The 72,089-nt window shown below is 38.2% G+C and overlaps 2 protein-coding genes across 3 annotated transcripts in view; one reads left to right on the forward strand and one right to left on the reverse strand.

Annotated features, from left to right (window-relative positions):
* The first annotated feature begins 18,493 nt into the window (after positions 1–18,493).
* Positions 18,494–51,041, forward strand: LOC139696864 (uncharacterized). The gene is made up of 7 exons (XM_071595744.1): positions 18,494–18,743; positions 23,031–23,720; positions 40,971–41,138; positions 42,455–43,002; positions 46,986–47,094; positions 47,632–48,188; positions 49,506–51,041. The coding sequence occupies exons 1-7, from the start codon at positions 18,494–18,496 to the stop codon at positions 49,662–49,664; spliced, it is 2,481 nt and encodes an 826-aa protein (XP_071451845.1). The 3' UTR covers positions 49,665–51,041.
* A 12,103-nt stretch (positions 51,042–63,144) lies between these two features.
* The window catches only part of LOC139696288 (serine-rich adhesin for platelets), a 233,605-nt gene continuing 224,660 nt past the window's right edge, over positions 63,145–72,089 (reverse strand). The window contains exons 6-11 of one of the 2 annotated variants that reach the window (XM_071594987.1): positions 69,923–72,089; positions 68,388–68,661; positions 66,656–67,710; positions 65,554–65,869; positions 63,867–64,631; positions 63,145–63,347 (exon numbers count right to left, since the gene is read on the reverse strand). The exon at positions 69,923–72,089 is cut by the window's right edge and continues 1,378 nt beyond it. In XM_071594987.1, coding sequence (XP_071451088.1) covers positions 64,045–64,631; positions 65,554–65,869; positions 66,656–67,710; positions 68,388–68,661; positions 69,923–72,089 — 4,399 coding nt within the window. In that variant the 3' untranslated portion in view covers positions 63,145–63,347; positions 63,867–64,044. Of the gene's footprint in view, positions 63,348–63,866; positions 64,662–65,553; positions 65,870–66,655; positions 67,711–68,387; positions 68,662–69,922 lie in introns of both variants that reach the window. The other variant, XM_071594986.1, reaches the window with a different exon arrangement.

Genomic DNA, 72,089 nt, shown 5'->3' on the forward strand with positions numbered 1-72,089 from the left:
ATAGCGGGGATTACTGGAGTGATCAGTATAGAATAATATACAGCGGCGGGGACGAGAGCCAACGAGGGGTTGCCATAATATTGAATAAAGAAGTAGGGAGTAGCGTAGTAAACATAGAACAAGCAACAGATAGAATATTACTGGAAGAGATAAAAGCAGAACCGACGAACTTGTCATTGTTCATGAATACATGCCACCGAGTAACCATAAGGAGGAGGTCGATAGGGTGTACGATCAGCTAGAGGACATAATCGCGTGTGTTCCTGCAGGGAAACATTTGATAGTGATGGGGGATTTGGATGCGATGATAGGCGAAGGAAGAGATGGTAAGGTGGGGGACTACGGTTTAGGCACGAGGAATGACGGTGGGGAGAAAGCAATTGAGTTCTGCAGGAGGCAGGGGTTAGTCATTACCAACTCTTGGTTTAGACACCACAAAAGGCGCAGGTATGCATTAAAAATGCCAGGTGACTCAGAAAGGTACCAGTAGTAGTAGTATTTAGGGGAGGCGACCGACAGCCGAGGTCATTTGCACCATAGGGGATGGACAGGAAAGGATGAAGGGTGGAGAGAAACCCAGCGTCGGTATTAGCCTTCTCTTTACGAAAGGCGCCAAGGGATTCGCAGCTTAGATACGGATAAAAATGGAAATAATAAAATAGACCGTAAGGAAAACCAGCCTTGAAGTCTGGTTGTACCTAGTATGGGGAAGAACGAAAGTTGTTGGGAGAAATTCAAAGGATGTAGCAAAAATGGATGCGTAGCATATTGAGTGGCAATGGAGTCTTGAAGATTGTTTTTAGGGCACAAGAATGCTGGGTAAACGAGGTAGAGAGACGAAAGGAGTAAGCATATTGGATAAGATGAAGGGAGGCAGAAAGTACGAGTCGGAAAGAGTATTTTCAATATTATAAATACACATGTATATTTTGTGTGGTGTTAGTGAGACAAAGAAATGTAGCAGTAAACAGATGCTCCACCTGAAAGCTACCTGGTATAAAATAATTAAAATGTTTACATTTATGTTACTTTATTATTCCATAAATATACAACCATACCAGTAGGTTACATTCTCAATTCATATCCCTGGAATCATACTTTGAATGTTGACTACTGATTAATCGACCAGGGGGTCGTTCCCGAGGTCGCCGTATGAAGTGGGAGTCCACCACGCATTGAATTCGCACGAATGTGTGGGCAGTTGAAGTTTGCTAGCAGCACAGCGCTGTCCTCGTGCTTTCGCAGACGAGGCAGCCACCGTCACCCTGGTTGATTCCTTGAGATGGCGACAGTTTGTTTGCGTGGTGACCTTTTGAATCGAGGGAAAGAAAAAAAGACTAACGACGAGGCGCCACATCCGCCGACGCACACCCGGAAGTCCTTGGGTGAGTGCCGGGGACGGCGGTGCTCCTCGCTGTCCACGAGATCGTACCCGCACGCAGCTTAGCTACGCATTAGAAGCCGGTTCTCCCAGAATGGTTTGGTGGGACTAGGAAACGAATCCAGCCACCGTAGGACAGTTTCCCCTATTTCCGGCTTGTGGGTGACTGTCGATATCTCTGGAAGAGTGAGAATGGGATGTGTTTGATTGTCCATGTTGATAGCTCCGTTCACCCCAGGTGCTCCCTAATTGCAGGTCGCGTCATTAATTGCCGTTTAATTTTTCTAGGTAGGGAATTAATTAAATTTGAAACTTGTTATGCAACTCTCCAGATGAGATAATCTCCAGATATAAAGAGATTTAAGATTAAGTTGAATTCATGTTCATAATTAGTGATCCATTTTCCGCTGTAAATAAGGATGGATGATAATATTAATGCAAAAATGGAAGAAAATGTATTTATGCTCTAGAAAATATGCTAGTTTTTTAGAAGGTAATATAAACACAAGAAAAGAGACTATATATATATATATATATATATGTGTGTGTGTGTGTATATATATATATATGTGTGTGTATATATATATATATATATATATATATATATATATATATATATATATATATATATATATATATATATATATATATATATATATCGTATTTGCCGGCCCCGGAGGCGGCCGGGTAACATTCTCGCCTGCGAGTCCAGAGGTCGCGAGTTCGACTCCCAGTTTGGGTAGGTTTTCCTCCACCTTGGGAATGGATATTTGTAATTTTGTAATGCCAAGAAGTTTGGTTTATCGCACAGAGCTCTGCACCAGGGACTCTTTAATTCCAAAATAACGATAAATAGCGTAGAACGTCTTTCGATGAGAAATCAGACGCTATGGAAATTGAAAAAAATACAAGACTAGGTTTCCCTCATACTACGAAACAGGTCAGACTGCACCATCACAATAACCCGCAAACTTCAGCAAGTGCGTATGGCGGAAGGTGTTAAGGCACCAACCATACAGGTACAGATACAACCTGTACATGTACATGCAGAAATATCAGTTCAAGTAGCATTTGAACATTCATTAGCTAATACGCAAAAGTACTTGGGCATATTCGTGTCAAAGCAATAATTGGTACACGGTGCAATAATGTGTGTTTGATGGAATGATTAAATTTTAGTCTTAAATATATTCGGGCTCTTGGGTTCGATTTTGTTATGCTTGTGTGTTGTGCGAGGGAAGAATGAATACTTGAATCTGTCCGTGATGGTGTCCATCTCATTTCTTTTATGCCGGTGGTCGAATAAAGTTATATAATTTGGTGACATAATAATTTCCTCGGGCTAGTGAATGAAAGGCAAAGTATATTCCATTTTTCTTCTGAAACCAAATATCCCAGTGCCTGATGCCGTATCACAGTCAACCGAGTCGTGCCAAACCAAATAAAATCCGTGGAAAAGTAATTTCTCTCTTTCATTTGATGGATAATAGTGTACGAATTTATCTTTTCACCGTTCGCTAAAATTACCTCTTGTTTTAAGTAGTAGTAATATTTAGGGGAGGCGACCGACAGCTGAGGTCATTTGCGCCATAGGGGATGGACAGAAAAGAATGAAGGGTGGAGAGAAATCCGGCGTCGGCATTAGCCTACTCTTTACGAAAGGCGCCTAGGGGTCCGCAGCTTAACGTCCCATCCGACGGACGGCGTACTCGCTCAAAGTGCCCCCCACAAAGCACCCCAAGTAGGGATCGAGATACCTCTGAAAAATATTCAACACTGCCTGGATTTGAACCCGGGTCCTCTGGGTGGGAAACCAGTACAAAAGCCACCGCACACTCTCGACCCCCCTCTTGTTTCAAATATCTTTTATTGTGTACTCTGGTTCAGTTTGGTCTCTTGCAATTCATACAAGTCCTTCCTTCCGCTCTCCCGTGACGTTCTCTCACCCTACTTCTCCATTCGTGTGATGATGGAGATTGTTGTATGGTCCCCGGGGTGTTTGACTGGGGGTGGGGAGGGAGCAGGAGGGGGAGTTTGTGGGAGAGTGAAAAGGAAGGGGGGGATGTGAGTGTACGCATGCCCTTCTGCTTGAGACCCCGTTGCTCCTTCGAGCGGTAAACAGGGTTTGCTCAACGAAGATTATCTCGCATGCCGATTCGCGCTTTTGGGCCCCCGAAGAATTCCCGTCTTGGTTCCGCCACGTTAGCTATGAATACATTCGAGAGCGCTTCGGGACGACGGGAAGAGGATGGGCGTCTCAGAACTCAAGACGGCATCCGAAATTGAATAGGAATGAGTGTTTGGGTAATTGGTCAATTTGTCGGCCCCTAGCGATTGCGTTTTCTTACCCGTTATATGACGGGTATTATGTGCGTGTGTGCATCTATTGATCCCAGAGGATCTGCTTATGTTAGCGATGGGAGGGCCAGGCGTTTGGGTCACCGGTAGAGGTGACTCCGCATTGCGGAGTGCGAATACAAATGTCGAAGAAATGAAATACGGAACGTCCTCGTTGTTCATCCGTCTTGAAAGTAATGTGACTCAGATACCCACTTATATCTTCTAAGGACGAAGTTCGCTTTTTTCCTTTATTGACCGCCTTCATCGTTCCGGTCTCTGAAAATGTGTTCGATAAAACCAGCCCCTCTTCTTTTTCGAGTTTCCATTGAATTTATTTCTTCTCCTGAATTTTTTTCGAATCTCTACCATAAGAGTTACCTGTAGTCAACCCGTCCGTTTCATCTTCGTCATTTTCCTGGTCATGACACCGAATTTCTAGCGTCTACGGTTGTGAAAAGAAAATGTTCGCCGTGAAAGATACGTGGCAGCCAGTAATCCCCTCGCCGTGGTAAGTACCGATTGTCTAGCGTTGTTTTTTTAAATTTAAGATCACCCCTGAACCTTGCTGGTTACTTTCTCGAGAATTCTTGATAATCGTGTTTAGATTTTGAAACGTCTAGGTGACCCATGTGACGGGTCCTCCATTTGTAAGAAAAGTACCATGAACCATACATTATTACACATCCAAATGGTGGCGGGAAAAACTGCGGATTGTGGCATCCTGGGGCGATAGAAGGGTTGCAAATGGTATGACACCCCCGCCTAAAGCTCCATAATTTTGCACGATGTTCCTAAACCATAGGCCAGTGCTCTTTTCTTAAGTTTCTTTCATACTTTAACCATTAGGGAGTAACGATGAATAAACTTAAATAATAATGTAACAAGTAGGAAAAATGGGTGGGAGTGATTTAATATTGAGGTTGTGGGCGTGTTTTTTTTTACAGTAGGCACGTTGTAACAATATTTAGGCGTGTTGTAACAGGCGTAAATATTTTTGCAACGTGCCTAAATATTATTTGGGAGATCAGAAGGAATTGGAGACTAAAAAAAATTATGTGTGACTCAATCTCTGTAAAATTTACGACCCCTTGTAGCAGCGGGATGCATTAGGTGATAATGTTCACTCAAAACTCAGCTTTTGTCTTTGAGTCGACTCAGTGCATCGAGATGGCGATTGGAAATAAAATACTGTTGCTCCTTCGAGTGAGTCCGTGTCTGGGATTATTTCGCCTAATCTTTGAGAGTGAGGTTGGGAGAAGCAGAGCATAACTTCTCAAGAGGGTTACAGTGTAACCTTCCCATTTGCATATATATTTCAACTATCCAAGATCTCTCTTTATGAATATCGGGACGCCAGACATTGGAGGAAAAGTATGATTTCGATTTGTTTTTCCAAACCTAACTTATTTGGCTATTTTGAACTAGTTGTGTCACATTTTCCTGCGAAAAAAATAAAAGCAGACTTGAGGGTGAACGGTTATAAAGAAGGCACAGTCAGCATTGCAGATTGGAGAATTTAATGGAAAATTGCGTCAAACAAAATCTGGAACTGCTGTCCCATGTCGATACACTTTATTCCTCTCCATGCGTCTATTCCATGTGCCACGACCAGCTACCGCTCCAGTTAATCCAAGATGATGTGATTTCTTCTGTTCGTCCATTCATATTGGCAACCAATGGAGTGGCTTACCTTTTAAAAACGTGTCAAGCAGAAATTAAGTCTACTTGAGCTTCAGATCCGGATTCATTTACCGTCGCGTTTTTAAAATTCTCGGGAGAAGTGTGTTTCCTGCACTTTTATATAAGTTTTAGGGAAATTTTACGTACTCAGCCGTATCCATTTTAAATATAGCATAGTGAGTCGTATCGCTTGTGGAAGTGTCCGTAATCTTCACGAATCACGCTATGCATCCACGGACAACGATTTAAAGGTATACAAAAGAAGAATTCGAGGAACATCTTCGTTTGATGTGGTTTGTACAATAAAAAGACCCTGAGGAGCGCTCAAGCACCGTGTAGCGCCGAAGGCTCGGATGGCGCCGCTAACTGAATCGGGAAATGTGGACGTCTTCTACAACCGCGGCCCTTCAAAAGCATGAATTTCCATGCAAATTAGATTAAAACTGGATTTTGGCCAAATTTTCCGATGATCTGGCCTACTTTGGGAAGTCCTGAATGGGACTTGGGGTCGCCAAATTTCTCGTTAAGGAAGTCGTTAAGAGTGATGTCATGGATATTTACGATGACATCATTCTTTTCCTCCAATGAATTAAAGGAGAGAGAGAAAGGTTGGAGCAAATTAATGACTCTTGGAAAAACGTCCTATGTGGCATCACTCTCAACTTACGATGAGAGCGAACAGAATTGGATGTTATTACCGATCAAATTGGTGTTTTGATGGAGACTGGGCCTAAGCACTGAAACACTTATCGGCCTCGCATTGCAATACGCTAAACACCGTGATAGTCTGCATTAAAATACACCATTATCCAGCTGCGATAATTTTCCGTTACCTCTCATATGTTCAATTCAAAATACGGACTCTTCATTCCACGAATTACTTCACCAACATTTTTTCTTCTATTTCGATCGTCAACATCCCATTACCTCTCGCCCACGTCCCTTACCTTCTTTGAGCTTTTCCTGAAAACCTCCTCTATTCCCCTCCAGCTCGATATTTTTGGGAACCTATTTGTATCCTCTATTTTATAGCTTTCCTCTCCTTTCATTAAATTTCCCCCCTCTTTACATATACGACTTAAGAGCCTCTAATTAACACTTGTGCACTTAATCGACATTGTTCTGGAAGTATGTAGCCTGTTCGTCAAAATGTTCACTAATATTTTCTTTACCGTATTAAATAATTTCCCGGTCACTACCTCGCTCCTAGATGTAAAAGCATATCAACCTGGCGCAATTCTTATCTTCAACTCCTACATACCTTGATATTCTAATTACCTTCATTTTCATGCAATCAATTCTCATCCCATGCCTATCACACTGTTTCTGTCATGTGCTCAGCAATGATTGCAAGGTAGGCAGGCTATCTAATCAAAGCTCGATCATCCGAAAATCTAACTTAATGTGACAATGGACCACCATCTCTTACTCTTCTGCTTAGAAACCGAATGGACTTAGTACTCGTGTGTAAGCGTCGCGTGGAAAATAAACATTTCTGCACATTCTCTCCACAGACAATGAGGTAAGGAGGTGTACCTGATTGGAGCTTCAAGTAAATTCTGAAAACCGCCCATCCATTTATCCATTATTTAAAAAATAGAAATATTCCCATCGTTAATTTTATGTGGAGAGTCAGAAATTAACACAGTGACATTAATTAACTGTTCAACATGCATGCAATTTCAACCTGAACAATTGTGGTTGAATTAAGACTTATAGCCTCATGTTTATTCAGCTATTGTCTTATTGATACGAGTTATTCATGTCTATCAAATCCATTAATTTTTTACCTAAAGGTGTACAGTACTGGTATCAATCAATTGCTTTTCTATTTATTTTAAACAAAAATCTGCAGCCTGATAGTAAGTCCATCAACACGGCGCAGAAATCGTTTTCCTTCATTGGGATCGTTGTGGTGTCGGCCTTCGGTTCTGTGATTATCGAACGATGACCGCTCATCCGGAAACGTATCGGCCAATTCATTTAAAGAGGGAAAATTCAGAGCACGCCCGAAACTTTTTATAACGATTCGGTAGCGTCGGGTGGTCGTCGTCCGCGATACCTGAAGACCCCGGCGCCGCCCGTGGCAAACTCAAATCGCCATGCAAAACTCGACAACTGGTCCGCATTTCGAAAAAAATAACACAAATCCTTTTGAGGGAAAAACTCTTCTCGCGGCGTCGGCTTCTGGGCTCTCGGAAAGGCGGCGACGTCCCTTGTCCTTTTCTGTAGAAAAAATAAATAAATAAAAAGATCGGCCACTCCCTTCATTCCTGAGTACCTCTCTCTCTCTCTCGCTCACTTCCCCGTTCCAAATCCTATGACTTTCCTTTGGAAAAGCAGAATGAGCGTGAGGAGGTGGGGTTTGGGAGATGGGAGGTGGAAATGGAGATAATCACATTCCCTGACACATTCTTATGCATACATCCCTTCGAATCCTCCCCCTCCCCTCCGGTCCCTCCACTCCATCCCCCCTCCCCACCACATCATCTGCCGTCATTCTGGAACCGACCTCTCGATAATCCCCTTGGCCAATAACGGTGCGTCGAACCATTCCCCTTTTACCTCCGTTTCCTCCTAGGCCTGCCTAACGCCAGGCCCAGGGAAGATCATTGTGAAATTGTGGCGTGCCGTTTTGCTTGGCTCGGAGGAAGTATCAGATGTTTGCCTTGGATAGTGACGTCGGAGAGTACTGAATAACGTTATCGCTAACGCCAGGCGCCAATCGAGTCTACATTTACATCATACGCTGCAAATGTGAGTGGTGGGAATTGTTAGGACACCCGTCTTTGCGCACATATATATGTGAATATCTTCGAAATAGAACGCTCTTCGGCGACGCAGAAATATAAAAAAGCATTGATATGGATTTCTAAAACACAGAAACTCAGAGAAAGGACACTCACATATGTAGTTTTGTCGCTTCGACGGCAAAGCCGATTCTGATGATGACGAGATCCCTTTTCATTATAAAATATAAAATATATATATATGTATATATTTATATTTGAATTTTCATTCAAATGAATGTATATATATATATATATATATATATATATATATATATATATATATATATATATATATATATATATATATATATATATATATATATATATATTGTCGCTCGACGGCACGTCCGCCATTTTCAGATGCCTAAATCTCCTTAGATTCTGAAGATGGCGGCCTTGCCATCCCATCTAAATGTCAGATATAATTGTCCTTTCTTTGTGCGTTGATGTGTGCATATTTTTATATAGAGAATAGAAATATATATATATATATATATATATATATATATATATATATTATATATATATACATACATATATTTATATATTTTTTTCATTTACACATAAATATGAAGGGTGCCAGTAAAGCCACGATAAATCCTTCGAAGGATGGTAGATTATTGAAATTTAAGCACATTTTCTCTCTTCTTAAGATGCCTAGAACTCCTTAGTTTAGGGGTTACGGCAGCGCAGCAGTTGAATGAAAAACAGTTGTTAGTTTCCAAAGAAATGCTTATTTGTCTCCACAATAATCAAGGTTTGAATATTTTTATCCCCTTGGAGTTAACACACATCTTCGTTAAAAGTCGCAATTTTCTGAGGATGGCTCAAATATTTCGAGATAGAACCTGAACTTTTGCGAAATATTTTCTGTCAAAAACTATGATACCTATGGCGTTCCTGTGTCATCAACATGTGAATGGAAGATAGACGTTTCTCTCTGCTGTAGAATACTACTCCTCATGCCTTGGACTAGCAAACTGGAGTAGGTGTTTTCACGCACTAAATATGTCTGTATTTATTGAATGTATACCCAACCACAGTTTTCAACAAGTTCGATTTGTTAGGTGTGGGTATGCACACTTAATACGAAGTCCTACGGCGTGAGAAATTCACACATCTGAATGTGGGGGCCAGTTCCTTTCCCGGCTAAGGTTTCCCTGGAAGACCTTGTACCCGAAAAATTACTCATTTTGGGTGAAGCAGAGGGTGCTCAGAGGCCTTCTCTGTTTATGGTATTAATATGAAGGTTTAAGTTTAGAGTGCTTATTTATATTTGCACATTCATTATGCACATACTCGTGCATGCCTATTTAAATAATGTCATGACGGGCGTGTCGGATAGTGGTTGTCAGTTTTGATATTTGAGCCAAGGAAGTAGGAGCGGTTACGTTTCGTTGGATATTTTAATCATAACAGATCATGAGAATGAAGAAGGAGTACTTGAATCTGTCAGTGCTAGTCTCTATCTCTATTGCACTACTTAAGCTTTCTATATGGTTCTATCTGCCAAGGTAATGTCGAAGTACAGTAATTTCAAAGTGTCAAAATCACTCTTCTTAATCGGAATGTGGTTCACAATAATTTGCCTTGGTGTGACTAGAAAAACTTGGTTGTTCTGTTCCTCTAGTATAGTCTTCATCAATCGAAGCTGCCAGCCACGAATTCACAATACACTCACCCTTAACTCTTAAGTAACAACCTTTTTTTTCTCGAATTTCTTCACTTCCTATGATGAATATCCATCAAGTCGCCCAAGAAATCTCTCACCTTACCTCCCCTTCCTCCTCTCCACGGTCAATTTGCCAGACGATCACGCTCGTAGCCCACACCAGCGCACACACCAACACGGACAGACAAACACCACCGCAACGATAGGTGTCCGGTGGAAATTGAGCGCCAAAGACCCTACTGGGGAGGAGCAACGTATCGGTGGGCAAAATCGAAATAAAACAAAGTCTCGTTAGCGTGAATGGGAAGGAACCATGAAATCTTTCGCTCGTGCTAAAAAAAATTTCACGTTAACAGCTCATTCCCATGAATATTTCATTACTCATTGCTGCTGGGGTGTATGATTTTGTTTCGCCCTGGGGAGATTTCGTGCCAACCGTGTTCCCACCATGGAGATTTTTCTTTATTATTCCAATCTAAGTCATCAACCCGAAGGTTGGTTTCGATCAGGGAGGGTTGTGATCCTTTCGTACCCGTTTCCTCTCAAGGCTTGCGGATTTCAGTATTCAGGATATGGGGGCCAGTTCTTTCCCTGCAGCATCGCGCAATTCCCACGACTTTCTCGCGTCGGGAAAGGGACCCCGACTACATTTTATGTGGAGGGATCTAGGTTTCATCTCTTGGGTTTAAACTCAGGACTATCTGAGAGAATGCTCCACCCAACGAAAGTTAGATGACCATAATAAATTCACAATACTTTTAAAAGTATGGAAATACTTTTCCAATTCCTCCTTGGCTGCCTTTCGGGCCAGGCAAATGAAGCATTTGCTCTATCTGAAGAATCAACATGCTTTCAGTATACAATTATAATTACCTATAAGTTACGTGTGAGAGAAATTACCCTAAATCCTCTCTTTCCCTAGGGCAGATATTATTGGATACTAGATGAATTAGTGTCCCACGAGACATCGCTAGGGCGTGTTACGAGGTTTTTTTTAGGCTACCGGCCTTTTATATATGAATACTTTATAAGTACTTTTATGAATAAATGTAAACATCCCATGTTCCCATATTTTTTTCTAGAAGTTAAGAAACCCTTTACGGTGCGTGTTTCTCAGATATATTTGAATTCCTACTCTGTTGCAAGATCTACGCAAATATAATTGTCATTGACAAAAGAATTGCTACTCAAATACTAAATATGAATGGCATTATGGTATCACAGAATGAAAAATAAATTTGTCACGACTAAATGATTGAGAATTCGTCACGAAGCACCAATCGATTGCGTAACACTCAGATGATTTTCATGAACTTGTCGAAGTCTGGATAAGGATACACCATTTGATTGCGTATGCAAATATTTGCTGATATTTTGCAGTGACCAAAAATAAAATGTAACGAAAACTTTTTAGACGATGCAGATCAAGAAAGCATTGAAGGGAGACGCTAAGCGGAATTGCAAATAGTAAAGCCCCTCCGTTCCAAAGAAACTGCTAAGGCGAATGATTTTTACACTCTGAAATTGTTGCATTGGAAAGCCCCGTGCAATCCATCGCGGAGGACGAACGTCTTAGGCTTCTTAGTGTTTTTCGAAGGCTTCGATTTACATGTTTTCTAATTTCAAGACTTGATTTTTGCTGCTAGTAGGTTTTTATTCTAATGGAATGCCTTCTTGGTTTGCTATGACCTTCTTGCCTCCTCCATCGTTGATAACCCTGCTTTCCGAATGGGCTCTTTCAGGAAAAACGTATTTTGACAACCTCCACGTTAATATTATGTTTTGACACCTACATTTCTTCCCCTGCGCCTGTGACTTGCAATTGCAAATTCAATTGCATTACTTCATGAACGCACCCTGTACTCAACGGTTTCATGTTTCACTTCTTAAAAGTTTTTGGTATCCATATTAAAAGATTTTGCACTTTCCCTCGGCCTTTATTTTAATATACAACGCGTTTCGCCGACTTTCGGCATCATGGGGTACGCATACTCCAATCTGATTTGCAAGAAATATAATTAAGTTTTGGAGTCATGCCAAGGTGGTGGTCGAAACTGCAGGATGCAACTCATTCTTTTCCAAAAATACAGGATATAGTTCATCCGAATGAAATTTGAATATCTCGGTACCAGTTCATCAGCTGAATTTCGATCGCATTTATTTGGAATAAATTACTTTCCAAACTAACTATAGCGTACATAAGGGAAGCCTTTCATTTGGATGTGGCGTAGGCAGTGATTATTTAAGGAAATGTCAACTGAATTTCAGGAAAGCTTCGTTGGAATCAGATATTTTCCACGTTGGTACTTGCCAAGAATATTAATTTACTCATTACTTTGAAGATATTTCTGGTCCGTCTAACTTAATCCCAACACAATGATCGCGACGTAATAATCGGTGGAGATGTCCCAAAAATTGACTGGAGCACATATTGTATTAAAACAGGGGATAAAGATATCTGCGAATGACTATTGAATTCTTTTACGTTGAAATCCTTACATCAACTTGTCACTTCATCAACTAGGGGTGGTAATGTTCTTGATTTTTTAGCAACGAACATACCCGAAAATGAAACTATCCCCTAGCATACAATTGTATTTAGAACATATACGTAAGTGTTCGAACTTTCGTCCCTACGCCGTTATATCTGTAAACGGAAAAGCCAAAACTATGCCGTAGAACACAGTATTCAATAGCTGTTTTAGTTATTAGTTATATTAATACCCTGCAAGCCACCGCTAGGGTGTGTTGCAGGGGGTGATTACACACCATATTAAACCACACGTTCTTCAGTACCATATCGATATTTCCGTCCATCAGACGACAAACCACCATCAACGTAAAAATTATGCACGTATTGGAATCCATTTTTTGTTATCAAACCTTATCATACTGAATGAATAAAACAATTTTGGTAACACTTAAAAGAATTTGCTGTTAATGAGATTTAAAGGCTTGCTTCTTTGGTTGCGTCTACATTTACTGAATTGACACTGCGGGAATTTTGACTTCAAGCCTGGAAAAAAACTTATTTTGACGATTCAAATATATTTTATACAAATGTGATACGTGGGTCGTTCAATAAGTCTATTAGGAAAAAATACAAAAACAAATTATTTTGGGTGCATTTAAAAAAGTTTTTCATCATAAGCTTCTTTTAGCTCGATGCACTTTTCCCAGCGTTTATCCAACTTTTAATGCCTACCAAAAAGTAGGGAGGTTCTCAAAATAGGCATCTGTGTTGGCGAAGACTTAGTCGTTCGTGATGGATGAAAATGATTCTGCGAGCATGCCAAAAAACCGTGGCCATCACCTTGTCGGCCGATTCCACCATCTTCGTCATATTCGGAGCCAGATAGGCTTTAGAAACCCACCGTCTCGACTGTTCCTTTATCTCTGGAGTGTAGAAGTGTATCCATGTTTCCTCTACAGTCATGTATCGCCGCAGGAAGTCGCCAGCATTGTGACGGTCAAGGGTCAACTCAGCCTCCGAATCAACCACACGATTTCATTTATTCTCCACTAAGAGCAAACGCGTTACCTAACTTTCCGAAAAATTTTTCACACCCAATTTTTCGTGCAAAATTGAAAGCACTGAACCTTGTCATATGCCTGTGACCTCAACTATTTCGCGAACTTCCATTCGTTGATCACCAAAAACCATATCGTGGATTTTGTCAATAATTCCGGAGGAAGTCACATCCACTGCTCGTCCCGAACGATGTTATTCATTTGTGGATGTACGGCCACGTTTAAACTCATTCACGCAGTTGTAAACGGTCGCAAACACGGGATCAGGTGTACCATGAACTTCGTTCAACTCGGTTTTGATCTCTTTTGGCGTTGAGCCTTTTAAGCTCAAGTGTTTAATACCCGCACGAGACTCATTTTGTATATTTTTCAAAATAAACGAAAGTTTTTTGCTTCAATGGACTATGAAAATGGAACCACCCCATTAATAAGTATAGGTGAAACTTAAACAGCAGTCTATTGAGAGATGAGGCAAACCTTTTCCGATACTGCAAGCGTCATCTCTTGTATTTTCGAAGGAATTATTGATCGACCCAAGTATCAAAATGTTGATTTCGATGTGTGGAAGGATTTTGATTCGTGGTTGAACCCCGAATAATGACGTACACAAATATCGACATTATCAGTAGATATGGAAGTAGTCGAGTGGCCATGGAATAGTCATAAATATCATTTGGTGTCGATGACAGCACATCGGAGTCTTCGTTGGCCGATACGACGCAAATCCTCTATGGTTGCATCGACAGATGCTGAATTAGTTTTCGATGTTTATGCTAGGGCCCTACTTTCAATTCGAGTCGAACTTCCACTTCCGTCATCATTTAGACGAATTGCCGGAGGAGTCGCGGTGCTAGGGGGGGGCTCCGGAATGACTGCTGGCGGCACTGCGTCCTCTTAAATTTTCTGGGACGTGATGCCCTCAATCTTGCCGCGGCCATCAGCCTCCCCGGCTCCGTATTCAGCATTCGCGAGGAAATTGGTTGTTTCGAGGCGGAGATGGGCACGCTACGCTGCCTTCCGGCAGAGCGGGCCGTAAATAACCGTGCTGTCAAACAACCAGCAATCAAAACAAAGATTCGAAAATGTTCCGGGAAATGGGCACCGTATGCTTCAAAAGGCTAGAAGGATGGGATGGATGTGTAAGGTGGGACATTAGGAATAGGTATGTTGGAAAAGTGTGCAGACACTATGATTATATATATATATATATATATATATATATGCTCCGAGGCTCGAAAGAATCTCCATGGACCGCCCTTCCCATCGTACATCGTACATCTGTATATTAACTTCTCTGATACCGAGTGGCAGGACATTGGAGTTGCAGCCGGTTTGAGGTTTTATTTTATTAAATTGTATAACATTTTATTCTTTTGATCAATTTGTCGGAGTCTCAGGAGAACTTTTATTATTATAATTAGTATGCGCAGAAAGTTTAAGTTCATATTTGGTTATGACACTGTTTTCGCCGTTACTAGGGGAAATTTCTCCATTATATATATATATATATATATATATATATATATATATATATATATATATATATATATATATATATATATATATATATATAAAATAAACACAGCAATTTCACATTTGATACTTATTTCCGACCATAGTTTCGCCACTGTGTGATGTTTCGACACTTAATGATGCCACAAAGAGGCGAAATCACGGTCGGAAATAATTATCAATTGTGGAATTGCTGTGTTTCTTTTGTCCCTACAATTTATATTTGTTTAAAAATTTTGGCTGGTATCAATGGTCATCAATCCTTTTATTGCCTAGTCCCTTCATTTATTTGTTACCATTTCTTTCCTTTTACGTTGAGCATCATTTTTTCTGTTTTAATGTTATCTTCTCAATCGACCTATCCTGTGTTTTTCCCGTTCACTTCTCCCGCAGCTGACTCCGGCCAGCCACCGTGTCTTCGATCGTTTTTGATAAGCTTATCCATTCCTCTTGAAATTCAAGTATAGTCGAATTACATGTTTATTAAAGAGTAGGTAATAGAAAACGTAATGTTTTTCTTCATTTAGGAGGCTGAATCAGTCATTTCGAAAGAAAAAAATGTATCTTCCTGTGAGTTTTAATTCATAATATGTATCTCGTAAATTATTTTTTTAAATTCGCTAATTGTACGTCACTCCTCTTAGTTCTAACAAGGACCATGTTAGGATATGAAAGGTTATGTAAATATGAGAGAAACTCTTGGTCCAACCTCATGTTTGATTCGGCTGATATAACATAACATTATGCGAAGATGCAATATCGCATTTGGGTCAGTTGGCGAGCATTCATGAAAAGAACTAAAGCCTAAATTTGACGTTGATGGCTTGATGCTTTTTTCTTAGCGCAGAATCTTCAAAGATGTCTGAATTCGCCATACCAATTCTGCGTTTTCTCAGCCGTACTTTTGAATTGACAAAAATACTGTATTGTTGAAAATTTTTAGGGGAAAGGCCGTCGCATGATGAAAGCCAGGAACATCACGGGAAAATATTGCCGTAAAAAGTAAATTTTGTTTTCGATTTTTATAGCTGGTTACATTTTTGGGGCAATGTTGTCGCCGTTTGATATCGTCTTCAAAATCGGTTTTCTCTTCATTAACTAATAATTACTAAAATTCGATGGAAAATTAAACACGCCCCATTAGTAATGTCGACATTAATTCAAATTTGAAGCCGATAAAATGATCACTAAGGTCGGTGGCACAGGGACATTATCGAGTTGAATTTAATGCGTGAACGGAGGTGGAAGGTGCTGAACAAGGGGTTATTATAATTATGAAGGAGAGGGAGAGGGTGATTCAATATACATGAATATATTAGCAGCACTGAATTAGAACTCGTAAAGAAATATTTACCCACATCCATTCATTCACGGGTTCAACTGAGACCTATGAAAGAAAAAGTACTCCTCTGTTGTGCGGGTCGTGCGCATTCATTTAATTTAAATGCCGATGCATGAGGTCAATTTACTTTTTCACATTGAGGTTTTGCAAATTGAAAATTTTTCTACATTCCATAGCTAGTGAATCGGGGTCGGGAGAAAGGTGGAGACGTGCAATTCACAGAAAATATCAGTACACTGCACAGATTCTGACATAGATAAATTCAATATCCCTCTCTGGTTGAAGAAAAAAGTGGCATGATAAAAACTCTGTGGCACCATCATGACTACCTCTTCTCTCTCTTTTCTCACTCTTAAAGTGTACATTATTAGTCCTTAAATATTTTAAATCTTTGAGTTCTCTCCACCTAGTAAATGGATATTCTAAAAGTCAAGTCAAGACCCAACGAACCATTGAAATTGGTGTCAAAAATATCTTCCATATGATTCTTTTTGGGACGAGCTGGAAAGTAAGAGGGGGGAAGAATTTTTTAAAACATTGAAAATATGGAATCAAAATAAAAGACGCGAATAGTATTGAGCGAAAGACTGGCGACCACGGTGAATCCTTTAAAATTGTCACGCAATATTTGGTGGACGCCTTGTTTGTTCCGCCATAATGCTTTGCGATGGAGAGGGGTGTAGGGACGTGTTTGGATATCCATGGTGCAGGTAACGGTAGGTACGACCACTCGAAATAAATTACTGGACCTCCCTCACTCTACTGACTGGCAATGACACATGAGGTCGTATTTCGCAACAAACAACGGTTGACTAGAAATTGCGGCAAGAGTTGTTTTATTCTCTAACTCAGCAAATAATGACCTTCGAAAATACTTTATTTCACTCACCTGGCGAAAATTGGAGGCACTCAAAAGCCTCGTAGCCCCCAACAACCACGAATACTCTCTCAATTTGTTTAACAAGGCAGTCTTCTCAGCATTATATCTATGAATTTGCTTCTTTCCTCGATAAAAATTGCCCCTGGGATCTGTCTTTTTTTCATTGAGCATGGTTTGGTCGCCATTTGTTGAGACATTTTGAAAGGGCCACCCATGTAAAATGACATTGTTTTTGCATAGCTTCATTCAGGAGTTTCTGATGTTGAAAACTGTTGTGGCATTACGTCTACGCTGGTAGGCTGAAAACTAAAGCACATATGCTTGTAGAACACGAACAAAATGACCTTCAGAAGCACCCCTGGTGGCATGTGGAAGTAACGTTCCCCCTCAACACGCATGCGCAGGTTTGTGGTCGTTTCATCTCTCCAGTGTATTTTGAGAAGAGGAAGTATGGAGACATGTTCTAGCGCTATGTCAACGCAAGTTAAAAGGCGTGCTGTTATCGAATTGTTAACTGCTGCAAAAGTGACTCCTACTGAAATTCATCGTCGTTTAAAGGGTATTGTTGGTGACTATACTGTTGATAGGTCTACTGTAACTCGATGGGTAGGTAGTGAAAGTTCGTGGTTGCGGCCTGGTGAAGCCATAATTGTTGATGAAACACGCAGCGGGCCTCCGAACAATGCCACAGACAATAAACTTCGCAAACTCGTCGAAGATTTGATTCAAAATGACCGGTGAATCGCGCCAAAGTGTAACGCAAACCATATTAGAATATCCAAGGAGCCAAGGCGCCAATAATCTTGCAACATGACAACGCTCGTCCACACACTTCGCGCGCAACTGGAGAGGCTCTGCGAGACCTGAAATTTGAACCGATTCCACACCCTCCTTATTCTCCCAATCTTGCGCCTGGCGATTTTAATTTTTAAGAGACTCCTCAATGGGTAATCATTACACCTCGGACGATGATGTAAATGCAGCTGTCAAGTCCTGGATTCGAGAAAAGTCGAAAGAGTTTTTCAGTGACAGAATGAAAAAACTTGTTACACGTTGGGAGAAATGTGTTAGCCTTTACGGTGACCATGTTGAAAAATAAATATATGATTTTGAAACTTAGGAATTGTAATTTAATGTACTATTTGCCCGATCATGCTATTTGTTTTTGTTTGCACTCTGCAAGCATGTGCGCGTTACTTTTCAGCCTACCCTCGTATCTGTACATACCAATACTTTGTGTAAAATATGCATGAACTGACGAGGTCTATGGCTGTGCATGGCTCTTTTTACCGATAAAAGTTATTAATATTTTATTATTTTCTCTTCTTTATAGAACTACCTGGACACAACATAATTTCCACCAATGGCACAGGCCCCTTCGTGCCCCTTGGCCCATCTGGGCCGTGGCCCACCTGATGAAGATGGGTTAATGAGATTGCCATCACACATTACCCCACCTCCCCTTACTGCAGCCTCTTATGGTCGGCGCAGGCGCCGTCCACAGAGGGCCCTACAGCAAGCTTACCAACCATCAGTAGACTACGAGAACACACTCTGCCAAAGCCACCCACCAAATGTTGATGATGATGACACATCTTCCTCTGATCCCAGTGGTACGTTTGTTCTTTGAAATTCATTCTAGCTTCCTGCTGGGTGGGGGGGGAGCAATATTCATTGGTCCTCCCAATACATATATAACTGCTATCATTGGCATAATAATGATTATGAAAATGATATCACTGTTCTTCAAACTCCACACTACAGAATCAATAATGATATAAACCACGCCACTGCCATGGGTCATCAGATCTGGTTTCCTAGATCTGCTGATAGTAAAATGTGCTGTGGAGGAAATACAATTGTGTGTAAAAAAAATTGCATAAAAAAGATGTGATCACATCCCAGGGTTGCTTTGTCCCTGGAAAGTTCAGAAAAGTCAGTCATCTTTTTCACTTTATTATTTATTTCGAATAATATTTTTTGATGAAAGAACTTCATCCAAATTTTCAAAGTGATTAGTGCATAGTTCAGTATCGTACTTCAGCACTGTCATCATAGCATGAATTTAAATTGATATACATAAATATTAGTATTTAAGATTCTTTCAATAACATTTTTTGGAAAAATTCATAGTGAAACAATGGGAATACAATACAATATCTATTGAAAAACTTTCTCGCCTAAAATATGGCAAAAGAAATCAAAATATATTGTAGAGGATAATTTGTTGAATTTGATGCTATGAAAAATGTAATTTATTCATGAAAAATAAATTCAGTATAGAGCTTTCATTGTTTGTGGTTGAAGAAGGAATATGGAAATGCTTTCCTCCCTCCATTAATCCAGTGGCAAACAATTTAAAATCAGTTCAAAAATAATATCCTGTACCGAATATGAATGAGAAAGATGGCTTCAGTCATGCATGTAATTCCTTCACACTTGTACCTTAAGGCCACCTGTGTGGTTGGTCAGAGAGAGAGGGAAGACCTGGACATGAGTTATCTTGAGTGCATCAGAAGTAGCAAATGAGCAGAGCACATGAAAACCTAGCTAGGCCAATGTGGCCAGAGGGAAGGAAGATTGAACATCACCTAACCTAGCACATATCTTAACAAAAGGGATCTGAGTATAAGAGCCCATGCTGAGCATGCAAACAGGCCATGTTAGGCAAGTCCAGGACCTAGGCCATCAGTTGAGCACATATGTTAGACATACACAATGGAATGGTCTAAAGGGCAGAAGCTAATAAGGATCTATAACTTGCATAAGAGCATAATCGATAGCTATGGCTTGTAAGCAAGTCTTTTGAGCCTTCCAGTGGGTCAAAGTTATGACTGTTGGCTATATCTAGAACATCATTAGCAGAAAATTTGTCATTGTATGAAATCAAAGGACCATAGTTGGTGTTATATTGTTAAATGTAAAATTTGTTTCTTGAGTTACAACACTGGAAATGAATGATGATTAATTAGTTAATTATAAAAGCCCATGGTACTTCCATAAAGTTGAAAGTTTGGCTGAGTGGAATCAGTTTTGGAATGCCATAAAATAATTTTCACTAGGGTCAATTTCTTTTGCTGAAACTATTTTAGCCTGGAAACTTGTGGAAATTTATTAATCCAGAACATAAGCAGTTCTGATAACCCACACAAGGACAATGATTTCTGTATAAGGCTCTTGTTTAGAAAATAAAAAAAGTCATTACATGAATGTGATGGTCACCCATGAGGGTAGTCACCATATTTTTAGAGAGCCATATTGCAGATTATTATGAGTTCCCTGTGTCAGTAAACTTCTGGGGATCCAGGATTAGTAGTATGGAAAATACCACCTAATACTACCATTGTTTGTAATTATGAGTGGTATTCTTTCCTCTGGATAAAATTTAAAGAGGATATGGAATTAAATTTGGAGTACAGAAGTCATCTTGAAAGCATGTTACATTTTCCCTAATTGTTGCATTGAACTTTTCTTCTGTGGGGTTCGTGTAACTTTCAATTATGTTGTAGCATCCATTCTTTAAATCTCTATTCAAGGTTCTAAAAAAATCTCACTGGGAGTGTTTTGAACCAAAATGATCAAAGTAATGGAGGCATAAGGAGGAAAATTGCATTAGGCAGAGACCCTTTCACAGGGAGGAAGGAGTTGATGATAGGGACTTTTAGTAAGGATGTTAAGAAAAGGTTTTTTAAAAATGTGATATGGAGCTTAGTTATGTAAGGCATGGAAACATGGAAATTGAAGCAGAATGATAAGAATAGATCGGAGGTTTTTGAAATGTGTGGAGAAGGATGGAGAAGGTTAAGTGGACAGAAAGTAGAACAAATGAGGAGATGGTTATTATGTTGGGGAAGAGAGGGGGCTGCTGAAAGAAATCCTAAGGATATAAGAAATTGATGCAAAGCCTATTGATTGGCAATGAGATGTTGAAGACTGTGATAGAGGAGAAAATGTTAGGAAAGTGAGGAAGGGGCAGAAATAGGATAGGGATGTTGGGTGGAATGATGGGAGGAAGGAAGTATATGGAGATGAAGAGGAGCTTGTTGTAGAGTAGGATGTTGGGTTCTGTTTTGTTAGGAGAGACCAGATATTTAATTGGTAGTTTTTTATATCCAAAATCTGCCTTAAACGGTAGGTTATGTATAATAATAATTATATTTTGTCTCAGGTATTATATCAAATAAGTTGAGTTTAACAGTAAGGTCTCTCAGGGTAATTGGATATGAAATAAAAAATAACATACATAAAACTAATTAAGGGGCATAAATTATCATATTCCACAAATGAAGTCATGAAAACAAACTACTGTGATAGAGGGAAGATCGTTGGGCAAGCAAGGAAGGGGAAGGAATAGGATAGGGATGTTGGATGGAATGAAGAGAGGAAGGACTTAAGCAAAATTGAAGAAGGGCCTAGTGTTTGGTTGGATGTCAGGCTTTGTTTTGTTAAAAAAGACAAGGGAATTAGCACTGTACCATTTAGTAGCTTGTACCCATCCGAAACCTACCTTAACTGGTAGTTTATATATAGTGATGTTTCCATGATAGGTGGCATTAAGTTACCCTGTGACGTATGCATCCAGTGAAACATCCATGTGGAAGAATTTAATGCCATTTCATGACAATGCCATTATTTTCTTCCTTTCCGAGTTATTACGCTTCAGTCCCATCTATGGAGATCAATCAATCTAAGGTCATTGAAACTCTCTACTGAAAGTCATAAGCATACCTCCATAAACACACTGTTAAACAGACAATTACTAGGCTCACTTAGTAATTACAAGACTCTGACTTTTTATCATCCAATTTGGACCATGTGTACAAACCATTTTTCTTATTTCAATTCTATTCAGTGAGAAATAGAATAGCTACAATGGTTTTCATTCAATTTCTGTATATATGTACAGTTAAAATCAAGCTTTCTCTATATTTTTGATGCTAAACTTTTGGGGCTTCATCTGTCATGTGATATTTTTCCATTATTATTCTAGTTTTAATTTATATTTTTGTTACAAATTTGTTTGGAATATATTTTCATTCAGGGCAAAAGGTGTATTATTAAATTTTTGTGGCAGAGTAAAATAAAACATATCAACCAGTGATAGGACAATTACCTGGATAATGGGACTGTTTTCATTCCAATTATAATTGACACAGTTCTATCAACAGAAGGTGTTTAATTTATGAAAGAGCTGTGGTTCCAAATGGAAGGCTATAATGGCTCATTGACCTAACTCCATTGGCAGACGTAAATAATTTTTAGTGAAATAGTACCTGTAGCTAATATCAATCATCTTTGACAGTCACGTATTAATCTCAGGATAAATAACCTTTGGAAAAACATGATTAATGATAAAATATAATGTTCAAAATGCTTTACCTAATTATTTTTAATGTTTGAACATTATTAATTTGAGCCAAAAAAGCAATGTATGTGGTAGGAGAATCATTCAATTGGTTTCATACATTCAAAAGAAACTGTGGTAGATGCCGCAACAGCTTTGGAATTTGTCAAGGTTTAAACAGCCTAAGTGTTTAAAAGTTGGCTTCAACCTTGTGGACTGTGGCACGTCGCACACAACTACGAATGCCTGTGGCATTGTATGTACGGTATTTCCTTACAACATCTTGTTCCTTTAAAGCCCCCAAAATTTCAGAGTTTAGGAGGAAGCCTCGATAGCTTAACTGGCTAAATCACTCGACCAGACATACTAGCTATTCCTTTCAGCTTGTAATATGTATTTGAACAGAAAATTTATTTTTTATTGATCAATGTCCTACACCTCCTTTGCCTTGTATTTTTCATCTACTGTTTATCTCAGGCATCACATCAAGCATCACTACTTTCTATTTAGGCCTCAGTGGTAATGCTATTCAATTTTACTTCTTTGTGTCTTACAGGCAGCAATTTTCAAAAGGGCTGCAGGCCGGCCCCTACCCCCCCTCCTGGCACCGGACTGCGGCGCCTCGGACTGAGGCCCGGAAGGAGGAAGAAGAAGGTTATTGGTGGTGGAAAGCATGGCTATCACCCTCTTGAAGATGGCCACATTGACAAAATCCATGGCCGGGCCTCACCCCCTGACCTGGGCTACCACACATTACCGGCTCATCCGGGCCCCTCATGGGAGAGCCTGCCTGAATCGGTGCTCCTCCGTGCCTTCTCCTTCCTGCCCACCTCAGCCGACCTTTGTGCATGCGCCAGGACATGCAAACAGTGGCGTCGTGTTGCGTGGAGTCCAAGACTATGGAGATCGATAACACTGTTGGCGACCCCAGAGGGTTGCCCCAGGGGGGTCGAAACTTTCTTATCGGGGATCCTAAGGAAATTGGGGAGTAACTCAGTGGGTGTTGAAAAAGTCTGGATAGCCGCAGGTGCTGTGGATGCAGATCCCGAGGAAGAAGTGGAGTTGAGGTCCATGTCGACATCTGTGCGTGGTGGTAGTGGTATGAGTGATGCTGGGGTTAGTGTTATCGCTAGAAGATGTCCGTCGCTCATCCAGCTCACACTCAGAGGCTTCCCAGCAGTCACCGATGCAGGAGTTGCTGAAGCATTCAGGAGATGCCCAAGATTAAGACACGTTGATGTCACAGGTGAGCGCAGTTTTAAGTCACTGTTCAAAGCCTTGAGCGTCTGTCTTACCTTTATTTAAAAGAGGCCTTGTTAGGAGTGCGGTGGGGGAAATGGGAAGGCATTGAACTATTGTGATATACGACTTGGAATTTCTAAGTCTTGCAGTAATACCCTGCAGAAACATCATACAATAGCATGTAATGTAGCAATGTAGACCAAGTAATGCATTATTGGAAAGAGCTTTTATTTGTATTTAATGTTATATTTATGCAAAAGCTATTTTCTGTGATTGCTCTTGATGAGTCACTTCAAAAAACACTATAAATGATGCACTGCAATGCCTTACCCATGTTCACTCCTCCATATAATGGCCACTGTGCATCACAGAATGACAAAAATTTCAAAGAAGAAGTTGATATATACTGGTCCCTAAAAACTTTAAAGACATTTCATCGATTAACTTCTGACAGATGTTTGAATTAATAATCTGTTGGAAGCTACATATTTTGTTACAGAGATTTAAAATTTTAGCCAGGCCTTTTCATTATGGTTAATAAAAAATAAACTAGAAAGTTGTATTCCATGAGCACTGTAGGAGAAATATGAACACATATTTCCAGTCTATTTAGAGTCCAAGGTGATGATGTAATAGCGGATGGCATTGACCTCACATCATCAACATGCACAGCTGAGTTGAGAAGCACACATTTAAATACCTCCACTTTGTACAAACTTGCTGCCTTGTGCAATATTTGACTTTTTTGTATCAAGGAATTCTCATATGCTCACTGGAATAATCAAGTCAGAAGTTGGCCTCAATCTCATGAGGTTTTGAATGCAATCAACAATTATTTTGTCCCTCACTAAAGTTACCACATTTTGGGAGTTGTTGAAGGTGCTATTGTTCTTTCAACTTGACCACCTTCCTTCCTTGTGTGCCCTGAAATCTCCCTTCTCTTAAACTTAGTCTTACCCTCATTGGCAGGGATTCTCAGAGAGTTTTTGTCTCAGCAAAGGCTGCCTCAGCGAACATTCTCAGCTGCTTGAATGATAACAAATGAGATATGGGAACTAATAGAGCCACAATAGTTTCTTCCTGCTTGCTTTTAGTTATTTTAGTCAAAGATCCCAAAAGAAAATAAGATTCTTATTATGATTGAGAGTTTTATGGAAAAATCTCGGAAAATAAATGGGTTTTTTGCCAATCATCCTCTGGAGGGTAATTTCCTCTGTTTCTTATTGCTGAACCATTCTACATTTTTAACATGAAGAAAATGATGAACAGATAGCTCTAAAGTCTCCCGAGAATATTTGTAATTTTCTTGTAGGTGAAGATTTGTTGTCCCTGGTTAATTCATATTAAAACTTGAAAAATAGGGTTTGGCTGGAATATAGTTGCTAATAACATGCTCACTAGCAAAGCCGAAAGTCATTTTTGTGATCCTATTTAGGTCATCAATGTTGTGCAGTTAGCTTATCAGCTTTTTATATCAGGTAGCATTTATAATGTAGTTTCCAGATTTACTTTGTGGAAGTAATCCATGACCCAAAAGAATACACTCTCTACACCTGATGATGATGCTATGCTTTGAAACCGTTGAAAATTATCTAAATAAATATTTTGTATGGAAATCCAAAGTGCATTCTTTTGGGTCAGGTAGCATTTCATCAGAAAATTTGTTCAGTAAGGAAGATGAATGCAAAGTGTTTTTGCCATACTAATTTTTTAAATTCACCTAATGCTAAAGTAAGTCGTGTTACATGAGGTCGAAGGTGCAAAGAAAGTGGAGGTGTTTTAAAAGTGGTTTTTCGCATGTACTACCCTAGTCTCCTTAATTAATATAAACTTGATTTCAATTCTGCCTTAAGGTATAGCCTTTGTCTCAAGCAGAATTTTCAATCCTTTAGTTTAACCGCAGAAAGCCTTTCACTTACACTCCGCCACTTCAGTATATAATTACCACACCTCCATTTCCATCTTGAATGAATAATTTTGCCCTCACCATTAATTCTTCTTCAGCACTTAATATTTCAGTTATTTTTAAAATATCAAGACTCATTTTTTTAGTCTATTTTATCACATCTTCCAGATATCTGCACCTCATAAGGGTTCTGAAATCCCAAGAATGAATCTTAAATATTTATTGACAGGAATAACCCTTTTACAAAAAGAAAGGCAAAAACATAGATTAGTTCCAAAATTATAAAAAACATTTACTTATGTGTAAAAATTACATGAAGATATATGCTCATTATTGAGAATTAAAATGTAATTTAGAATTTAAGGAGAATCATGATTTGCAAAGCATGAAAGACATTTTCAGATGTATGCAGGTATGCTTACGTACCTAGTTATTTTAATTAATGCACACAAAATATCAAAATTAAATTATATTCCAATTATAAAAACGGAAACAAAACATAAATAATATAGTATTTGTTATAGGCCAGATGAAGGTACAAAATGATAAATGTTGGTAGCAGTCAATAAATAGACCTTGTGGCATCGGTTAAGAAAATTTATCCAGTGGGCATTAGGGACAACTTATTGATATTTACAGATATCCAAAGAGCAATAATGAGCATTCTAAAACTCTTGAGATATTTTAATAACATTTTTCAAAGCAACCCTGGTGAGATAGACAATAGGTCAATATAATCACAACTTAGCAGACATAATCGCATGTGTTCCTGCAGGTAAACATTTGATAGTGATGGGGGATTGAAATGCGATGGTAGACGAAGGAAGAGATGGTGACGAGGTGGGGGACTATGGTTTAGGTACAAGGAATGACCTTGGGAAGAAAGCAATTGAGTTTAGTAGGAGACAGGGATTAGTCATCACCAACACTTGGTTTAGACACCACAAAAGGCATAGGTATATATGGAAAATGCCAGGTGACTCAGAAAGGTATCAGTTAGACTATATTATGGTTAGGAACAGGTTCAGGAACAGTGAAATCAATTCACTCAGCTTCCGGATGCGGACTCTTACCACAATGTAGCTGTTATGAAATGTAGCATCCGTTTCAAAAAGATAAGGCAGGGGCGGCGGGTTAGGAAATGGAATGTAGAAGCATTACATGGATTGACATGGAAGGAGTATCAGCCAGCTGTAGAGAGAATCATGGTTGATGGTAATGAGCTGAGAACTATCTAAGAAAAATGGGAAAGTATCAAGAAAGGGATATTGAAAGCTCCAAAACAAACTATAGGACCCATAATGGGAAAAGGACAAGGAAACCATGAATCACCGATGAGATGAATACAAAGATAGATGAGAGAAGAAAATGGAAGAATGTAAAAACAGAGTTAGACAAAAGGAAGTACAAAGAGTTAAATAATGAATTGAGATGGGTAGCAAACAAAGCAAAAGAAACATGGTGGAAGACGTTGTGCAAAAATATGGAATATTTGCCAAGGAAGGGTGATATTGGTGCCTATACATCAAAGTTAAATCACTATCGGGAAGTAAGAATGAAAGATCTGTGCTAACAGTTAGAGAAAAGTCGGGTAAGCTAATAGTTGAAATAGAAAAGAGCCAAGATAGGTGGAGGGAATATGTAGAAGAACTGTTTGGTAATGAACTTAGGCCAACAAGGTCAGACATAGAAAAGGAACATGATGTAGAGGAAGACAGCTTAGGTCTAGGCATACTCGATGATGAGATAGAAAGGGCATTAAGGGAGATGAAATCAAGTAAGAACATGGGGGTAGACAACATTCCCTTGGAACTACTAAAAGATTTAGGAAAATGTGGTAGGCAGAGAGTATATGGACTGATTCGTAGCATCTATTAGGAGGAATGTGGCTGGAAGACTTTGTGAGATCAGTGTTAGTTCCTATTCCGAAAAAGATAAAGTCTACATCATACAAGGACTACAGAACAATAAGTTTGATTTTCCATGCAGCTAAAGTTGTTCTCAGGATCATAAACAAAAGGATATAGATTAGGGCAAATGATTACTTTGGGGATGATCAGTTTGGGTTTAGGAAGGGGAGGGGCATGCGTGATGCCATTACAGTAATGAGATCACTAATCGAGAGGAATATAGAATACAACCAGGACATATTTGCCTGTGTCGTAGATATTGAAAAGGCATTAAATAGAATGAATTGGGAAAAACTAATGACTATATTGAAGAAAATAGGAATAGATTGGAGGGACAGGAGGCCAATCCAGAACCTGTACTTGCCTCAGATTGCTCAGGTTTGAGTAGGGAACGGAGAGTCTGGATGGGCAGTGTTAGGAAGAGGTGTTAGGCAGGGTTGCCCATTATCACTGGTGCTGTTTACCGTATATATGGAGGAAATGATTAAAGAGGTATGGGAAGAACTGGAGGTAGGAATGAAAGTCGGAGGGAAATTCATATAATCAGTCAGGTTTGCTGATGACCAAGCTCTAAGTTATCAGTCAGCCAAGGGGTTGCAAGCATTGTTGGGTGAATTGGAAATTCAGTGCGAACAATATGGGATGAGAATCAATATTAATAAAACAAAGGTTATGTGATTTTCCAGAAAGAAAAAGACTAAGCTTAACATTAAAATAGGAGGGCAAAAACTATAGCAGGTAGAACAGTTTACGTATCTCGGAAGTGTTTTGGACCGACATGGTCAAAGCTGTAGGGACGTAAGAAGAAGAATTCACTAGACAAAGAGGCTTTCACAAGGAGGAGGGAGCTGATGACAGGGATGTTGAGTAAGGATATTAAGAAAAGACTCGTAAAAACTTTGATATGGAACGTTGTTATGTATGGCACGGAAAATTGGTCACTGAAGCAGGATGATAGAAGTAGATTGTAGACTTTTGAAATGAAATGGACAGAAAGGAGAACAAATGAGGAAGTACTAGGAATGGTGGGCGAGGAGAGATATTTGTTGGGATAAATCCTAAGGAGGCAGGAAAAATGATGAAGGGCATATCGATCAGCAGTGGTATGTTAAAGACTGTAATAGAGGGGAGAATGTTAGGCAAATGAGGAAGGGGCAGGAAAAGGATAGGGATGTTGGGCGGGATGAAGACAGGAAGGGAGTACATAGACGTGAAGAAGGACTTGATGTAGAGTAGGTTGTTGGATTGTGTTTTGGTAGGAGTCACAGAATATTTATTTGGTAGTTGTGTCCATCCAAAACCTACCTTAACCGGTGGGTTACCTTATTATAATGATCACAAATGTAGGTATTCTCATAAATATGGATTATAGGCGAGTAGAAAGTGTAATTTTGTGCATGATATCTAATTTCAAAGAGTGCTTCATACCACATTTGACCAAAACACTCTTCAGTAGTTAATTTCTAGAGATCGGAATGTTCCATATTTTATTTCTGAAAAATATTACCCTAGATCGTAACATTCATTGTTAGTGCCCAATTCCATAGTGTTCATTTGAGACTTTTATATATAGTAATTGTTGACGTGATGATTTGATTGGGAATCAAAGTTGGCAAGGAACAAGACTGGGTGGTGAGATGCTTAGATCACTTAGGTTTGCAGATTGATCAAAGGATAGTGAGCAAGACAGCCAATAGATTGTGGTTATTATTGAAAATGTAGAGGAACTATGTGAGAGCTATAGTATGCGGATTGACCACACAGAAAGGAAATAATGAGATTTTGTAGAAGTAGGAAAGCTAGGTTAAACATTAAAGTAGAAGGGAATGAACAAGAATAGGTGGAGCAGTTCATGTATTTGAGTAGAATTGAAAAGAAAAGGGACATAGTAGTGGGTAAATTAGGAGAAGAATTGCACCATTGAAAGAGGCAAAAAGATAAGAATTGATGAGGGTACCCTAGGTAAAGAACTGAAGAAAAGATTAATGAAGACTTAAATACCTGTATATGAAGCATAATACTTTATGGATGTAGTCTTAGAAGAGGAACAGAGATTGGAGGCTTTTGATATGAGGATGTGGTGGAGAATGGGGGAAAAATTTGGACAGAGAGGAAGACAAAGCTGAAGTCTTTAACTGGATGGGAGAGAGGAAGTTAATGAGGGAAGTCCAAAAAGGCAGAGGAAGTGGATGAAGGATATAATGAAATGTATTAGGATGTTGAAGGCTGTAGAGAAGGGATAATGTTGGGTAGGTGGGCTGAAGAGGCTTTCTAGACAGCAAAAAGGCAGGCAGAAGTTGAGAAGAAATGAAGAAGGAAATAATTTAGGGCAAACAAAGAGGAATTCATCATGATATGCAGCATTAAATAGTCATTACAGACTGTCCAAAATCTCTCTTTAATATTTAGAATACCGTGAGTGAATAAATGAATGATTTGATTCTATGCTATCATGTTTGTGATCTGGTTTGCACCGGCTGATATTCCTAGATATTTGCTTGGGTTGTTGTGATGATGGTCATCTATTCTCTCTGAATTTTATCACTACTGGAATTCTAATTGAACTCCAAACATCTCTTTGATATTTCTCTTATATTACATTCATTTGTGAACCTGTGTCATTTGTAAAAACTATTTGGTGGCTGTTTACATTCATCTTGGCATGTTATTGCATTCAAAAGACTTTCCATTGAATTTAAATTCTAATTCTCTGATTTAAGAATCCACTCATAATCATATGATTCTTTTATGGCATGAATCTTTTGGCCTTGATGAAATTGCTGGCGTGCACTGCCACTCCTGTTTTGACACAAATGAAATCAGTCTTTCCGAATTTCTTTCATCCTATATTTGCCATCCTTTCCACTGCCTTTCATCTTCCATTTTCAGATTATCACTTGTAATCATTTTGAAAAGGTTTTCTACTAGCTTGGCATTGTAGTGTCATTGGTGTTATTTCTTCTGACTTTACTTGCAGATTTTCCAATCTGGATGTTTTAAAGATGTTTTATTTGGCTTATTAAAACTGCCGATCCTATTAAAATCTGGTTTTCTCGATAGAATTACTGTTGCATCGACATTATAATTTCTTGTCATAAAGATATATATAACAAGACTTTCTCCCAATGCTTTTAATTCACAAGATGATCCAATATTTCTCAAAATTACGGTGTATTATTAAACTGACATTTTAGATTGTTGCTTGTGTTTGAAGAAAATGTCATTCAAGCATTCACTTTCTCTGTGGGATGAAATTTTGTTTTAATTTCTTCATTACCTCCTGTAAATTGAAAACTTCCTTTTTGCAGTAGATTTATCATGTCGAATTATTTGTGTTGAGTGAAGGAAGTATAATCTTTTTGGGTCAGGAATTTTGCTTGGCATAGTGGCTTATGTCATTGCAGTAATGAGATTATTAATCAAGAGGAATATAGAATACAACCAGGAAGTATTTGCCTGCTTCATAGATTTCAATTAGCGTTTGATAGAGTGAATTGGGAAAAACTAATGACTATATTGAAGAAAATAGGAATAGATTGGAGGGACAGGAGGCTAATCCACAACCTATACATGTCTCAGACTGCTCAGGTGCGAGTCGGGAACGGGGAGTCCGGATGGGCCGTGTTAGGAAAAGGTGTAAGGCAGGGTTGCCCATTATCACCGTTGCTTTTCAACCTGTATGTATAGGAAATGATTAAAGAGGCATGGGAATAACTGAAGGTAGGAATGAAAGTGGGCGGAGAATTTGTAAAATCAGTTAGGTTCATTGATGACCAAGCTTTAGTTTGTCAGTCAGCCAAGGGGTTGCAAGCATTGCTTAGTGAATTGGAAATTCAGTGCAACAGGTATGGAATGAGAATCAATATAAATAAATCAAAAGTTATGTGATTTTTCAGAAAGAAAAAGGCCAAGCTTAACATTGAAATAGGAGGGCAAAAACTAGAGCAGGTAGAACAGTTTACGTATCTCGGAAGTGTTTTGGACCAACAAGGTCAAAGTAGTAGGGACGTAAGGAGAAGAATTGCACTAGGCAAAGAGGCTTTCCCAAGGAGAAGGGAGTTGATGACGGGGACGTTGAGTAAGGATATTAAGAAAAGACTCGTTAAAACTTTGATTGAAGCGTAGCTATGTACGGTGCGGAAATGTGGTCACTGAAACAGGATGATAGAAGTAGATTAGAGGCTTTTGAAATGTGGGTGTGGAGAAGAATGGAGAAGGTAAAATGGACAGAGAAGAAAACAAATGAGGAAATACTTGGTATGGTGGGCGAACAGAGGGGTTTGTTGGGAGAAATCCAATGGAGGCAGGAAAAGTGGATGAAGGGGGTATTGACCGGCAGTGGGATGTTGAAGACTGTAATAGAGGGGAGAATGTTAGGCAAACGAGGAAAGGGAAGGAACAGGATAGGGATGTTGGATGGGATGAAGGGAGGAAGAAAGTACTTAGAGATGAAGAGGGACCTGATTTAGAGTAGGATACTGGATTTTGTTTTGTTAGGAGTAACAAAATATTTATTTAGTAGCTGTGACCATCAAAAAACCTACCTTAACCAGTAGATTACCTAATAATAATAATAGCTTATGTAAAAATGTCAATCCTTCTTTAAATTAGGTCCAATTAATAGTCATATCATCCTGCTGTGCTAGTGGGTTTAAGTATGACACCTGTAATTCCATTTCCTAGTTTGTGTTTGTATTACCGCTGCCACCCATATCAAGTTTAGTGAAAAGTTAATTATTTGCTGCTGACAATCTTATGCCTAAGAATGTTCATCAATCAATACTTTTGTGTAAAATAAATAAATAATCACATGGTCACTGATAAGTGAACATTAGCATCTGACTTTCTCACAATATATCAAATATTAATCCATGAATTGTAATATGCACAACCATGCATCATCCATCGTTCTCCCAACTACACCTTTTTCACATTAATTCACATATCAAAGCTTCACTGTACTTTCATTAAAAAATCATTTCTTTAGTCTTTGACAAGCCCCAGTCACCCCACCATTTTTATATATTGTCCTGATTCACCTATTTTCTTAACAGCTTATCCTCAAGCCTGTGCACATACTGCATTGCTATGTTTTTGTCTTGTAGCTTTTTGAATTCTATTCACAAATGCTTTAATCTTTTTTGCTTTGCACTTTACCCCAACTGAACGAGTGGATTGCAAGCAGTAGCTTCTGGAAAATGCACATGCCTGCATTACTTACACCTGCACTCGCAATCCTAAGTTTAAGTGCAAAAAGTTTTCATTATCATGCATCATAGCTGCACCAAAGGCAACTTACTTTTTCATACCACCCTGGGATAAGTCACTTTACTTATATGCATGGAAGAATGTATAATGGAGTGCTCTTTACAGTTTGGTATTTGAAAAGTCTGAAATTAATGGGGGATGGTTGTGAGCAGCTCTGAAGTATCTAAGTTGGCCATTGATCAGTACATGAGTCCATCATTTAAGACAGAAAGTCTCTCAGGGGAGTTATGTAAGGGGATATATCACTCATAAGTTCAACATATAGTGCATCAAAACTTCCCACTTGAAATATGGATGCTCCCATATTTTACCCCTGTATGCCCCTTTGTACGTTGCCTCCAAGTTTAGTATGACTATAGAAACTTGCTACAGTGGCAAAAAATATCAATTTGGGATCATTTATTCTGGTAGTTATCATCAGGCTGGAACTTCATATTATTGATTGCATGTTAAAATATAATGGATAATTGTACTGAAAATTGCTAAATAGGCCTGTTTCTGTTGATCCTAAAAGGAATATTTATGTGTGCGTATATAAAAACAATTAAACATTGACAGCATGTTAATCTTCGTGATTTTGATGGTTTTTCTCGCAGTTACTTGCATTGAGCTAATACAACGTTTGATTGAACCAGTAGAATTGAACATACAGAGGCGCCAGTGAAAGCTGATCGAAGCACAATCTGCACTTGATGATGCATTGTTAGACACTGATGAATTCAGTACGTCATGTGTTATCCAAATGGTTTTTTCATATTTCCTGATCTGTTATTTAAAAATAATAGGTTAGTGCTTGAATTACTCTTCAATATGCGACGCTTTTACGATATTGTCAACAAAATCATCGAAATTGATTAACTGTTAAATAAGGCACGCAATAAATCTTTGTGTCATGCTCTAATTAAACGTCCAATTCGATAAGCAAGGCGAATTCATCTTATTGTGAAATTATTAGTACTGAACCTCCTACTTCATTATTGATAATTGAAACGGAAAAGGATTACAGATGCCTGCGCTTTCTTCAGCGGAGTATAGTGGAGTAATCTCCTTTTTTCACGTCGTTGCTTTGAATTTCATTCTTTCGTTGAGATAAAGACGATAAGTTTATGAAAATGTAATTAAATTCATCCGGAAGACTTTATTTTCAGCGTATTATCGGTTAATTCTTTCTCTTGTCTCAAGATTTCTATTAAAAGAGCAACGGTGAGTGCCGTCACTGAATCAAAAAGATCTTTTCGTGGCCGGTCGCTAACGGGAAATGCCTAAACAAGGGTCAAAAACTTCCGTTACGTGACACTAGGGCCATCCAGATGCAGAGCTTCTTGCATTTGGCTTTGGCAATGAGATGAATGTTTGAAGGAAACGTATGTGATACATTTAAATTATTGTCACTCGGTTTTTATTAACTAATAATTTGAATAAAATATGAAGCGTTGGGCTCGTCAGATTTAATGAAATCGATAAAATATAAAAAATGGATATCAATGGCAGTTCAATGTCATATGGTAAGGCAATATCATATCGTGGTCATTGATATAGGAGGATGACCTTTTTTAAGTATTTGATTGTGCATTTACCCATGTTTGGGTTGATTGTATAAAATTTACATTCGATTGATGTAAACGGTTCGGTTAATTTGCGTGTTAATTATTAAATATTTGTGTGATTTTTAGTTACTATTGAGAGAAGCAATTTTGTTTAGAGAGATAATAATTGATAGTTTTCTCTTTCCCGAATGAATGTAAGGTTCCCAGCTCCCGTAAACGGTAGCGTATAAGGTACGGCCGATAAATGTCTCGTTCGGGATATCATAAAGATTTCATGTCAGGAAATCCGATTCATAAAAATCATTTCCTACGTGGTATTGCACATGTTTCAGATCTTCAAAGTGGTACACTTAGGACGAATGTGTCAGATTCCCGCAAAATTAAAACACGATATAAATCGCTTAACCAATAAAATAAGTTACTTTCGTGACAAGGAATATTTCATATGTAGGGTAAAAGCTTTGTGGTAGATTTCGCGAATTATATTAGTGCCCGCAGGATGATGGGACGTTATCTCGGAGTAATATTATATTTTAGTCATATAAGCAATTCTCGGTTCTTATAGAGCGCACTCCATACCTACCTAGAACGACAATAATGGTACGCATGCGCGTCAAACTACTATGGATTCCGAGGGAGGCGAGAGCGTTACGGCGAGGGGGCGCGGGGAGCCCCTGCGCTGAGCGGGCAAAAAGAGAAAGTTACCCGTCGACATGCTTCGAGACCTAACAGCACTTGCGAAAGATATTCTTGTCAACTGTTCCAAGGGAACATTAACCTATCATTTACCGAAAAATGACATGAGATAAAGGTTTTTGATCGATGCACTAAATGTCAACGGCAACTCGGGAGCCTCTAAATATATCAATAGCAGTCATTATATTTCCCAAGATTTTCTCTCCTTCTCGTTATTCTTATTGATAAGCTTGAAAATTCATTCGTGCTGATTGAAACGTTTAGGATTGTTTCTTGTTTTGATATAAGTATTTCGCCATTCTATTCCTGTGTGTGGTTGTAAATTCATCGCTGGTTATCCAGACCTACGTCCAACTAAAATGTTTTCATTAAATGCTAACTCTAATGTTTAAATAAAGAATTTTCCACATTCATTGCAATAAGTGCGTCAGGTAAACTATTTCAAAGGCCACCAATATCAGCTAATCGTTGTGTTCTTTATTTTTCTCTAAACTATCTGTGTTTATAAACATCACTGGAACTCCATTCAGAAGACGGTTGGCCTAATTGTTGCCTAGCCTTTGACTTCTCATACGCTTTACATTATACAATAATATGTCGATTGATTAAATGAGCATAAATGGCGAGAAGTAACAATGTTGAAGTAAAGGCCTATGGCCATTGCAACCCCCTTTTTGTCTCTAAGCATACCCACTACATGCATTTTGAGGTAGCAGGGAAGATACAAATTTGTGAATCAGCGACATTGATGGCCTTACAAGTCAGACAGAATATTGTCATTAAACTAGAAAAAACATATTATTTGCCCATTACTAATAGCCACAGTGGTATTTCTTATTCACAGCTCGTGAATCTTTAACAATGTTGGAAGCTTTCATTTTATCTTCGCTTGTAGGCGATATACGAGGGTCATCCGGAAAGTAGTACCCGTTCGTGAAATAAAGACACAAAAGTAAATATTAACAAACATAAAAAATTTTATTTGAAAGAGGATACTTTAAACTACTTCTCAACATAATCTCCAAGCAAATTAAGGCATTTGTCATAACGTGTGACAAGTTTCTGTATTCCTGCTGCATAGTCCTTCGCCGCCAGCTCATTGAGATACGCGAGGGACCCATCTTGCACAAATTTTTGCATAATGCAGATGGTGTTTAACAATTTCATGAACAATTGTTCGAGAAACATTGGGAAAATGCTCACAGATGTCATCAATTGTGACGCGCCGATCGTTCCTCACGAATTCGTCAACTGAGCTCACCAGTTGGTCTGTAATGACAGACGGTCTGCCCGAACGCTCATCGTCGTGTGTGTTCCCCCTCCCCATGTTGAAGTTGCGACACCACCGCCGAACAGACGACTCGTCCATTACATTGTCTCCATACACCTCCTTTAATTGGCGATGAATATCACATGGGCGAACGTTTCTTGCATTGAGGAATTTAATCACTGCCCTCACTTCACAACTGGCGGCGTTCTCAATTTTTTTAAACATTGTAAACAATCACAGAAACAACACAGGCAATGCTAGCGTCACGCAACTTGGCTCAGAGAAGGCAGACAAGCCACTGAAGCTATCTGACCTCGTCCAGCGGCTACTCGCGTCGTCAGCACTTCATGCGGCACGAACGGGTACTACTTTCCGGATGACCCTCGTAATTTCACTTCTTTGGAATAGTAAAAAGTATTGTATTATTATTATAAAGATTTTTTCATAAAAATCATCCATATGCCTATATGCATTCCTTTTACAGCAATGATTTTTAGGGTCATCAACGCAAGAAAGCTCTCGAGCATGCGCTGCGCTCTCGTCAAGGTCAGCTTTCTCTTTTTACCCCCTCGGCTCCCCGCCGCCCCTCGCCTTAGCGCGCGGAAACTGGCATGGAACCGACTGCATTGTCATTTGTGAACTACTCTAGCAGACACTCTTGAGTTGTTTCTTTATGTACGATAAGTGAAAAAATTATTTGGGTAATGTACGTTGCTTGCAAGGCTTTGGCCATATTGGTTGGGAAAATGAGTTGGTAATACCGTACCTTTGGTTAAGTCTTAGGTATTCGGAGCATATATATGGAAATCTTGAGGACGACATACCGTGACCGTAAGTCTTAGGTATTCGGAGCATATATATGGAAATCTTGAGGACGACATACCGTGACTTAACTGATTTTATGGCACACATGATGTTATATCACCACCTCATACAAATGTTACCTCCTTGTGCTTCGCTTCAAGATTATTCGTTCTTGTGTTACCGTGCTATTACAATAGAAACTATTGAGTTGTTTCTTCATATACATAAGGTGTTAGACTAATTGTGTGTACTGCACGTTGTTTGTGAGGCTTTTGGCGTATTAATTGGGAAAAAGTGTAAGCACTACCGTACGTATGGTAAGTCGTCGACTGAGCCTATGGGACGCACCTTTACTAAACCGAATTTAATGCATTCATACTGTAATATCACGATCTGTCGCAAATTTTTACCTCCGTGCTCTTCGTCTCAATATTATTCGTACTCGTGATGTAATGGTAAAACTGTCTATTTGAAACTTTCATTCTGACTGACGAGAGCCTAAAAGTGTCATCAGTAACTTCAATTACGTTTTAACATATTATAAATACGCATGTTTTCCCCCGGCGAGTCGGGCATTTGCTGAACGTATTTGTAAGGTTGTGAAGACAGGTACCTGCAAGCTTAATATTCATTCATAGGAATGCTCATGATTTTTTTAAAATTAGTAATAAATAAAATAAACAATGAAATAAACAAGAAGCACTCAAAGAGCATGCGCTCCGGTCTTGTCAAGGTCAGCTTTCTCTTTTTGCCCCTTCGACTCCCCGCCGCCCCTCGCCTATCCGCACGGAAACCGGCAAGGAACCGACTGTTTTGTCATTTGTAAACTGATTTTGCAGAAACAATTGAATCGTTTCCTAATGTGCGATAAGTGTAAGACTAATTGTGTGTAATGTACGTTGCTTGAAGGGCTTATGCCATACTATTCGGGAAAATGTGTAAGTACTACCGTACGCATGGTGCCTTAAATCATCGTAAGGGATATCTTCAGTACAAACCTTGGCTAACTGATATTATTACATACATACATATGTATATGCATGTAATGCAATATCACCATCTGTCACAAATGTTGCCTCTGTGTGCTTCGTCTCAAGTTATTCGCACTCGTGTTACAATAGTAAGCATGTTCGTTTGAAACATTCAGTATGACTAAAGACAGCTTGAAAGGGTTATTAGTATGAATTACGGGTTAAGGTTTTATCAACTTCAGGGTTTATCTTAAGTGTTTATTGACTTTATTAACTAATTAAGGTTTATTGACTTCAATTAAATTTTAACATATTAAAAATACGCATGTTTTTCTCCGACGAGTCGCGTATTATTCAAAAGTATTTGAAAGGCGGTAAAGATATGTACCTACCTGCAAGATTAAATATTCATTCCTAGGCTTTCTTGTTAATGTATTTAATAAACCACCCAGAAAATAAACAAGAAACGCCCTAAAGCATACGCCCCGGTCTTGCCAAGGTCGGCTGTCTCTTTTCACCCCTTCAGCTCCCCGCAGCCCCTTGCCATAGCGCGCAGAAACTGGCATGGAACTGACTGTTTTGTCTTTTGTAAACTACGTTTGCAGAAACTATTGAGTTGTTTCTTAATGTGCGATAGGTTTGAGACTAATTGTGTGCAATGTACGTTTTTTTTCAAGGCTTTGGGTGTATTAATTGGGAAAATGTGTAGGTACCACCCTCGCATGTGAGTTATTGACTAAACGTATAGGACATACCTTGACTAAACCGATTTTAATGCATTCATATTGTAATATTACGATCTGTTACGTATTTTACCCCCTTGCGCTTCGTCTCAAGATCTTTCGTACACGTGTTATTATGGTAAAAATGTCTGTTAAAAACTTTCATTCTGACTGACGAAAGCGTAAAAGTGTTATCGATACCTTCAGTCACATTATAACATATTATAAATACGTATGTTTTACCCCGACGAATCGAGCATTTGTTTAACGTATAAGACTGTAAATACAGGTACATACCTACAAGATTAAATATTCACTCCTAGGAATGTTAATAAATGTATTGGATTTTCTTTTCTTTATGATGCATCATTATTCGTTTTCTTAAATATTATTTTATGGCAGTGTTGAACAATGCGAGCAATGTAGTATTTGCTATCAATAGTAGTTCTCGTGGCCGTGCTAACAAGGCATGCCGGCTGGAAACTCTCTCTTCTCGCCCGCTCGGCGACGATCCTCCCCGCGCCCCTCGCCTCTACGCTCAGAAGCTTCACCTCGGGATCGGCAGTGGTTACTAATGCGCATTCATGGTTTTAAGTGAAAAAATTGCTCTTAATTATGGAATGAGGATACAATCTGCGAAATATGGTTGCCAATAAATATCGCCATTCTTAACATGTTTAATGGCGCCAAAAGGATATCCCTACGTTCAGTGAACTCAAGGATTTTCTCTCGTGAGATGTCAAAAAATATATTCTCTCACTTCACTTGTTTCCCCCTTTAAATTTTCTCCTTACTCCGTTTGACGCACCCTTGGGGTCACCGCGTCGGAAGATGACCTTCAGTGAGGTCCGCGTACGGCATTTTCCCACGCTTTCACCTTCAAGTGACCTTCAAGAGCCATTTCCCTTCCGATTTTGGTGGTCTCACTTTTGCGAAAATTTTCTATGATAGCGAAAACGGCTCAACATGACCTTGAATTAGTTCGGTGTCTTTCCTCGACAAGTGAACATCGGAAAGGCGTTGTGAACGCGGCAACCGACTCAGCGCTATTTATGAATGGAGGAGAAGCATGGAATTCGTTTTCTATTGAGCGTAGGGATTCAATTGTTGCATCGCTATCATTGCTGTTAGATGAGTTACAAATTATATTAGTTGATGCCTCTGGACTCTCGATTTAATAACTATCTTTTAGATTAATATTTTTATCGAAAACCAAGAGTGCATATATTTCGTGTTAGCGTTGATGTTCAAATACGAAAGGTACGGGGTTTTAAACGAGATGTCATGCATTATGAAGGCTTTATAAAGTAATCAACCAAAAATTTCATTATAAACTTAATAATAAAGATATGCCATAACAATTGGCATTACAAATTTTCTGTGTTTACATATCATGTGACACCGTGTAGCTTCACTTTTGCCTGAACGTTTCCTAAGTCGATGTACTCATTTCACATCATAATTCAAACTGCTTGGTTAAGTCATAATATGGCCAGGTGAAATTTCAGTGCAAGTGGAGACTCAAGTGAACGAGCAAAAAAAACAAATTAAGCTTCTTTGCTGATAATTTTATTCCCTTTCCTTGCCAAATCCTTCTTCCAATATATGTATCATGTTCTTCCAACAATAATTCTTGGAAATATTAAATGGCTGGTTTTGCAAAATGAATTTAAGTGTATAGAAAAATGATGCATCTTAAAAATTATGCTAAGGTCGTATGCTAAGGAGTGTTTGCCCCTCCTTGTTCTCCCATGCCCAAATTAGACAAGTAAATATGTTCATTAATTCAATTTTTAGAAATTATTTTTGTGAAGGATCTCCATTTAATCTCCCAATTCACAAGATCAACTTCAACAAGATCAATTTTTTCAACCATATATTGTGCTTAAATTCAAACACATAAAATGTGATATTTCACTCATTTTAATAGCCTGATTTCCCAATGTCATACTTTAATTTTTTAAGGGAAATGGCATAGAATTATTTTTACTATATATCAGCTATATATTACCGACTATTATATTTATTTATGTTTTCACAGTTAGTATTACATTTTTAATTGTTGTATCCTTGTATTATACATTTAATTATTTCATTTCACTGTGCAAAAGTGTAATTATTCTTCCTTAAATATAGTAATTTCCATTATGATATTTCCAGGTTGCTCTGGAGTGGGTTCAATCGGCAGAGCTGAAGGCCCTCCTTTGTTGCTGATGCACATTGATCTCTCAGAGTGTCCACTGGTCAGAGATTCTGGCATTGCATTGCTGGCTGCATCTTGTCCACTTCTAACTTCTCTTTTCCTTAGAAGATGTCACCAGATAACAGGTTAGCATATTAAACTTACCATGATGGATTAAACTTACCTGTATAGATGCTTGCAATGCTCCACATTCAGGTTTTCTGGAGGTATTTGCCACAGAAACTAAATTAGGGAAATTGTCTCAAGAAGCACTTCAGTACTGACACCTTTACCATTATGAGTATCCCTTTTGTTGCATAGTGTATCTCCCTTGTACTTATTGCCTACTCATAGCCAACATCATTGCCCAAACTCCCTGCTATTCACCAAATCTATTCATTATACTGTGGTGTTTACACAGAAGAAGTGCTAAAAAGATTTTGATGGTTGGTTTCCGTGGAAAATTAATTCTATATGCTCCAATTTTTTTGTTTACAACAGAATAAGACTTTTGAATTTCACTCAGGGATGATTTTTTCATGCACACATGATTAACAGATTTTGGAGGTTTCATTAGCTCAAGTGGTTAATGAGATCAAACATCAAGGGTTTGAATCTTGTAATATGTTGTCATACAATGGGTTCCAATCATCACGAGCTTATTATTGGTTATGACCCTTTCTCTTGGAGAACTTTAAACATCAAATTGCTATGGTTACATTAATATGCCTCTAAATGTATCCGAATTTATGACATTGTAAAAGAAGTGCATCTCCAACTTAATCAATCACGTGTTCAGCTAATGGCTTTCCAAAATGCTGCCTGAAAAGTGTTATTCTCCTGGAATTTGAGAATGGTAGTACACAATTATACCGTTATTTTCTACTCAAACATTACCTCAAACAATATTTTAGCTGCATTCTTGAGTTTCCATCTCCAGAGTATCCTCAGAAAAAATACAGGAGTGGCCACTTGACATATTTATTCTTAACTCTGTTAATTTACTGATTACTAGATTTATTTGGAATAAATGGAATATATAAACGACCACACTCATGATGCATGATGTAATTCAGGTTCATGACAAAGTAACTTATACTCTTGCTATGTGTATTGAGCCAACAGGTTTTATAGTGGCTTGATGTGGTACTAGAAGATATTGAGTTGTTAGTTCAGGAATTTAAAAGAACAAGCATACTCATGGATTTTTTATGACTAACTTCAGTTGAAATGTTTTCAGTTTTCATATAATTAAATATATATGTCAGTGTATATTTGCTGACAGTTCAGACAGTCGGTCGGTAAATATTCCTCTGTAGTAAAAATTTTAAATGTATAAAAATACATATATAAACACAGTTGGCCAAATGGCAACTATTGACACCGTAAATTCCCTGAAATAAAATTTTACACAATTCAAGCATGAAATTTATTGCTGTTATAACTTTAACAAACATTTCAGATGCAGCGCTTCAGTCTATTGGTGAGCTTTGCCCACGGTTACAGGAGTTGAGCATCTCGGACTGTATTCATGTCACTGATCATGGCTTACAGTACCTTTCCCCCAGCCATCACTCTCATGAAAATGGACCCAGACCAGGGTTAAGGTACCTCTCCGTCTCTAAGTGTAGGTGCATAACTGATGCAGGACTTCGCACACTTCTTCTGCCCTCCTTATCTTCTCGGCCTCCTCAGCCTCCACCCCCTCCAAGTCGTGCCCCCGCATTCAGGTCCCACCCCCCACCACCCCCACCCCCGAAGCCCCCAGGACTCCCTCGCTGCATTCCATCCCCCACAAGGGCCCAGCGTAAGATGACATCGGCAAGGACCCTGCACGACAGGTACTCCGAAGAACTCACTCCTGAACGGAGTCACCCCGGGAAGTCTTCTCGGCCCCATCGGAAGGGAAGGTCAACCCCCATCGATGGCCTGTCCGAGGAGAGATCTCGCCTTGTCTATCCTGTGGAAGGTCCATCTCACGAACATTGTCACCAACATGATGAGCAACAAGTGAGTTATATTCATAGATATAATATATGCACTCATTTTTTTATGTCTGAAAGAGAGAAAATTATGTAAATGTAATTGTTGGTGCCCATTTTCAAGTAATGATCAAGTTTAATTTACACCTTCATCTGAGCAATATTGATGCAGGTTTTCCTTTGCTTGCTACCAATTCTTTACTGGCCTGAGATGATCTGAAGATTCAAGCATCCATAACTCTACTCTTACTCTTTGGGTATCACATGGACAATGAACAATTACATTGTTTGCAATGCAAATTAGAAAGAACCAACACATATCTAAGATTTTGTAAGGATATCATTAATTTTAGGCAAGATTACAAGAAATGGGATTTTTAATGCAAAATGGGATATTTTAAAGTACTTGAAATACTCAGCAATATTAAATCAGTATTATCATATCTTAACAATAATCACCTCTTTAAAAAAAAGCTATATATGGAGGTAGATAGGAACATACAATATATGATAATAGGTGCATATTGAAAGATTTTGGACTTGGAAAAGAATGTAATTTTCTGTTTGGGTCACAAGTATTTTGCAATGATTTCCCTTTCCTATGAAGGTACTGGGGATAGGAATGAATTGAATGAGTAACTGGATTAGAGGAAGGTAAATGTGGAAATTCATGAGGAGGAGGTGGATTTACTAGAAAAAGAATGCAAGATTTTGCAAATTTAACAGTTTTGAGGGAATGAATAATGGAATATGTGAGTTCTTTGATGTGGAATGGAAAACGATAAAGGAATATTAATGAGATCAATTTGTAATTAATAAATTTTAACATACATACGGCCATAAAATGCTTGAAATTTACAAAGTGAAAGTTAAAGATGTTACTTATTTCATCACTACAAATCAGCCATAACTGCATTACTCCTAAAACACAGAGTATTACATTCATAGGACGAAATATTTGTACTTCAGAGATATTATGATTCATGACGTCGCATGTAATTATAATTTAAAAAATTGAAAGTATCATTTTAACAAATATCATTCTTTATAAAAATGACAGAATATAGTATAGAATCTTTTGTGAGCTTGAAATGTGTTAGCATGCAATACAGTTAAGGCAGCGACAAGAGAAATTATGGGTAGTCTTATATGCAATGAGGTAGGAGATGAAAATCTCTAATTACAACATGATAAATATGCATTTGATTAATTTAAAACTGCTGATAACAATTCCACACTGAAATACTGCATACAAAACTCACCATAATACCTTTCCAATTGGGATAAAAACTTGAAAAGTGAGAGTTTAACCATCATTGGAGGAGTGTTTTCTCATTTGGATGAGTGGGTGCATTGTCAAGTAGTATCATTGGTTTCGGAGGTAATCCTTAGTCTTTCAGGATGGAACAAACTTGAGATCAAGCTAAATCCAGAGCCAATCTTCATAAACTTGTAGTCCATCCATGGGTTTTTTTTTAAATGTAATATTCCCGGAAAGGTTCGTACTTACTCCAGTGCTCTTAAATGATTATGCCTTTTTATTTCCATTCATTTTATGTTTCCCAGAAGTATTTCCAGAGCGCAGCTTCAGCAATCATACCGTCAAATATTTATGAACAGAAGCATGCTTTTCTCACACAAAAATGAGTTCTTGAAGGCAAAATACTTCAGAACAACTCAGTTTTGACTATCTAGTGCATCTAATTAGCTTTAAGTCGTTTCTCCATCACATTTTAATTAGCACTCATAAAATTGCATCATCATGGTCATTCCCCTTAATTGCAAAGGTCGCAAATTCCAGCTCGCTTAGTTTTACTTTCATATGTCATGCATTGTTTGAATTCCTTTACCATTAACTTTGGACAGTTTTATCAATATTTCCCATTTCTCCTCCCCCGTCTCAAATTAATTCAAAGTTATGTTTCACTTTCAGTACGATATTTACTTCTAACTGCCATACTTTTTCATTTTAGGAAGCAACTCAATCTAAAGTTAAGATGATGCGAATGAGTTGTCAATTAATTAATAGGTCAAAGTAAATTGCAAAGAAGCAGATATGGAAAACCAGAAGGGTTCCTCACATGTCTAGGTTAAGGAAGTCTCCCATATCCCTGGGGTCAGATATTACCCTGTAAGATCTCATAATTTTGAATCAGTACCATCAATGCCATTGTTAAATATTCTTATGTTGCTGGCAAAGTGTAATCATGAAGTTGCAAAGGCTATGATCTTGGGGCATCTCATTTCAAGGACCATTTTCAACGATGCGCCAGCCCATTTTTAGGAAGTGATAGCATTTTACTCACATAAAAAAATATGCAAAAAGATCAATAGCAACACAAAGTTAATTAATCATAGTTTTGCCCTATAAAACACCTAAAGTATATCACACAGTTTTTCTATTTGTTATTTAAGTCAAAGTCTGTTGTGATATCGCAGATATTTATAGTTAATTGAAAATTCTGAGCAATGTTATAAATAATAAGCATAAATGGGAGCATTAAAGCCTTCTAATCCCATTTTTTTTTGTGTTTACAAATGGAAATGGAGTGGAAAGCAAAGGTATTATGGAGTCCTGTTTGCATTCAAATGCTAAAATTATGAAGGTGGTTTTTGTTTGAAATTCCTTGTAAAAGCAGAAAAAATCAAAGCTCTTCTGATAATAGTTATTTCCTCTTAACTCATGGACCCCTCATTATTCGATAAATAAATATATTAGGCAAACCTCCAACAGAGTTTTCAAATCTAGTTTATTTAATATATGACTTTTATAAAAACATGCTATGATCTAAAATAAAAAAATATAATTTAGAATCTGTTATTAAGTTTCCATATACCTGTATAAGAAACACCTGGATCCACTCATCCTTAAAATGTATTTTTGCTTCCTTAAATTTGGTATGGCACCATGTGAATTCCTTTACACATGGCATGAATGAGCTAAGTAACTATCAAGAACACTGAATCATTACTGAACTTTCTGTTGTCTCTCATTCCAAAGTTCAGGGCACTCTGTTATAGATAAATGGTGTATTTCATGAATAACTCCTAATTGTTATTGCCTTTTAGAGGTACACATTAGCTCCTCCCATGCATCTTTATATTACCCAAAACGTAGAAGTCATTATCATTAATTTTTCTTCCCTTACTTTTCTTCTATTTAATGCCACCATCAGAAACAGCCAGCCAAAGAATGCAATTGTATGTATCAGTTTTCATAAAGTGCTAATTAGCAACTTCAACATAGTAATTTAAAAAATTAGTATTAGCTACAAAATGCCAATCTATCATTTATGGCCCTAATGATATCACCCAATAATTATTATCTATCTCACTTCCTTATCATCACTTACCTTGAACAAAGTTGGTACATTGTTATCTTCTGGTTCTCTCAGTGGTATAACAATACGAGTGATCACAGCCGAACATACACCAATTCTCAAATTTATTTTGAACTGCTAAGTGGTGCAAGTTTACACAACAAACAAGTGAATTCACATATTCACTTAGTTTCTAGAATTAGGAAAACCTTTCTATCAGCTGAATATCAAATAATCAGAATGTCTGTGTTGATGAGATTGGCTGATATACTCTCTGGTAGTCTTTCACTGAAAACAACTTTACCAACCATTTCCAATAAACAATACTTGCACATACATTTGTTTCCTAATTTCTTTATTCGCTTGTCTAAGTAGGTCCAAATGAAGCCACCTTCTTTAATAGTGATGTTGCAAAATTCATACATCACTTGTTTAATTTGAATTGGCTCCAGGTTTAAACTACAAAAAAGTGCTATGAAAAGAATTTTCAAAAATTTAATTACAAAACAATTTATCCAATTATATCTTCAGGTTCAGTCTGCAGGTACGAAGATTTTTATGAAATCAATGGAGTCCAATGTGGAAGAATCTTTATTTGACGGAAAACAATGCACATATTCAGGGGTTCACTGTATACATAGATAAATGACAGATTTTTTCGGCATAGATTAATATTTTGTGATTTTTTCAGCCTGATTGGCAGCAATTGATTGGAGAGCGTCTTCGCATCTCAGAAACTCATAGCTTTAATGATGTCACATGGCACACAGAAGACAGGTGGCATCATAATTGTGTTTCTGGTGAGCTCCTTTTATTTTATCTTATTACATGAATGTTATGTTGACCTCATAAAGATCTTAATACATGAATGTTATGTTGACCTCATAAAAAAGCGGCCATTTCATACTTAACTCCTTGGAAGTTAAATGTTTAGTTGAAGTTATCTCTTCGGATTAATATCTTGCGACTTTGAACCTGTGGACCTATAGTTTTTTTGAGAAATTTTCATAGAAAATATCTAAGTTTAAACCTTTTTCAGAGGCAACTGATCTAAATACAGGCCAGAAATTCTTAATGTTTACATGAAATTTCTAAAATAAGAAGAGTTTTTCTCTAATGCATTCATTGAATACTATATCCTGAAGTCTACGGCACTAATGTAACAAACGAAGAAAATGGTGAAAAAATATTTTTGAGCATGTCTTGCCATTGAAGAATTTTTATATTATACATTATGTTTTAGATTGTTTTCATCGCCTCTCACTTGACAGTGGAGGGCATGAGGTTAGCATTTACTGATAGAATAAATCATTTTCCTCTCTCTACCATGAAATCAGTGTCCAGGGACACAGGCAATGGCTTCCTGGAGGAAGAAGTGGAGGAGGAATGGATAGAAGAAGGAGGGGTGGATGGTGTTGGAGACAGTCTCAATTGGCAGCCGTACATGGAGACTAGGGCAGGAGCCAACTGTGCGTCAAGGGTTCATTACTCAGATGGAGGTGATTGGCAGTGCCTGCACCAGCATGGGAGTAGTGATAGGTCGAGTGGTGATGAACTTGATGGTGGAAGGAGGAGGCGGGAGGGCTGGGGTCAACCTGAAGAGTCTTTCTGCTGGGACCAGGAGGAGAACTTCAGCTGGGTAAAGAACAGTCGGAGAGATCCCTGGCCCCCAGACAGGGGTCTTTTGGCACCACACCCCCTGAGGTACCTGAATGCCCGTGGGTGTGGGGATGGTGTGGGTGATGGACTCATTGTTGCACTCTCCCTTGCCTGCCCGCGCTTGAGGCGACTTGACGTGGGTGGTTGTGGCATCACAGATGAAGGCCTTGCCACTCTGAGTCATGCACCAATGGCACCAAAGCTCAGAAGATTGGGTCTTAAAGGGTGTAAACAGGTGAGGTTTTTCAATCTGCCTTTGTGTGATTCACCTCCTTCATTAAATAATTCCATGAGAATTTTAATTACTTTGATAGTTTTACCTCTATTTATTAATTCCAATAAAATTTTAATAACTTTACTGGAGAGTTTTGGGGGTATGATTTGTCAGTTCCACCTTCGCCTGGTAATTAGAGGTAGGCTGGTTTTCAGGGAAAATTATTTTTCTTGCTTGTGCATGCATCATGTATATTTTAGCCAGCAAATGATACACAGGCCTGTCATGCCTTCTTTCGGTGGTTTACTATATTCTATAAAGCTGTGTTTCTTAATGTTTTACCACTATCAAATCTTGCCCAGAGAAAAATTTTACAATTGAATTCCTATTTGGCTAATGCACTGTTTTAGTAATGGAGGTTTTTCTTCCTATATGTATCATGGGAAAGTATGGAAACTCAATCAGGGAATCTGTGGCCATCCCAGAAGCATTTTGCCCAAACCCCTTCAGTGATTCAGTCGTGTATTATCTATTCTAACTGCTTTGCTCACTTAAATTTCCCATAATGCTTTTTCAATCTCATTATTTAGTATTTCTGGGCCAAGTGTATTACCATAATGTCTTATTTTTGTGTTTACCTAAATTTTTTTTGCCAAGTCCTTTATCTCTCCACCTTCTTCTGAATTGAAATTAGCTGAATATTTATTAGATCATATGAATGTCCTGTCTTTTCTTTTGTATTTTCAATTATTTCACCTTGCATACCACCTATTGCATTCAAGTTTATTAGTCTCTGAATTTCTGTGTGCTATCATAATGCTCTTTCCAGCATTTTAAATACACTCCCATGGTCTCTTGCCTGAGAGTATTCGTTGATTTTCTGCACTGTCTCTCCTGGAATACTAAAATTCCCGATTCTTTTTGTGCTTACAATTCTATCAATTTTCTCTGGAGCTCTGTTTTTTTCCCCTCTAATAATTTTTTTTCTTCTGTTTTCATTCCTTTATCCTAATTTACAATCTAAATGGGGTAATTTTTAGTATTCATTCCTTTTTATCGAAATCCACACTACAAATGCTTTGAAAGCAAATTAAATATGCTAATGAGTACCTCTTCATCCTTATCAATACCTCACTTGTCTATCCTCCCCATTGCAACCTCAAGCATGATCAAATCCCCAACCCTCTCTTTCTCCCAATGGTCTTGTGCAGAGCATAAATTTAATCTAAAATATCAGGTTTTTTACTTGATCATATTGTTTTATACAGTTATCATTCATATAGTTACTATCCTAAAAAAAACATCAACTAAATATGATTTATTTCATATACATTGCAGGTTAGTGACAGAGGAGTTTCCTTGCTTGCTGTGCGGTGCTTAGGACTGAGACACTTAGATATCAGAGATTGTCCACTTGTCTCTCCCAGAGCCTGCAGTGCATTGCGCACCACCTGCAGAAGATGTCTTCTCCAACATTCACATCCTGGATTTTTTTAATCTAAATGTCTTCACATTCTATAAAATATTTTAATGAGCTGTAATAATGCTAAATGAGTTAAGACTGGCATGTGACCTTAATTTTTCATGTTAACTCCTACCAGTTATTATTTATTGATTTTCTTCACTATGTATTCAGTTAGCTTTTGTATTTTTTTATTAAAGTCCTTCAATTCTTCCTTCCTCAAACAGGAATAGTTTTCTAATATAAAAATATCACGGTCTGAATTCTATTGTTTTTGCAAACATTTTTAGCAGTTGTAACCAAAAGTTGATTTGATTAGCACCAGAATGATCTAAATAATTACTTTTAAGGCTTGTCATGTGACAACTAGCATCAACTTCAATCCATGCGATATAAATCTGAAATTTTCAATTGTGATCTTCATTCTCTAACTTATCATTTTCTTTGTGCTCATCATATTCATTTGAAATAACTTTCTTGAGTTTTCATTTTGAGTTCACCCTGTTGTCATGTTTTAGATATTTATGGGCACATCTATGAATATTTAAGCATGCCCTACATTTTTATCAAATGGATAATTTTAAAAACTTCCCTTGGGATTTCTATACATATTAGGATCTTGGGTTCACTCATTGTAAAAATGATACCTAATTTGTAAATGTACTTCTTTCGTCGAACATTTGAAATTCACATTATACTTATTGCAATTAAGTTGCTCATTTTTCCATTTTCCGGAAGCAAGGAAGGTTATTTTATTGTGCTGTTCAATCATTGATTTTATTACGTTCTGCGATTCCTAAAAATGTCTATCGGTTACTCTGAAACAATGTCACATGCCATCCTCTTCAAGTGAATGATAATTATTACATTTAATCAATGCTATAGCCTGCTCTGTGTACCTACTTATCATATTTTTATCATGGGTATCATTAGCAGTAACTGGAGCCAGGGATTGGATTGGAATGCTCAAGTGGCAAAATGGGCTGCATACAGGACTTGAAAAAAAGCTATCTACAGTCTTTGAAATTACTACATCCTGAAAACTTTAACTATGTCATAATTTTGTCAGGATTAAAAAAAATGTCTGCCCTAAGATCCCATCAGGTCACCATGGCCATCCATCCAGAACAATCCAATTATCCATCCAAGACAACCTAACTGTGATATTTTAAGTGTGAAACATGCCAAAATCAGCCAAATCAATAGCTTATTTAGGGCAATGGTGCTGGTCAAATAGGCTTTTTTGCTGAATGTGGGACATATTGATTTTTAACATCGATCGCCATAATTGTATTCAAAATATTTTTTTATAAAATTTTCTCAGCCATGTAAAAATGAACAAAAGTTTTTAAATTATTGGGAAAAACTTTGGTGTTTTCCTTCCAGAAAAAGCCTAATCTTTACTTTGTAAATATGCCAAATTTGTACAGTATATATTCCATGTATTTTCTGTCAAAAATATTAAATATATTTTTGATTTTCCATATAATTTATGGTGTACTCTTTTAATTACCTACATAATTATGGATTGATTCAAAAGATTGAATCAACTAGAGACTTTTGAGAGGAGTGTTTTGAGTGAAAACTTAAGTGAAATTGTCCTCAGTTCACTAGTTGCTGTGGAATAATTAAGAAGTACCATATTTCCTGGCCCATAAGATGCACCTTTTAACTCCTAAATGTGCTCTAAAATCAGTCCGTATCTTGTGGGCCAAGGGTATATGGGCATAACTTCAAACTTTAAGAGGCAAGCCAATTTGCTGGAAAAAATATTTACTATTAATTGTTTTTTTCCTGCATCCGGCATAGAAATTAGTTACATTCATTACAAATTTTGATAATATCACTTTTGAGTAAGCAATAGAGTTTTCATATTTCCTTGCAAATACTTCCTAAAAAATTCCCAAATAAATTACAGAGGTATACATACAATGTAGTGCATTTAGTTACATCTCGCATGTGGTGCTGTGAAACTAATGAACATAGGGATAATAAGGCTGTCATCCTTCTGCTAATAAATTGTATCATCTCTCCTGATAAACTCTTAGTCTACAGCCACTCAACCTTAACCAGTGTGAGTGTCATAGTAAAGGCATAGAAAATTGTTGCCTAAAATACAAATTTTGATAATTACAAAATAATAACAAACTAAGTGTTGCATAAAAAGTTGAATTAGAATAACCTCATTGGCCCTCAAGAGAAAAATTTTCATACAGTACTGAATTTAAAGAGCAGTGAATATAAATTTTTAGAGGATCTAGGTAGGGAATCACTTATGGAACCAAGGTTAATTATAGATTAAATCTATTGCATAAATTGAAAGGATGCCTCTTTAGCCATGATTTTGAAAATATACTATTAGCCTCACCGTACTTTGGTATGAGAGGTCATGTAAATAAAATTAGAGAGATTAAGTGTACAACACATTTAAGACGTCATATTTCTCTCTGAAGTAGTCTGGTCTGTTATCACCCCCTGCCACACACCCTAGTGGTGGCTTGCAGGGTACCATTTATGTATGTATGTAAATTTTGAAGTTGTGAATTATACTTCAGAGCATGGGAACAGGGCAGCTGAAAGGCGTTTTCGCCCACTTCCCACAAGAAAGATGATAAAAGAATGGAGGAAGCAGAAAATAGATTTTGTAAATGCAGATAGGAGAAAAAAACGTAACTTTTATGTGCACCTAAATGGCCAAAGCTGGAGGAGCATGTTAAGAACTGGAATAAATCAAAGGAAGAATGGATCAATGTACTAGAACTACAATAGCTCAAAAACCTAATAAAAAAGTAATAAGGCACCAGTTCATGGTATCACACCAATTGGAAGAGTACCCAAAACATGAATGGCTGAAAAAGCCCTAGTGGAAAGTTAAAAGTGAGACTAATATGATGTCTTTTTAAAACTGGAAAATTAGTTGTGCGTTAGATGGAGGTGAAGATGATATTGCATACGAGGAAAGTGACCTCAGTGAAATAACCACAGAAATGATTTATCAGCTGTGATGACAAATTTCCAGGATTCTGCAATGAATAAAAATTCATATAGCTGCTAATTTTTTTAACGACTATTCCATTTTCTTTGTATTAAGTGTAAATATTAAAATGCTTTGATCCTTCGTGTGATCCAAGCATTTTTCGTAATTTACAGCCCTAAAAATCACAGTACTTCTTATGGATCGGGAAATGTGGTAGTACCCTAACCATCTGGAATGACTTAACCAGTTTTATTTCACTCAGAATGAGTGACAGTACATTTAAAAAATCATGTATGAGAATTTCAAATTTAGTTCATTTCCCACCTGGTGAATTATCCGACCGTTAAAAAACATGTTAAGTTTTATCTTGGTGCAACTCTAAAGCAGTAGCTGTAAAAAAAGTTTTATTTTGGTTATATATATTTTCTATTCTGAACAATGCTTCTAGAAAACTTCTTTCCAATTAATTATGACTTTTCAATCATATTGTGTAGGGCAGGATCCAAATCAGACTTAACAAGAAGTTTTTCTTTTGAAAAATGCAGGCTTGAAAAACCCCACAAAAAATATTTTAAACTTAAAATAATAATCTTAAAGGATAGAAAGTGTTTACCTTTTCTGCTGCACACTATGGTAAATACATTAATTCTGTATATGATGATGAGATGAGAGATGATGGGTATTTTTGACAGTAACTATCCACACCATTTTCCGCTGTCTTCCATAGTCCCATTCCTGAAAATTTCTGAAGATCATATAGTTCCCATTACTAGCTCATCAATTTTGAGTGTCTATTCACCAAAGAAAAGACAATGGCAGATGGTAAAAAGATGCACATACCTTTGGATTTTCATTCACATGGCAGATGGGGATCCTGGAGAGTTGATCCTAACAGAAGTAGTTCAAGACAAATCGTAGGAAAGATTGAGAAGAATGCTTACCTTTCAGGAGTCTGGAGCTCTCTTCAAATGAAATTAGCCTGGCTTTACATTTGAAATATAAGTTAACTCTGCGTGGCATGTTCCACACAGTTTCACAAACTCCTAAATCAGAGTACATTTTTTTACCAAAAAGCTAAGGCCTACTGTAGTTCTCTTAAGTTTTATGTCCCATTAACTGAATGCCATATAGTAAAATTTTTATTGTAAAAGCATTGGTGAAATCTTCATAAAATATGATGGCCAACGTAAATCCACTTCAAATGCAGTACTCTAAATACATATTAACCCTTTCTGTCGATGCGTCTCACTCTCCAGAAACTGCTCCTCACATACAATGAAAAGGAAGGTAATTGTATTTATATAACCTATATTATCCCCCAAATAATAAAATAACCTTAATAAGAAAAATATGGAGTTAATCTAGATTCACTGTTTATTTAACGGTAATTGTTTATAGGTATAATTTGACGAATATAATTTTAATAAAATTTCAAAGTATGATAGCACACCACAGAAAAGTTGAAAAGATAGATTCACAGCAGTGAGAGAGTTAAATGCATATTCAATTTTAGAATACGAGTTGTTGCTTAATGCAGGTGAATGCATTGGTATTAGAAAACAGCATACATTCCATATCAAATTATTTCTGAACAAATTATAATATTTTCAATGAGTTATGAGCAATACCGAGTGGTTATTCCCAAACGGACCTCAAACAAATAAAAACATACTTCAAAGGCTGCTGCTAAAATTCCAGTGAAAAACTGGTTAAGTATTTTTATGCTACATTCATGGGCATATTATTTCACTTGCTAATATTTCAAATTGAAATCTTGTTTGCTTCCCTTATAATGAGAGTCAGAAAATTATTAAAGCAATCAAAAGAAGCTTTTCAGGAGTAGGTTAGAGCCAACAATTTTGTTGCCATAGTGAGTCGTTATCAAGTACATTCAATCTTTGTGTAAGATATGAGTACCAATGTTAATTTCTATTCAGCTCCAAGGTACATGTGACTGTGGAGCTTACATACTTTCCATTTTTTCAAAATAAAATTCCACTAGTATCCATTTGAAGCTTGTCCATATGTTTCACATGATAAAATTCCATATTAGAATTACTAAATGGAGAGCCAAGGTTTTAATGTACGATGTATCATCTCATAGATGGGTTTGTTTCACCACAAATGGGAGACCCATTCATTGCGAGATTTCAGTGAGATGCATCCATCCAAGGGGTATCCAATGGGGAGGAAACCCTTATGATGATGCCATTCATTTTATTTTATGACCAAACACAATTCTTCCAAAAGCATCTTTGATTTCCATGAGAGTGTAAGAGCATAAATGATCTTTCAATCGTGCTTATTGAAAAGCTTCTGGTTAGTTGCTGGCAGTAGCTTGACATAGTAAATAATGACTAATTCTAAAAGCTAGTGGTAGAGACTTTTGAAAAATTTCATTTTGAAATGCATGTTAGCTCTCGAGGCTTTCTTCTCAGGAGACATTACAGGAATATGTAAGTTCAATTCTTCATCCCTAAATGAATAAGGTCATCAAAGATGTACCCATCCCATTATATATGGAGCATACAGAAAAGGGGGATCAAGATAGTGCGGGGGCTAACGTACTGGCTTCCCACCCAGAGGGCCCGGGTTCAAATCCCAGTGGTGTTCAATATTTTTCAGAGGTATCTCGATCCCTACTTGAGGTGCTTTGTGGAGGGCACTTTGAGGGAGTAGGCCGTCCGTCGGATGGGACGTTAAGCTGCGGACCCCTTGGTGCCTTTCACAAAGAGTAGGCTAATGCCGACGCCGGTTTTCTCTCCACCCTTCACCCTTTCCTATCCATCCCCTGTGGTGCAAATGACCTCAGCTGTCGGTCGCCTCCCCTAAATACTACTACTACTACGTACAGAAAATGGTTACATGAAAGATTGAGAATAACTTACCCTTTGCTGCAGGTCATGTCAAAGCACTTCCTCCCACTTCAACAACTACATTCCAGACTTTCAATCTATCATCAATAGTGGCAAAGTTTCTTGTTGCCCCTAGTCAATCTTTTGCCAGTAAATATTAAGTCTTCTCATTCTCCAGCAATCAAAATGTACGGTTTTATTCCCTATAACCTGAGGCATTAGATGTGATGCCTGAAACCAATTTGTTGCCTCAATGCTAAGAAGAGAAACCCAGATGCTGAAAATCATCCCCATGGTTTACACTACATTTCCTTTTTCCAAATACTCGAGGACTGATTTTTTTAACGGCATACCTATGTCGCTGGCCATTGCTGCTATGAAGCAAAATCTTACATTTTCCCATCAAATTTAACACAATTTTGTAAGTTCTCCAATTTATCAACATTCCTAAGTGTCAAAAAACTCTCTGCCTTTGGTAAACATTGCTCTTCCATAGGTAAGTCTGAAAGAATCTATAAAAACGGAACAAATGTATTTTTTTATATTCATAGAGAAGCCAGTTAGTTAAACACACCCATTGATCCTTCTGATATTGATGAGTCAATCTCCACATCCTTTCAGAACATTGCCAACTCCTTTCATCAAAAAATCTCTTCAACCATGTATTTGTTTTCTTACACTGGGCTCTCTTTGGTTTGATGATTATTTTTGTTAACAGTGTCATGCAGTTCTTAGTTCTTCCATTCCAAATTTTTGTTATCCTTTCTGACTTAAGTTTTAAGAATTCCTCACCTCCTTAATAGATATTCCATCCATTGCTTCTTTCTTAACAATTGTCAGGTAAAGTCTTCATGACTTCTTCACGTGAATTTGACTTCTTTCATCACTCAAATGGCCCAAATGGAAGGAGAATCCAGATGGGCTGTTTATCATATAGGTCAGGGGGTAACAAAAGGCTGTCAATTAAAACCTGTTTTCTCAATGCATACACAGAGAAAAAGATATGAAAGGCTACAAAATGAATGAAAATAGATGAGAGACTGATCAAGTCAGATTTTCGGGTGATTTAGTTAGTCAGTCTGAAAAGGGATTGCAACTATTGCTGAGCAGCTTCCTGAGTCAGTGTGATAGGATAAGATTCATTTAAAGAAAACAATGGTAATTATGTTCTTAACAAAATAACCAGGCTACATTTCAAAAATTGAAGCTAGGAGGCATGAACTTAATGAAAGCATGGACTGCAGGGTCATTCGAGATGTGTAATGAAGAAGGATCTAAAAATTAAAATGGATGGAAAGAAAAACAAATACTAAAGTGCTGGCCATGGTGAGAGAGGAGAGAGAATTATTGGTAATAATTCATAGGCAGCAGGAAAATATGAGGTAAGGGAACATTGATTGCAGGGCAATGGATTGTTGAAAAGAGGTAGTTGATGGAGTAGGTAACATTGGGTAATTGAGATAAAAGTCAAGGAAGGACAAAATTGGATATATTGTAAAGAATGGAGGAAGGCAGAAAGTGAGCAGAATTGAAGAAGAGCTTAGAGTTGCGTAGATTGCCATAGTGTATTGCATCATATTATGCTTTGAAGTGGTTAGTATTATCTGACTAATTAAGCTGGACAAGCCCCACTCCAACCAAACTATGGCAATTTTCACAATCTACCTGTAAAATTGAAAGTGGCACAGAAAAGGATATTAATCTTCAATCATGAAAATGCACATCTCACCAATCAAACTGACCTTCAGATCAATTCAGAGTGGGCTTTGTTGCATAGATGATGTTTGAATAAACACTGCATAAAGGTAGGTACACGGTAGGCAGGTACACACAAACTTACAATCATTGTAAGCTGATTATTGCACTACGAAATACTTGAACAAATCAACACTCATTCTAAAGTTTCTTTGAAAATATTTATATTTCTAATGGCACCAAAAAGAATAAACATTAATACATTACATGGAAAAATGAAGTGAAAGAATCACAATGGCTTCATGATATATTCTAATCCTTTTTGGGAGAAAAAAAGCATAAATACAGTATTAACAACTTTAAACAACATAATCATTAAATAAACAATTACCTACAAAATAAAGTTATCCATATAATTTGTCATTTCAGAACTGAGGAACTGATTGAATTGAACCTCGCCATATTTTTCAGTTACTTTCAAGTAGTAAATCCAAATGAAAGTGCAATCATTTTATGAAGCTGGCATATCGGTTATGCTAGTAGCACCTATTGTTTTTAAACTCTATTAAAAGTGTTATAAAATATATAATAAATATTCTGATGAATTATCACCAAAATTTTTCACTTTTATCAAGTTTTAAGGACCACAGGGACATATCCAAAATGATTAATCTGAAATGTAAAGTTCAAAGGCACAAAATGTAGCACATGGAAACTTACCCTCATTATGATGTTAGTCTATAAGAGTATTAATTCCAATTTATATGAAGATTTAAAAAAATAGCCCTTTAACACATCTTACAACAATTGGCCCATTCAAATAAGTACTAGCCATGGTCCAATGACAATCAAATGTAAATTCCTCCCTTAAACACTTCTTTTTTTGCAGTAAGAGATATAAAATTAATACTGGAAAATATGTTGGACTTTTTTTCATTGCCTCAGTAGAATGGCTGACGATAGTTACTAATTGAAGTTCAGCATTAGCAGAAAAAAAGGCATCAATTAATATGAATGATAAAAAGTGTCATGGTATGTGCGAAAATTTCTTAAAAACTGAGATAATCTAAATGTTTGTCAGTATTATTTGAATGATCATATCAATAAAACCACATCACAAAAAAAAATGCCATTTCACTCCAAAATATTTTGAAAAGAGTAACAAAATTATTTGCTAAAAAAATCTGATTCGATGTCTGGGTAATATTTACAATTCAACAGTTTAAATAAGAATACAAATCAAGATCATTATTTTATAAGTGAATTAAGCAGATCTGTCACACATGACCATAAATGCATTTTACGTATCATTCTCAAATTTACACGTACTGCAATATATGTCAATAATTCACAATGCACATTTAATGCGCAGATACCTACATACTAATTAAAAAAGCTTTTTGGTCATACAAATTAAAAAAAATAGTATGAGGAAGAGTCTAAAAATTCATTCTTAGCCTTGTCAGCTTAATGAATGACTTTTCACCAATAGTGGCCACCGCATTCTCTTTTCCATTAACAAAGTCCTATTACCCCAAAATTTACACAACTACATATTCAGCATTAAGGAAGTCATTGAAAAGGAAAAACAGTGGTTTCGATTTTTAAAAGCAGAACATAAATCACATTGGACAAATATTTTTTCAACTTATGAAACAACTAAAGAAAGATTTAGCTGTAGACAGTTCATGTAGACCGCTGATTAATTTTCAGTAAATAATGTTTAAACATATGGCATATTGATGAACAATCAAAATCATTCAATTTAAAATATGACATTGTTTAAACAGTACATGCAACTGAATGACTCATCAAAAGACTGTTAAACTCAACCATCCCTCCTTCAAGCTTTTCAACCCTGTTCACATACCCTGCTCACGTCTAATGATACATTACATCCCCTTAAAAGACTTGTGGAATGAATGTATACTGGGGCATCATCCTCGATTTGTCTTTTAAAGCCAACATATTTACTGTATGTACAATGGATTAAAAATGATTCTCATGATAGCAAATTATACAATTAACAATAAAATTTAATTAGAAGCTGCCAAATTTCATTCACAGTGTACTTATTACAAGATCAATAAAGTTAAAAACCTTAAATAAAATCTAGTAGAAAAATTCATTTGATTCAAACTTGAACAGACACACCAATGTAATTCTTTGTTGAAATTATTAAAAAATGAGTATTTTAAAAACACAATACATACCATCTTATCCCACTTTCCAATTTTGAAACACCATGACAAACATATCCTTCTCATTGAAGTCCTGAAGAAAAATAATTAATGAGGACACTTACAGATTTTAGACGAAAGAAAAGGCACAACCCTGAAGACAATATGTTGCTGATTCTGCTCCTTTTAAAAGTAGTTTAAAAAAATATATGTATCTTCCAAGTGCTGACAGGTACCTCTGACAAATTTCAGTCATATGAAGCTATTAAAATGAGCTAAGAATGTTAGATTTGTTCACTTTATACAGGAAAACTAGCACCAATATGCAATAACAGATTCACTAGCACTGAGCCTCCCCAATTACTGGGCCACTTGAAATGGTCCAGGTGTTGAGTTTCCTCATTGGGGTGTCCACATAAGTTCTTCCTAGGCTGACAACAGACGTCGGTGATGACAGCTCGTTTCGGGCAAGCAATTCCCATGATTCAGCCACCTCAGAGCCACTAGTCCCAACAAGAAACCTCAGTCTGACCTCTTCGCACGTGGGCAAGGTTGGGTGCCCACCTATTTCACCAACCCTCCATCCTCTGCAGCACTTACCGACCACCCCTCCGCCCTCCTCTGTGCTTGAGCCTTCAAGTCCCGACTCCAGCGGAGAGGGAATTCGACTCCCCCTGTGCAAAGCACTGACCGCAAGCGACCGCAAGGCCCCGGCTCTCTCCAGATCCAGCCAACGCCTGGGGGTGGCGTGCAGAAGTTCCCCCTCCACCGACAATGGTTCCGCTTCACCAGCCGACAGGATTGGACTCTTGAGAGCCCACCTTGCGGCATCCCTCACGTCCATGACTTCCTCGTGCATTGCTTTGTCCCCGGGTGAATGAAGAGCAATGCTCTGGAAGATTGGCGGGCCAAAGAACCATAGCTCCAGGGCCGCCCTCGACCGTGCAAGGGCATCGTCAGTGCCCTGAAGGAGTCCCAGGATGCAATTCAGCACGTGAGCAAAAGAGTCCATGCCAGAATCTCCACCCGTCGTCTCGGCTATCTGCGTCACGACATTCTGGAAGCACTGCATGGGGGAAGAAGGGCTGCTGTTTGCTTTCGGGGAGTTTTCATTTGGGAGCACACAGAGGCGAGGGAGGGGGCAGCTCAGGTGGGATCCATCACCCAGCTGGCCATCCACTGCTGCCACCACTGGACTGGGCTTGGCCTCCTCCCGGATGACACACAGAGCATCCTCACTGCCATTACATTCGAGAGAGCAGAGGGAATCGAGGAAGACCAACAAGAAAAGGCATGCACGATTGCACCAGTTACTCTCCTCAGGAAGGGGTGGAAAACTCTGACCAGACTTCCTCTCCGTTATCAACTCCGTCAAGTAAGTCTTCAGGGAGTAGAAGTGGAGAGGATTGAAGACCATGACAGTGGCTGCAGAGAAACAATGAGTGAAAATCTTTGAGTAAAAACAACAACAACCAGTAGGCTTAAAATTGAGTACAATGGGCACTTATAAACTTATAACACTCTTATGCCTATGGGAGATGTGCATTATTAATGCTTTTGAAAGAATACAAAAAGAGTTCATATGTCTGCATAATCATAGAAGAACCAATTAGAGACAAAAATTAATTTTTGGAAAACATAATTAATTTAAGGGATTATAAAAATCCATAATGAAAACAGAAGATGAAAAGAGTAAATGGCAAGGGATGTTGGTTTAAGCCTGAATCTATAAGACACCAGTATAATGTCCAAAATTTTCTCTGGATCAAAATCATTACGACAGAAAGTAAAACTTTGGGAAGTGATATAAATGTATTCAATTATTTTTACAAGCAAGGATCACTAATGCAGAATCTACTTGATTCCAGAAATTTAATGATTTTCCCCAAATGGAGAAGAATAGGTAACATGCAGGGAATTTTTTAAAGGTATCAGAGCTAAAAAATTAACATCTAATTCCCACGAGAGAGCTACCTATTTAGATTATACTGGACATTAGCCTACAATCTATTCATTATTATATTGAGAATCTATATTTGTCACATGTTACACAATGACTGGAAATATTGATTGCTCAACAATTGGAATCCAAGCATAGTAGTAGTAGTATTTAGGGGAGGCGACCGACAGCTGAGGTCATTTGCGCTATAGGGGATGGAAAGGAAAGGATGAAGGGTGGAGAGAAACCCGGCGTCGGCATTAGCCTACTCTTTACGAAAGGCGCCAAGGGGTCTGCAGCTTAATGTCCCATCCGACGGACGGCGTACTCACTCAAAATGCCCTCCACAAAGCACCTCAAGTAGGGATCGAGATACCTCTGAAAAATATTCAACACTGCCGGGATTTGAACCCGGGCCCTTCGGGTAGGAAGCCATTACGTTAGCCCCCGCATCATCTCAATCCCCCTTCAAGCATAGGTGTGACTATATTCTGTCCTCTATAGAGAGTTTACTGTACAGCTTATTTCAGTATCTGTGTAGCTTTTATCATTATGATCCATTATTTAAATTGACAAACAACTTAATTTGAAAAGTTAATTTATTCAATCTCATCAAAGGTCTAGGTCCAATTGCATGCTACATTATGCATAATATCCCGACGTACTTTCAATCATATTTTTTTTGATAAAACAGTCATATTCTAGGAGTGTGTGAAACTGGTACCTATCAAAGCTCTACATCTCTGGGTGCTTCCCATCAAAAGACTAAGGCTTGGTGAATACTTTTGTCTTCTCATTTTTCTTCAGCTTCAAGCAACTTTGAAATCCCACAAACCATTCCCTTGGTCTGCAGCAATTTTGCAATTACATTATTTACATGAGCAATTATTAAAACCAATCAATAGGAGAGAACCGCTAAGTCTTTGAAGCAGCGAAACTAATGACTAAAAAGCTTAAAAATTCTAAACAATACCTTGGTTATCGTAGAAGGTAACTTCAGTCTTTATATATAATTATTTTCCTACATTCCCCAAAACCATTTAATCTAATCAAAACTATCCGAAGATCATTTAGTCATGTACCTACTCTTTATTACCATGGCTTCGCATATTCTTCCATTATGATGCTCAATGGCATGGAGTCACATTGAATTACCCTTCTTAAGGCCTTACCATTAATTATTCTTTGAAGAGGACAACATTTCGAAATGTGTTGCAACTTGGAAATGGTACACTAAATGTATATGTATAGTGCTTCAACAAAAATCTAGAGCATGTAACCTAAAATATACTGAATTTGTATTCAGACTATGTATGACAGACTTTGTATTCAAAATTAGCATGTTAAGTTAATTGGCAATGGATTTAATAAAAGGTTAAATTTATCTGGTACAGCTTTTAATTTGGTCTAATCCTTCGGTTAGATTATTTTTTAGTTTCAGCAAATATGCCCTTAGAATAGGTATTGAGAACAACTCTCTGCGTCCAGCAGACAAATTACATCTGAGACAACTCAAGGCATAAATAACTTTGCAAACGGCATCATACTTTTAGGTTAAATAGAATCCATGTGGACATTTTAATTTGATTCATGATCTCTTAGCATGTTTAATGAATAATGAAACAAGCCTGATTTATCAAAATATTCCAAAAAACTTCTTTCAGAATTAAATCTTTTCAGATCCAGGAAAACTTACCTTCAATAAGGTCAGCAACTGTAGCCGAATCACTCGCAGTGTCTGATGAGAAGAATCTATTGGGTATCTCATCCTGGAATGTGCACATGGGTCTCAATGATGGCATACACCTACTAATGGGAGCGCTGTTTCCATCATGGCACATGCAGCCCCTGAAATACTGAGGAAGTTCAGACATGGAAGATGCTGATATTCCCAGAGTGACCCGCCTCCATGAATCTCTTCCGCTAGTTGAAGCCCTGCCTTTAAGAGCAGCACGGTGAAAGGAAATTGGACCCACCGAACGTAAAACACCACCCTTTGGTCCTTCTACCAGGAAATCTGACCATCTCAGTGTTGTATTAGTGCCAAACTCCTCAGGATTTGGCTGGCACACCTATTGAAAGAAGTATTTTTGCATTAACGAATGAATATGAATTATCGTTTGATCACATCATCACATCTTAAGGTAAGTCAGGTAACTACTTTAAATATGGAGATACGGAATAAATTAATTCTTGGATTGCTCATTACTGATAATGATAATGCCAAAATAATAATGCCAATTGTGATTAAAGCAATAAAAAATAAAACGACAAAAAAATATCCATGGTTTGAATTACACTTGACACAAGTTGATTTTTCAGAGTTACATTTGGGAAAAAAATACCTTAACATATCTTACACGGACTGCATTACATAGAATATATATTAGCATAACATACACCTATAGTTTTACATTTTGGACTTTGATTTCTTTCCCTGATTTGGAGATGCCATTTTAAATCTTAAGAGAAAGCCAACCAGAATCTACCTTGGTGAACAAAGCATAAAATTTTTCATTGAATCCAGCTCATGAGGCCTTGAATTTTCACAAATTTCCAACCAAAATCAATGAAAATGTGATGCCACTAACCTGTGCTAAGACATCTGCTAGAGCCCGGTGATTGGCACCAACAACAGCCTCATAACTCTCCTCTAGACTATCCGCGGTCGTGGTCACGACAGATGCTCGAGATGCTGTGATACCACTCTCAGCCCACCAACGTCCTGCATTTACTTCACTGTCATGCGCGCCGTGGAATTCAACTGACTCATAGCCACTGTCTTCCGGGAGGATGAGAGCGTTCCCGATGGAGGAGGACGATGATGATGAGGTGGCATGGGATGGGGGCGAGGGTGGTGGGTGGAGGGGAAGGGGGGGGCGGGAGAGAAGGTGGTGGTGCCAGGGGCAAGGGGGGTGCCATTGAATTCTCTTCCTCAGAACTGCTGTCTGTGCTTATGTCCACCTGCCCAACAGCACCAGACATCCCCGACGGGGGTGTAAGTGACACTTCAGCACCAACATTCCAGGAAAGCTTGTCACTTTTCGACGTCTCAATGGTATCCACACATTTAACGCTTTCATTCCCAGCATCCAATGAGGGAACCCTGACCTCTTGGATGGATGCCGCGGTGCTCTCGATGGCATCACTGCTGGAGGCCACTGTTTTCAGCTCAGGTGAATGGCTGGAAGGGTCAGGGGATGGTGTTTCTGTACTGCTGCTGGTCATGGCATTGCGAGGAATGACCCTCGGTGTTGGTGCTTCACCATTAGCCTTCCCAGAAGTGCTACCCAAGACTTCTCGCATGCTTGCAGTCCTCTGGGGCTTGCAGGGTGCGAGCGTCGCTCTGACCTCACCTGGAATAGACAAGCAGGACTCCGTAATAACTGAGTCCGTGGCCAGGATTTTACTATGCAGAGTTTTATTAGCGTTCAAAAATTAATTACTCTACAATAAGATTTTTTCCCGGAGTTTATATTGGAGGAGGGCATTTTGAAAAAAAACTTTTACTAAGTTAATTACTTTGAACAACAAAAATTTCATCAAGTTGTCCGAAGTGGACCCACAGAGAAGATTCACAATGGTTTTAGGTGATGCATTATGAAATTTTCCATTTTCCTGTACGTGAGACATGAAGGGAAAATATCCTTCAATTCTAGATAAAATAGCCAATAAAGATTCATTTTCATTCTGATATAATGATTACTATATTTTAATTGAAATTATGTGCTGTCCAATTACTTCAGTTATATAATTCTACAAAACTTTTCATAAAAGATTTAGTAATGCCAAAACCATATACCAACAAATGTAGTAAAACACTTTCATGTGAAGGGAAACAAAAATGTACATTACAGCCTTTCTCAAAGTAGAGTGAATGCTTCGAAAGTGAATTGCAAAAATGATATAGAAAATTCAACATTATGCTCCATTCATACATCAATGGAGGCCTCATTTATTAAGAGAACTTATTAGTTTTTCATTCATTGAAGAAGGGGTTCAAAGGAAGATGCTAAAATAATGAGCTACCTGGAGATCTAATGGATACTCCACCCTATTATTGCACATTCACCCCAAAAATAATGAAATTTGACTATTTTGTATTGGTTAGCAAACAACCATACAGTTCACATCATTTTCCTTTCATTTCTTTCTATCTTCAACCAACTTGTAACTAAATCTTCTGCTGGAAGGGGTACTCAACAGTTGCCTTTTACCATCAACCTTAATTGATAGCATGCCAATGCGTATTTACAACCAAGAATCAAGAAGGCTCACCAAGATTTGCATAAATTCCATCACCGCTGTTCTTAGCCGATCCTCCTGGAACTTCTCGGTCAATCAGCCCGAGGCGCATCAAGTGGGCAGGCTTTGGAGGAGGTGGGCGAGCTGGTTTTTGCCCAGATCCTCCGGGCGATGGTGGCACTGGGGCCAGACCACGGGGTGGTGGGGGAGGCCGTGGACGGATGGGAGTGGAGCCAGATGAGGAGGATGATGACGATGAGAGGGAAGGCGAGGATGGGGAATGCATCACAGGGGGAGGCCTCGGAGGAGCAATTGAAATAGAGGCGGGTCGACGAGGTGAACTCTGCAACTGAAATTTGAGAAATTACTTTTAAGTGAAGCAGTGCCTACTGGCAGAGATGGCACAAGAACAACATCTCATCGTAATTCCTGAGAAACACTACATCTGAAGATTTTGATGCCCAAATTTCCTAACAAGCTTTAATCTGGATTTGAGGAATAACTTCTAAGGAGTTTACCTTGGATTTGCCCAGCTTGGAATGAGTTTATTTTGAATTTCTAGCTTAGCAAGATTCAAGGTACATAGTTTGCCTGTGCAGGGTATGTTGCTAATTTTGAATAAAGGTGAATTTTCAAGAATCACATTTTCAATAATCACATTTTCAAGAAAATTTCAAGAATCACATAAATCACACACAAATTACATTCATTCAATTTACTCATTTTGAATTTAAAAAATTATAAAATAAAAAAGTGTTTTTTTATTTCTGGTAGTCCTTAGCCCTCAACCTTGACTTATTAACAAACATTCTAATCCCTTGATCAAGTTTATATTTTGGTGCCTACTTGGACACCAAAACACTTGACAGGCTTCAAAAACGCACTCTCTACTTTGAAGAGATTTCAGTTTTACGCAACAAAGGTAATTGGACTGTGCAATAGTTTTCATTCTTGCTCATCTTTGAAATGGAATGATTGAACGTGATCCATTTTATTTTCACTACCCACCTCTGATTGTAAAAGTTATGCATGCACATCAGATGATCAACTGAAACCTATTCAAAATGCTTGAGACCAAATTATTTTAAGTCCAAGGAAAATAATCCAAAAATTTGTTCATATGGTAAATGCCAACCTGGTCACTGGAAGCAGAGCATCCACCAGCACCACTCTTGGTCGTTTCCAAAGCATTTTCCTCCTCCAATCTCCGACGCACATCAATCCCTCCACCCTTGACCACCTCCACGCAAGCACCATCCAATTCCATGGGATGCACAATAACTGGCCTCGTTTTGGGTTCACTGTCCACTGACACCTCATCCCTGTTCTCAAATGCAGTTCCACTGGGGTCATCTCTGAGAGAACCCCTTCGTAGAAACTTCAGGAAACCACGAACTGTGTGCCTCTTCTTCTTCGAGCTCAAACCAGAGGGAGAGTCGTATATCACCTCTTCACCCTTTGCCATCCCAGATACACCTCCGGGCGTTTCAAAAATCATAGCACCCGGTGCAAGCTTTCCATCGTCACTGGGTGTCATTGGCAGACGCACAGCTAGGGATCCCTCTGAACGGCTTCGTATAGGAGAAGCGGCAACTTGTTGAGCATTTTCTCCGATGTTCAATGGGTCGTGAGCAATTGGCAAGGTGACCGGAGATGTTGAGTGACTGAGGACATCATCGTGATTTCCCATCTCGGCACTGGCATCGGGGGGGCTCTCCACGTCGGTCGAGGTAACAATGGTGAGGGCAGCACCTTCTCCAGCAAATCTACCTAGGCTCCCACCTGGAAGGGGTGGTCGGGGGCTCGCCACACCAACACCACGCCCCAATGAGGCTGACCTCTGCCTTGCACTCAGTGCCGCATTCGAGGTCGCTTGCATAATGGCACTGGGAACTTCCCCGGAACCATCAGGCAGTGGCACGGGGCCACGGTTGTTGGTGGACTGCAACTGAATCAACATCTGTCGCCTTTCTGTCTCTCTCGCGACCCGTGAACTTGATTTGGATGCATTCAATGCCTGGTTCTTGACAAAATGAGTCCCACGAGGAGCCAAGACCGAATCGTCTGTTATCTCTTCCTCACCACTGTTTGAAAGGTTCGTAAGTTGACTAGTTTGGTTCAGTGAATAGCCTTCAATTTCTTCCTCGGGTGTTCCATCGCTAAGGCTCACCAAACGCTCCCTTTTGATCTCTTAAAGACGTAAAAGAAAAAAATATGATTCAGCATGATTACATGAGCCCCATATTCAAAAATTTTCACACCAAACATTAAAATTTCAAACTACATTTTTTCATAAATATTTTTAAACTACGGTGAAAAACATTATTCCAGTTGTATCCATGACAATTTCTGCCTAATCCAACCATGACATATTGGCAGGGTTCAACAGGAGAGCATTTATGAATCTTTGAAGTTGTTATTAAATGACTTACTTAATTCAAGAGCAACATTCAAAGATATGAACTCTATCACTCTGAGTTATCACTTTGATATGCAATTCACAATTCAGTAAGTCTGCAAATGTTAAGCAAGAAAACTATTGTATTGAGTTGGCAATGTGTATCTAGAGTTCCAGATAGTACTTGAACAGGCATTAATTTCCCTTCTCCGTAAACAAAATTACATCCATTTCTAGCACCACTTTCTTGCTGTATATATAAATTACAGGTGAAAAGGAGTACACAAGTAGAGACAAGAATAATGATAATCTCTGAATTCATAGCATGTTCCGCTATCACTTTCAAACATGCACGTACCTAGCTGACATTAATTAGAACAATGGCCCATAATTTGCTTCTACGACCCACCAATATTTATCTAAATATCATGTGATGATACTTATTACAATAAAAAAAATGCATGCATACCTTCTATTCTATCCTCAGAAGAAACATCAATATGAGTTTCAGCACTGTTATCCATTTGCTGCTCACTCTGACTTGCATCTGGTAGGTGGCCAACATTGTTCGAAGCCAGTGTGGCATCACATACGCCACCGCCATTACTGCTAGAAATGATCTCCTTGGAACAGTCTCCCATCTCACTGGGATCACATTTTCTCTTTTGAGATGCATCCATTCCTGGAGGTTTTGGGGCCTGCCTTTTCCCAGCGCTCCTTCCCACTGAGCCAGGCGTACTCTGCTACAGGTCAAACAATGCAGACAAAACTTTTTTAATAAGTAAAATTTCATTAACATTCAAAAATACATGAGAATGGCAGTATTGCTGTTATTTATCACGATTTAACCTTGATAATTAACAATAACACTACCGATCTCCAGGGGTCATGTACAAGAAAAATCAAGTAGAACATTTGTTATGGAGAATATGAGAAAATCTAGATTATGAACATTAAAGTAATCCAAAGTTAGTATGAATTTAACAGCATATACTATACCTTGTTAGTTATGGAAACTGATATTTCTTAACCAATTTGATGATGGCTTTGTTTTTATACACAACAAGGGAAAATGAAAACTGCAATCGCAAACACAGAAAATCTTACTTGATTATGGCAAGCATTGCGAAAAAGAAATGACAATTATGAAAAAATCTCTCTCAACCACTTTATTCTTCAAATAAATTATATGTTACTTGACACATCAAAATCTATGTCCAGAAAAAGAGAGAAAAGTAGAGTAAATTTTTGTGCCTAAAGCAATATGGCTATTATCATAACTTCTTTATCCCTATAGAGTGACAAAAATAAATATAATTTCTGTTCCAAGTACCAACTGAGAATATGTAAAATGAAGAATATTTTGCATGTGATCATTAGAAGAACATGGCATGAAAAAGTGAATATCTATGCCAAACTAACATCTAAATATAATGCCATTTTGAATGGCCTGGAGTTAGAAACAGCAAGCAGAGAATAAGAAGGTTAGAGGATTAATTTTTTTACCAAGAATTGTGCATAGAATAATTTCCATTTGGTTCCAGTAACCATTTCCGTGCATTAGTACAAAAATAAATAAAATAATTAGTTGTGGATATTTGAACATGCCAAAAATAACAGTAGGCATATCAAATATAAACTTGTAGCCACACAAAAAATGACTTAAATGATAGAAAAACACCCATGCCTTACACAGGATTATAAATCTTAACCTACAAGTTAAATGGCAAGCAGACTGAAGAATCTGAGTTGATTCTTTGACTTAATGTGAAAAGTTTACCAAGTAAGTAGCATTACAACACAAATCTTTCCAGCGGATTATATAAATTGAAATTGATTATTTTAACGAAATCAAGAAACTAATAAATGGGATCCATGAATCTATGCAAGCATGGGATTGAGGTTTTTACAAAACCAAAAAGCTTAGCAAGTATATTTTGGATGAATGGCCAAAATATTATTCTTCATATTTATTAAATTTGAATATTTCAAACATTTCCATACCATTGAGGTGGATCCTTTTCTTTCTCCAATTGGTTTGCTCAGCTGCTGATTCGCTCCCTGCCTCACAGAGGATGCCTCCAGGATTTTGCTCGGCTTTGCAGGGATGGCTGGCTTCATACCGCTGATGATCGGACCAGGCTTCCTTAAGGTGATCTGTATTCCTTGAGCACTATGGTTGGTATACAAGCTCTTCCCCTCGGATTCCAATGCAGGCAACGAAGCAAGCCTACCTCTCTGCCCACTGGGAGTGGTGACTCCATGATTTGACAACACAGCTGACACCGAGGCAGCTCGCTCTGTCCTCATTCCTGGTGTGCTGTGGGCTGAGGAATTTCCAGCCGCATTGCGAGAAGGTGACTGCAAAGACCAAGGCTGGGCGGCGAAAGATTTACCATGAAGGAAAGATGGACGAGGTGACATTAAAGGAGGATGCGAGGATTCCAGAACTTCAGCCGTGGATTTTGCTGTACTAGTCGTATTTTCCGGACTTTCCTCTCTCACCATCGGACCTCCCTTACATTCGTCTACTTCCACTCCCATGGGGGGTTCAGATATTTCTTTAACGCTTCCCTCAGCAGGCAAAGCTTCAATGGATGTATTTTCTTGTTTAACCATAGGCATTTCATTAAGACCTCCTCCTATGCCCGTCACCATTGGGTTTACTGCTTCCTCTATTTCGGCTGAAAATGGAACAGTAACTTCAGGGTTTGCAGCTATTTCTGCCGTAATAACAGATTCGCCCTGTGCTTTTGAGTTGAGAGACTTCTTACTGATCAATGCATGGTCTTTGGTGTCCTTAGCCTCTGCCTCTTTCGTACTTTCAACGTCATCCTTCGACTCATTACTTCTCCTGACAGATCTCACCATCTCCCCTGCCTTACGATAAATTTCATTCCCACCTTTGAACAGTATCCGGCGAACTATCCCCTTCTTGCGGTTCTTCTCACCAGGTGGTGTTTTATCAAGTCCATTTTCAACTTTGGCTGGACTTTCGGCCTTCATCGTGTCTTCTGCATTGTTGGGAGATGCTTGCGAGCTTGAACCTCCACATGCACTGCTGATTTTTGGGCTGTCCGATTTCTCTTCAAATTGATCACTGCATTTATTACTTTCAATGTTATTTTGAGGAGAAGTCTGCTTCAAGTCAAGCTGATTGCTCCTACTCCCAGGAATAAGATTTTCTCCAGCAGGAACACCTGATCTTTCACTCGACTCTGAAAGAACTTCATTGCTTCCGTTGCTTGATTCCTCATGACATTCTGGCTCCTTTGTAAGTTTCTTCATATCACCTTCTTTTTGAACTCCCTTTTCATCAGAATACTGCATTGGTTTCTCAATATTTTCAGCATCCAGTGAGCCAATTTTCTTGGCACTTAAAACTCCAGGCTCAACGGGATTCTTTTGGTTGATTGTGTGCACTTGAAATTCAATGTTTTCGTTCTCCTTCTCCGGAGTTCTAAGCAGCTCACGAATATCAGGACCACTCCCTTTTGCACGAATGGATGGGAAGCTATTTGAAACTTTATCCATGTTACTCAGTCCTTTGATCCTCTGGTCTTTCAGTTCGTAGTCATCAGCATGAAAGGACTTGCCACTCGTCCTGCTGTTTGTGGATATAGGCCTCATGCTCAAGTTCATTACACTTGATTTTGACATAGGTATTTCATCAGCCACTGCATTTTTGGTACCATATCTCGTGCCATTCACTATTTTGGCAGCACTCTCCGCAATAATTTTCAGGTTGTTGTTGACAAAATTTGCCCTCAACTTAGCAATCGTGTTCACTGGTTTCAATGGCTTCTCTTGTCCAACAGTTGCACCTGTTGACTGTTGGTTTTTGATGACACCATTGACAACATTAGCTCTTTCACTCATGGTTTTCTCTTCATTTGAATCCTTAGCTGGTTGAATTAGTGCAGAGTTCTTCTGGGAGGTGTTTTTCGAGTGCCAGCCCGCAGGTACTCCCATTTTTAATATTGATGGTGCAGGACGCTTAGAGAGAAGGGCAGGTTTCTGAGGAGTGGTGGAAATTGTATTATTCGGTGCCTTGGTACTCAATGGCACTTTGCCCGTAGATGGTTCTTCGGGTTTTTTCTGGCTTTCCTGGGATTCCTGCTTGAGCAAAACGTTTTTAGATAAAGGAGCTTTCTTCAAAGGCTGGCTTGAA

This window comes from Hetaerina americana, unplaced genomic scaffold (genome assembly GCF_022747635.1).
Source record: "Hetaerina americana unplaced genomic scaffold, ioHetAmer1.1.p SCAF_7, whole genome shotgun sequence".
Classification (NCBI taxonomy): domain Eukaryota; kingdom Metazoa; phylum Arthropoda; class Insecta; order Odonata; family Calopterygidae; genus Hetaerina; species Hetaerina americana.

Bases quoted from the DNA above. Each gene is read 5' to 3' on its own strand.
- LOC139696864 (XM_071595744.1), top strand. From the start codon at position 18,494: ATGGCACAGGCCCCTTCGTGCCCCTTGGCCCATCTGGGCCGTGGCCCA. The intron at 41,139-42,454 runs GTTAGCATATTA...CAAACATTTCAG, and splicing joins AAGATGTCACCAGATAACAG to ATGCAGCGCTTCAGTCTATT. The intron at 47,095-47,631 runs GTGAGCTCCTTT...CCATGAAATCAG, and splicing joins GCATCATAATTGTGTTTCTG to TGTCCAGGGACACAGGCAAT.